Here is a 65,079-nt window from a genome sequence, read left to right on the forward strand (position 1 = left end):
GGACCAGATTGACGTTTCATCGTTGAAAGTTAAGTTGAAGTGAAAGGTGTATCGATAGGAATTTGTTAGAAGGAGATGATCACTTGGTTCTTTGCCAGATTGGAGATCGGAGATCTGTGTGAAGTGACATTGAAATCGCATCTATCGGGACCATGATGACAACACTTACTTACCATCCTCCAATTAAATATAAACATATCAGATCACAACCCTTTGTTAAAATTCAAAATATCATGTGATCTGCTTTTTATCTTTTTAACATTTTCCTTCTTCTCTTTTTTCAAGCTCACAGATGATTGCTTCAGTTCATTTCAATGCTTAATTTTTGTGGTGGGGGAGGGAGATTGTTTCAATGTTCATTTTCTAACGTGTGGATTCCCCACCCCCACACCTCCTTTAGAAAAAGTTGAGGCAACGAATGAGGCAGAGTGGGTTACTATTTATGATCATAATTGGTCAATTATACCACAGAAAGGAATTTATAAAGGGTAAGGTCAAGCAAACCCCTCATGGTGGGGCCCCATCTCTACTAGTACAGGGGACAAATGGCGTTTGTGGAGAAGGGGCATCATTATTTGGCATGGCCCTTCAATGTATGAAAGCATGGTTTTTAAAAGCGAACCGGTGATTGAATCGCTCAGGGGTTCAGTTATCGGTTTGAACGGTCTGACCATTCGATTCGAATGGCCGGTCCATTCTGACAAAAAAATTAAAAAAATTGAAAAACGGTCAAAATGGTTCGAACGGTTATCTGACTGGTTCAACGATTTATTAACCAAAATCAATGGTTTTAAGGAAAAAAACGGTTTTGGAGGAAAATGGAACCAATCAAGTGACCGGTTCCCGGTTTTCCGGTCCGAACGTCCAGTCTGATCCGGTTTTAAAAACAGTGTATGGAAGTAATCCTCGAATAATCTTTCGTCAATTTGATCAATTTTGTACGTTGATTTGTTGTTTTGCCACAAAAGCTGTCATTTGTCACAAACATATAGTAACATGATTCGAGGCTAAGGTTCTAAGTTTAGGACAAAACAACAAAATTCGAAAAAAAAATATTCGAAGGCAATTGTAGTTTGTAGAAGAACCCCCAACCCCAAGTGACAAATGATTCAGGAAAGATTATATTTGTCGTAAGATAAGACCTAGAAGAGCAGCGCAAACAATAATTTTTAAATGAATTATAGAATAATTAATCATGATTTTTGAACTTTCGTTGATCCAAATGGTTAGGCCGTTCAGCCCGAAAATTATTCAGATAACTAGTTTTATTTCACTCCTGACCTGATTTTTTTGCCAAAAATCATTAATTTGATCAACAATCCATTAATCCGAACTGTCAAACCATCCACCAGTTCAATCCAGACAACGATTTAGCTGTTTTTATTTTAATTATTATTTTTTTTATTTTTTATTTTGCAACGAATCATCTGTGGTCGAACTGCTGACCTAAAAACCTGTGGCCAAAGTAATTCCAATTTAGGGTCAGTTTTTTAAACATTGTAATTGCAAACTACAAAAGCATTTGCTGTTGAATTTGGAAACCAACCCAGAAAGAGGAACATTTCCCTGTTGATTTCTCTGAACCTTGTCCTATCAGAATGGCAGCTGCCCGCCCAGACTCGGGTACAGAGCAATTACCTTACATTTGCACGGGCCATAGCCAATGAGCCATAACATCAGTCCTGATAAGAGTTATAGCTGCCAAGTTTGGACCAGTTGGTAGATCCTAAAATACAGAGATCAGCAGTTTCTTTTATTAGTTTTATTAGTTGAACCATTGGAACCAGCAAACCAGAACAAAAGATGGTTCAGTGACCTGACAAATTGTTGTCAGACCTTACTCTATTGTTTACAACACGTATAAAATTTGCTAGACTCAGGTGTGCAGTACACCTTCAGGTTACCATTGCACCAAACAGTGCTGGATGGCCCCTTAAATAAGTACCTAAGGCCTTGTTTGTGTGCAGTGTAATGTCATTTGTACTAGTGCAAAAGTACGGGACTGCAAATGAGTTGAGTCTCCATTTTAGTTTAATTTTGTTTTAGGTTTCTCTTTATTTTGTTTATTTGCAATGCAATCAAAATAAAATAAAAACTGAAGCCAAATAAATAAAAGTCAGCACAAAATGTACCGAAATCTGCAATTTTCTCATTTGCACTCCTATGCATTTGTATTATTACAAATGAAATTGCAAAGGAAACAAACCAAACCTAAATGACTAATATATATTTACCCCCTTAAAATTCCGAAGTTCACATGGATATTCTTCCAGAAAGCATCAATAGGAATGCTAATCGAGCCCTGATGCATGGAATTAGATCAGGGCCTGTAAATCTGTAATTGTTAAGCTCCAATACTATGAAACCAGGCTGGAGGCTGCTAATTGAAGTCCTGGATATAATAACCATTAATGAGTAATAGTGTACCCATACATTGAAAAAGCTCAGATAAACTCAAAAAATGCATCAATAAAACTAAGTATAGTACTTAAAAGACAACAAATCAGATATAAACACATATTTCAATAGTTTATGTACTTAAAAGACAACAAATCAGAATACACTCAGAGAAAATGAACCCAATATAAATTTCATCAATATTTGTAAAAGCACTGATTTTAATGATTACTTCTCTTTTTTTTTTTTAATTTTCTGGCTAAACATTCACATAAAAACACTATTTATTTGATTTAAATGTGGCTTAGAAGTTAGTTAAAACCCATGTTATTTCAACCATTAGTACATTATTGTAATACAACTTACGGTACTACAAGGCTTCCTACTGATGATATCTACCAAAAAAATCCTACTAATGGCACAAAACTTCTTAAACAATGGCAACGCAAATAATACACACTGACGCACGTCAGTCCCTTGGGAACTGATAGAGATATGTCTGTACTCTGTATTAAATTTATTGTATCCATATTTTAAATCTTATCTAGGAGATGCCTGGGGAACAATGCTTATTGTGATGGTGGCAGGTAATATCTTGGAAACGGAGATTGGAGAACAACTAAATAAATTGTAACACAATTAAAGAAAATTATCATTAATCTTCAATTTTATCAATACTTAAAAGTTAAAACAATTTGTTTCCAAGTGTAGAAGTGCACCACATATCCCCCCGTGATGCAAAAGCAAGTTCATCTTCAATTTTACCCAAAATGCTGATCGGTCGGTCCTACTAACCTTTGGTATCTTTCTGGTACAAAGGGGCGCTCTCAGATTCGTATTCTTAATTTCTTATGCTTGTCAACAAGATAGATTACCTTGATTCCAAGCAATTGTCCCTCATAACACAGTTCTCTGAAGATAAAGTCACCTAGAAGGCTAGACCACCAAGCTCCTTGTAGTACCAAGAACAACCCCAACTCCAGTAATTATTCCCCCTTTCCTCCATAGTCATTCATCCTGACAAAAAAAGTCTACAGACCCATGAAAAACTAGCACGGACATAGCCTTGTGATTCTAAACTTTCACAAAGATATTCCTAGTCTCGGTTTATTCTGACATATTTTACTGCCATAACTCAGACATCTAAGAATCCACATCCTTATTGTTATGTTTGGTTTGAAAGAAAAAATAGGGAAAGGAAGAGAAAGATAGGGAAACCTTTATAAACCGGAAAAAGACAACAATTTTGTTAGAACAAAATATATTGAAAAAAATGTAAAAATGATTCTCTAAACCCGAGAGGCTCTAAAACAGATTAAAGAAATGGAAAACGTATAGAAAAACAATTAATTTTCAGGTTCTTTCTTTTTTTTTTTTTGTTTGAATTTTCCAATTTTTCCTTCATCTCTCATCTTTCTTTTTCTTTTTTCGTTTAGCATCATCACACTTCTTTCCCTACTTACACAGGGATGTAGATGCCTCTTGTGTCGGCTTGGGTTGAGAAATTGAATTTGAACGGGCCGGAGCCCGAGCCCGAGCCCAAACCCCTATATAAGTTGAAAATTTTCAAACTAGGCAACCCAATTTTTCTTCGATGGATAATTAGGCAACTCAATTTGCACCGCTAATACAGAATTCTTCCACTTCTTTTTCCTAATTCTACAATCCAACTTTTACTTGACCTTTTTACCCAATTTCTTTCACTCCTTATTTTCCAGCAGAGAAAAATTAGATATGAAATTTTGATAGAGTTACCACATTTTAATACAAATTATTAACTACATCAACTGAAATGAGCTCTGCGGCATAGTGCTGTCATTAGTAATGTAGAAACTAGAAGGAAAGGAAATTGGATTTTAGTTCGCGTCTGTATATGCATGCATGCAATAATGTAGGTGCAAGAACATTACCATCATGTTGAAGTGCACTCGCTGCATGATCAACTTAGCCATGGGAGAAATTGGGATAGAGCGGAAGGCAGTCATTATCTTTCTTTGATTTCGTACGGAAAATACAAAGGCGGATTAGAGGTGAAGAAGACATACATAAAATGCAATATTTCATTTATTTTGGCCATTGCACCCTATAGACTCGATGGACCAACTGATCTGGCCTAACACAATTTCTGGTTCAACCTTAAGAGAATCTTCAGATGATATACAACCATTGACATGTATATGTGTTTGATGACTTCCAGATAGCATTCGGCAATATTTTCTAGAGCCTCACTTTTAATGTTGAGCAGAAGTAAAGAATTTGACTTCAAGATTGTCAAATCTGAGTAGTAACAGCAATAATCAATCAAAAGACCATGGCCAAACCAACAGAAAACCCGCAGTCCAACTGAAAAAATATTCCATAGTCAATGACCTTTCGATTCACATTTCACAAAGGATATTTCAAAGAATAAGGTTTTCTTCGAGTTTCTGGCCTTTTTTTTCCCTTTGAGCAGCAAATTTCTGGCATATGTCATGAAAAGACGGCATGAGAACTCAAAAACGGTTTCAACTTGAAAACATTAATACTCAACGGGCATTTTATTTGTGTATGGAAAACACAATGAGAACTCCATGAGATCCTGCCACCAGTGCATACAAAATAGGATGATATTCAAGGAATCATAGTTCTAGGACACAAAGGTGAAAAAAAAATCATTTATATATCATATTTCACCTCAAGAAATGCTCTTTTCTCCAGTCATACTGATTAGGAAATTAAAAAAAAAAAAGAAAAGAAAAAAGAGAGCTAGATACAAAACCTGCAGGTCAACAATTTCACAAGTGCCTGCAGATATTACAATAAGAATCTCTATTCTGACTTGAAAAGAAATTGTGGGAGTGTGAAATATTAAACCTCATGGGGAATACAGGTTCGCAGTCATATTTTTATACTCCCCCAGCCATAGAATCTGATGTTTCAGTGTTAATATGTCCTGTAAATGCCAAGAAATAGAAATTATTAATAGTTGTAGAAAGATTGAAAACTAAAATGAGTTTGAGAAGAGATGAATAACGTGGACAATAAATTGATGCTCACAAACTAGGTGACATGACTGATGCCTTATAGTCCATGTGACTTAGGGTCACAGGTTTAACATCCATGCAATCTGATATAGCAAGAGTAGGAGATGCTTCAATCAAGATTTCCATCAATTGTGCCCATAAAAAATTTTATCAACAGCAATCAAAGAACCAAAAGTAATATTAAGCGTTGAGATGGATTTAAACACATGGTAGAATGGTCAGATTGGAACTTCTGAGATACCAGAGTAGGGCAAGGTAAAATAGTGAAGATCTGAAGCACAAGTACCTTATGCTAAGACGTAGACAATCATTAGTAGGAGAATAAAGGTCAAATACAAATGAGAGGATGTTTCAAAATTCCTCCTTTTATATTTTTCAACAACAAAGCTGAAGAGTATAGTATTATAGATGTGAAATACAATAAACCCTTCCACAGAATAGAAGGGGGAGACAGGGTAAACAACCTACAGCTGTCACAGAAACAATCATTTTCTTATCAAAAACCTAGACTTTATTGATTTGATATAAAAGAATGAAACTGTTGAAGATTAATTAGTTTTTTGAGTGTTATATATGCTGTTTTATGTTTTGCCGCCCTATAAGGGCATAGTTGTCTTTGTACTATTCTATTACTTTAGTATAAATAATAAGTGAAGGGGGTGGCCAGAGGATTGCTCTCTTTTCTTTCAACTTCTCTTCTTCTCCTCTCTTCCTTCTCTCTTCAAGAAACTACTTTCTTTCATATTTTTTAATTCAGCAGATTTCTACTTGGTATCAGAGCATCGGCTAGGGTTTCTTGAAGCATTCTCATGCAGCCCTAGATCAGCCAACTGCATGAAGTAGTAAAGGGCTGATCGATCTGCTATAGATTGCCCAGTTCTTGGAGTTTTTGGTTGGATCTAGACATCAGAAAGGTGATCTACTGTTCGGCATCAAAATCAGGAAGAACTAGAGTACGGGGAAGAGTCCCAGAAAAGTTGGACTCTTTGTTTTTTATCTGATCTTGGGCGCCCAGGTATTGTTAGTTTTCTTTTGATTTTCAGAAGAGGGCGGTTTGGTTTCTGAAATTTTCTAGGCCTCCCAGAGTGATCGATTCACTTTTCTCTGTTGGGAGGCATGGGGAGGAGAGAGATTTCCCTCCAGCTAGGATTTTCTTCTTCCGGAAGGGTTGGTTTCTGTGTGTGTGGTATTAAATTAATTTTTGAAGGTCTCCAATCTATTTTTTCTTACTGTTGAACTGTTTGAAGTAAAATGGAGAGTTGGAATACCGAGATGAAATCTACCGGTACTGTGAGACTGGGGTTGGAGGTAGTAGTGATATTTTTGGGTCTTGGATCATTACTACAGTAAAACTTGATGGTACAAATTATTTGGAGAGGGCACAATCAGCTAAGATGGCTATTGGTGCCCGTGGAAAATTAGGGTATCTCACTGGGGAGGAGAAGAAACCTGATACAGACTCTTCCCGATGGGTGCAAGAGAATTACATGGTAATGTCCTGGCTGTGTAATTCTATGTTACCTCATATTGCAAAAAAATTCCTATGGGCCAATACTGCTAAGGAGAATTGGGATGGAGTGACTGAAACCTATTCTCAGAAGCAAAATGCAGCCAGAGCCTATCAGTTAAGAAATCAGGTGATAAGTATGAAACAGGGAGAAAAACCTCTTGTTGTGTATTTCTCCATGCTGAAAACCCTATGGCAGGAAATAGATCACTTAGAAACTGTGGTATGGGAAAGTGTAAATGATGCAGCAACTTATCACAAACTGGTAGAGAGGAATAGGGTTTTTGAGTTCTTGGCAGGGCTGAACCCTGAATTTGACATTGCTAGGCAGCATATTCTTTCTAGGGAGAGTGTGACACTCTCTCAGGCCTATGCTTTTGTCTCTGGAGAGGAGAGTAGGAGGAATGTAATGCTGAGACAGCCTGAGATTGACCAATCGGCTATGGTTGGTACAACAAAACCTACGCCGAATGGAGACAAGGGGAGTAGTGAGACTAGAAGGGAAGATAAGAAGGACTTGGTGTGTGATTATTACAAGAAGCCTAAGCATACCAGGGACACTTGTTGGAAGCTTCATCCAAATCTTATGCCTGCTCGGATAAGAAACAAGAAGGGAAATGCAAATGTAGCCACTACAGGAGACTCTTCAGCCCCTCTCTCCCAAACTGATTGGGAATCCATTGCAGTAGCAGCAGTGAGAACAGAATTGGAGAGTTTGGACAGCTTATGAGTAAGAAAGATTCACCAGGGACACTTCTCGAGTGGTTCTCCTTGGGGGGAGAGTTTTGGGGAGGAGAACTCACAATCTGTTCCTCTTCCTATTTCTGTGGTGCCTCCATCAGTTCAGCCAGCACCTACACCTCCAATTTCATTACTTGAGCCACTACAGGCAGCCTCACAGCAATATCAGTGCCAACAGATGATGGTTGACTCCACGCATCCTCGACCCACACCACACTCTATCAGTCCTTCTGAAACTCCAGATTCGGCAGATACAGTTCCAGGTATTCCTCTTGAGCCTGAGCATGTTATGTTTTCTGATGATAATGTTTTTGTCCCTAACACCATTGTTACAGCTGATCCCACTGACCTTGATCTTCCCATTGCACTTCGTAAGGGGAAGAGAAAGTGTATAGCCCACTGCATTTCACACCATCTTTCCTACAGTGCCTTATCACCCTCCTACCGTGCTTTTCTTTCTTCCCTGGATTCTGCGTCTATACCCAGGAATGTTACTGAGGCTCTCTCCAAACCTAAGTGGAAAACAGCCATGCAAGACGAGATGGATGCTTTGGTCAAAAACCAAACTTGGGAAATAGTTGATCTCCCCCCAGACAAGGAGACAGTCGGATGTCAATGGGTATTCACAGTAAAGTATAAGGCCGATGGCAAGATAGAGAGGTACAAGGCAAGGTTGGTAGCAAAAGGGTATACTCAGACCTATGGTGTTGATTATCTGGAAACCTTTGCACCAATAGCTAAGATGAGTTCAGTTCGTATCCTTTTATCTCTAGCAGCCACCTATTCATGGCCCTTGTTCCAGTTTGATGTCAAAAATGCTTTCCTCGATGGTGACTTAAAGGAGGAGGTATATATGGACATTCCAACAGGCTTTTATGAAAACGTTGGTAAAGGAAAGGTGTGCAGACTTAGAAAACCTCTGTATGGACTAAAACAGTCACCTAGGGCTTGGTTTGACAGGTTCAGAGGGGCACTCATCCGTTTTGGATACACACAGACACAGTCTAATCACACCCTCTTTGTGAAGAGGAGAGATGCTTTGGTGTCAATTCTGATTGTGTATGTGGATGATATAGTGGTGACAGGAAATGATCTGGAGAAGATTGATGATCTCAAAAAGTCATTGCAGCAAGATTTTGAGATCAAAGATCTTGGTGAGCTCAAATACTTCTTAGGGATTGAAGTTGCAAGATCCAAGCATGGGATCTTCATTTCACAGAGAAAGTATGTACTTGACCTACTGCGAGAGACTGGGAAGCTGGGGACCAAATCAGCAGACACTCCTATTGATCCAAATCATAGAATTAATGGTGTGGATGGTGAATTGGTAAAGGATGTGGGGAGATACCAAAGAATGGTGGGCCGACTGCTGTATTTGTGTATGACACGACCAAATATTTCTTATGCTGTCAGTGTTGTGAGTCAGTACATGCATGCACCTCGGGTTCAGCACTGGGAAGCTATTGAGAGAATACTTGCATGTCTGAAAAAGCACCCTGGCAAAGGCATTCTTTTCTCAAATCATGAGAATCTGAAGCTAGAATCCTATACAGATGCAGACTGATCTCCTGGAAGAGTAAGAAGCAAGCGGTTGTGGCAAGGTCAAGTGCAGAGGCTGGGTATAGATCCATGGCTCATGGTGTCTCAGAACTTATTTGGGTTAGATCTCTTTTGAGTGAGATTGGGGTGAAAGCAGAGGAACCTATGATGTTATACTGTGACAATCAGGTTGCAATCAATATTGCCCACAATCCAATTCAGCATGATAGGACAAAACACATTGAAGTTGATAGACACTTTATAAGAGAAAGGGTAACAACTGGAGAAGTTTGTTTGCCTTATGTCTCTTCAGAGTTGCAGCTGGTTGATGTTCTCACTAAAGGGGTGGCAAGGAACAAGCTTGAACATGATCTACGCAAGTTGGGAATGTGTGACATTTACTCTCAACTTGAGGGGGAGTGTTGAAGATTAGTTAGTTTTATGATGTTTTTCTGAGTAGATGTTTTATGTTAGTTGTTAGATAGGAGGTGGGGACCACAATAGTTATGTAAGTCCAAATTTTATTGTGTTTTGAGTGTTATAAATGTTGTTTTATGTTTTGCCTCCCTATAAGGGCATAGTTGTCTTTGTACTGTTCTATTATTTTAGTATAAATAATAAGTGAAGGGGGCGGCCAGAGGATTGCTCTCTTTTCTTTCAACTTCTCTTCTTCTCTTCTTCTCCTTCTCTCTTCCTTCACTCTTCAAGAAACCACTTTCTTTCATATTTTTTAATTCAGCAGATTTCTACTGAAACAATTACAAGGTTATGTTGAACCAATTGGTCCTTTGTGGTAGACTAGCCCCATCTATCTACCCTTCCCCCCTCCCCCCTCCAGCCTTTTGAAATTACATACAGGAGACCCGTCCCCAGTACAACTGATGTTTATGAACTCATTGTCTAGCTAATATATCAACTAGACCATTGGCCAATCTCTTTACCTAACTGAATGATGCAACTGTCTTCCTTGCCAAACACATCACCTGTCTTACAATGTAACTGTACATCCACCACAAAGTCATTGTATTTGAGGGATTTTGCCGATCTTAAACCTTGAAGAATTGCTAGCACGACCTTAAGAGTCTCCCTCCACCATAAAGTCATTGTAGTTGAGGGATTTTGCCAATCTTAAACCTTGAACAATTGCTAACACGACCTTAAGAGTCTCCCTCCACCACAAAGTCATTGTAGCTGAGGGATTTTCCCAATCTTAAATCTCAAAGAATTGCTAACACCTCAGCCCTAGTTGGGTTACCGGAACCAATAGGGCCAGAATATATAGTACGGTATCGTGACAATCCTAGAACACACCTCTAATTCTAGAGTGCCCTGGGTTACCTATACTACAGCAATCAAAATTTAACTTGATGGATCCAATATCAGGCAGAGACCAAACTGACTTGATATAAGGAATATGGCTGCACCTCAGAGCCAGGAGCACCACAGACAAACTAAGATCTATCTATTCCTTCCCTACAAAGAAAATTGAAAGGTGATTATTGATTATGGAACATTTGCAGTAACACTTAAAATTTATAGCTCATATATTTACAGTAACAGACAAGAATTTGGTAAAACATATCAATATTCCTTAACTATTCCATCCATAATGATGAATCAAATGTTTGAATATGTTGAGATGCAGGAATAAAAATGCTTTATTAGAACTAAGGACTTGAGAGGTAGGATGAAACTAACCTTATTTAAATCCAGAAAGAGAGAAAGAGAGAGAGAGAGAGAGAGAGAGAGAGAGAGAGAGGGGAATAGCATGAACAAGGTCAAAGGAAATGGAGATGGTTGTGTGCAACTGACTTCAATTTATTTTATATGCAACAGAGATATTTCATTAATGAGACTGCCACACTAAAAAAAAAACAGAGAAGCTGGCCAAAACTTTTACAAGGGAATAAAAAATGTTACAAACTTAACCCATACAAAGGTATTGCAAATACAAAAAGAGAGATTACAGATTAGAGCCTGCCCTGGACATCCCCATTCAAGTTGAATCCTTGCCACTCCTGCCTTGGCCAATGAGTCTTCAAACCGATTAGCACCTCTAGCACCAGCTGAATACTTGAATGAGCTATTCAATATGGTACCTAAGAACCATGCCTGTCTCATCAACAACCTAAAATTCCAAGGAATCATAACTTGACTTCGCATCCAGAAAATTATGTTTGACAGATTGACAGACTCCCTCAACCTCCACATTCTTCAAATCCCTCATACTCATCAAATTTAGCCCCTGAATCAAGGCATGTAATTCAGTCAAGGAATTTTCAACACCAATAGGGTCAGAAAAGCTAAGTAGAAAGAGTCCATTGTGATCCCTGACTACACCCTCAATACCTGAAGCTCCCGGATTACCTAGGCCACACCCATCAAAAATAAACTTAATTCTCCCTTCTGAAATAAAATAGTCAGACAACTATACTAGTTGAAATACTCATAAAACAGCATCTAAGAACTGATTGTGTAAAAAAAAATAGGGATCAAGTCAAAAGTCAAAAGTCAAAACTACAATAATAAGCCTTAGATATTGTTTAGCTTGGATTCCAGTTCATAAATATAACTCAGCATTTTGCCACTTAATAAATTGTTGCCATAGCTTTAGCAAGAACATGTTCGCCATGCATTAAGAACAAAAGCTCTGAAAACGGGTATATGCAAAAAATAAAGCAGGATAACAAAATTAGCATCTGAATACCACATTAGCTTACCTAAATCTTCAGATCTAACATTTAGGCCACCCTCAACAATCAAAACATCTGCTTTAGGTAACCGTGTCTCAGACAATGACTTGGTGTTAGAACCAGATTGGCAACCCTCAAATGGTTTTGTACACTCAACACTACTGCTAGTTCCCTCTGAACTCTTAGGTTCTCCATTTTCAGTAATAGGTGTTGTCTGAGAAACAATGCATATTGATTTATCTGTACTTCTTAAAGAACACCCAGAAGACATATTCTTCATTGAAACTTCTGTATCTTGAGGCCCCTTGCATGTAGACATGGGAGAAATTTCTATCCTGCCATGGTTTCTATTGGAATTACCAGAGGATGTCACCCATGTAAACTGTAAATTGTGTCCCTTCCAGCATTTGCCATTTGCAAATGCCTTCTCAGCTGAATGACGTGTTGTGAAAGTTATATGAACAGAACAATTCTTGGATGGACCCAATCCATCAGTATGAGAACCTAGATCTTCTAGCTCAACAGCAGACAGATCACTGAATGATGAAAAGTGCTCCTTCAAAACAGCAACCTGGAAAATGTAAAGATGTTAGCTCCAGTCACATGATCCTGGCATATCCAATCAGGAACATGATAAACCAGTGTACAGACCAAAAAAACGCAACTTTTTTTAATGACAATGAAAACGACACTGGTTCTACAGCATTTTTCATGAAAGGATTTTAAAATTATTGTCAAGTAATACAAAATGGTGATTGCCAATAAGCACAAAGTAGGGAGAGGCAAAACAACCTAGGAGACACCCATAAACCCCCTTTGAATTGCAAATAAAAGATATGTCAATCCCACTACACAAAAGCACCCAAACCTTCTAGAAAGTGTCCACATTCCATTGTGTCCATGCTTCTATTGGTAGAACAGAAGTTACACATAATGTAAAAGGCTTTCTTCTTTCCTGAAACATAAAACCAATTCACACACACACACACACCCCCCCCTAGAAAGTGACCACATTTCATTGTGTTGATGCTTCTATTGGTAGAACAGGAGTTACACATAATGTAAAAGGCTTCCTTCTTTCTTGAAACATAAAGTCAATTACGCACACAGAAAGAGAGAGAGAGAGAGTTACATTTGCAAAATCAGCTGGTAAGGGCGGAAGAATTCTAAATGTTGTAGGGCGGTTATCCAATTTGAACCTGTTCACAATAAAGGAAGACCCTACTGGCGCAGGACAACTTGGCTGCTTCAAACTCTTAGGTGACCGTAGTACCACAGCAGAACTTGTTTTGGAATTGGGAGATGCACTATTATCCCCACAATTATCAATGGTCTTCTCGAGTGGTGTTTGTGATCCAGCAGTATAAGGATTTAAGGACCTTGGTGTTGCAGTTTTGCTAGAAGGGGTTACTGACCCCACCTTATGTCTCTTGAGAACATGCTTAGCATCTGCATCACCCTTGACTGTTGCAGCCTGCACAAATGCCAATTGTTTAGTTTTTTCCTGTAGAAAATTAAAGGGGCACTTTACGTCCAGCTTATTTAGGGTGCGTTTGCCAATTTTTTTAAACAAAACAACTCCACATCAGCAAAATCATATTGGTTTTGCTGCTGTAGCAATTATTTTTGTTTTGAAAAACAAACCATACATATCGGCAAATACCCCCCTTAACTTATAGCAAAGTTTTCAAGGAACCAAGGTGAGGCTAGGTAACAGGGGGGCACCTTGTCACCAAGTCACCTAGTTGATGGATCTTTTTAAATAAAAACCATGAATCCTGGGGTAATTCCCTAGGTTCTATAAAATTATCGAAAAAAACCCCTAGGTTCTATAAAATTATCGAAAAAAACCCCTAGGTTATATAGCAATCAGCAACCATTTTTCATTAGTAATTATCTATAATCTTCACAAAAAATATAAACTTTGTATCAAAACATAGAGAATCAACATATTCATGAGAAGAAAGTTCAGAAAGAAAGGGCACATCCATTTTCCAGTAAATGGGGAAAAGTAAGCCAGTGGGTTCCATGGAAACAAAAGAAATCTGTATTCGTGTTTCGGTATTAGCGGGTCCTACGGAAAATAGCAATTCCCAAGCAGCTCATTTACCTGGGTAAGTAATACCCTCCTGAGACTTGGGTAAATCACTTTCCCATCTGCACAGAAATTTGCTAACACATGATGGGACTATATTGTCCGTTCAATAATAACACTTTTATGGATAAAATGGTCATTGTATAACTTTACCTAGGAAACAAAAGAACACTGGTAAGTACACTTATCCGGGCAAGTGTTTCCCAGGTAATATTTGCCTGAGTAAGTGAATTTACCCAGGTAAATGACTTACTGTTTAAAGAACGAGGCCAAAAAGAAAACCAGAAAATATAGGGGCTGAGACCCTGTTTTTGTCCTAGGAAAAGAAGAAACCAAGGAGTGGAAGAAGAAGAAGAAGATTTTTAAGTTTTTCCTTGCTTAATGTTCAAGTTTTGAAGTCTTCAAGGGTCCAAGACAGCATACATGATACACCAACATGTCTGTTGACTGAACCCTAACAAACAAGAAAATAATAAAAAGAAATAAGTATATAAACCTACAAAATGAATAATTTAGTTTAATAATGCCTATTTTATTTATTATAATCTCAAAAAATAAAGAATATAAAAATATATATTTCATAGTGCCATGTACAAAATAGCTAGGAACTTAAATGAGGTGACCCTCCATGGACACCTTGCCGACATCGCCTTGACAACTATGATTTACAATTTCATCTTCATGATATAGACAATTATTTTTGGCTGAAAAGATTTAAACATAAAGAAGAAACCTACATGACATGGACTCAAACTTCCATCATCAAATTGTAGTATGAGTTACTATGAGCCAAAGGAGGGTAAATCAGAGTATGAAATCAGTGATTGGCAATTTTTCAGACACTAAAAAAGGAGCTCCTGAAACATGTGGACACTGACACCTGACATGACACTTGAGGAGACTCTTATGTTTGTCACACCTGTAATATGTGACTAAATAAGTTCAAATTCTTGTAGTAAAACCTATGCATGAATGGTAAATTTTGTAATACTTGGTAATTTAGTATAAACGATCTTCATTTGTTTAGTGTTGTTTGCACTGATTTGGGGCCATTACTTGGTCTAATGGTAAAATCTCAGGCTGGCAAGTATGAGAATGTGGGTTCAAGTCTAAGAGCAGCCACTTTGTGCAAGAAAAATGCCGAAGGTTAGGATCATATCCTTTCTATCCCTCCCAAAACCCAGATAGCCAGGACTAGGGCTGCAAATCAGGTTGCCCAACTAAAAGAATTTCAGCTACATCAGTGGATTAGAGTTTGGGCCCATTGATAATTTAACAACATAGTTGTCAAGGCAACACCTAGGCGACAAGGCGCCCTTGGAGGCTCATCTCACCTAATCACCAAGCACTTGTCTATAGCGTGTTATAAAAAACTTTTATATTCTTAATTTTTTGAGGTTATAATTATAAAACAGACATTTTAAACTAAAATATTCATTTTGTGTGTTTATATACTAATTTCTTTTTATCATTTTCTTATTTGTTAGGGTTTAATCAATACAAACATTGTTAAATGCTGTATTGAACCCTCAAAGACTTCAAAACCTGAACAAATAAGTAAGAAAGAACTTAAAATGTTGTCCAATCAACACATTTTCTTCTTTTTCTTTACTAATTTTGTGTGTTTATATACTAATTTCTTCTTTTCCTATAACAGAAATAGGGGTTCAGCCCCTATATTTTTTAATTTTCTTTTCTTTCTTTTCTTCTCATGAATATGTTGCAATATGTTGATTTTCTATACTTTAACATGAAGTTTATACTTTTCTTTTGAAAATTATGGATATTTATTAAGGAAATATGATTATGGAGCCTAGGGAACTACCCTAGGATACATGTTTTTACTTAAAAGAAATCCATCGCCTAGGCAACTAGGCGACAAGGCGCCCCCTGTTGCCTAGCCTCGCCTTGGCACCTTGAAAACTATGCTTAACAAATTCCCAACCCAACCCAGGTTGCACCCCTAGCTGGGACCAACATTGGGTGATGCCCTTCATCATCAAAAGGATATAACCTAAAACTGAAGTGTGAAGACCCAATATCCTATTTTTTCCAGGCTAGTAGAGTTCAATGCCTCATACCTACGTTGGGTTCTGACTCTGGTACCAATATCCATGTATTATAGATTATTCAGAGCACTGAAAATCAATTTCATTTTTTATCTTTATATAATTCATGATCAGATCTTGAAAATAGATCAAATTCTGCAAGACACTTCTACCTTAAAATTAACTTACATTGAGATTGAAGATAAAAAGTGCCAACACTAATCAAGGTGAGTCCGTGATTATATAAGAGTTCGGCAAAAGTTTTAGTACTAGATGCCAACCCCTTATAGTTGGGGCAAGACTTAGATGAACATTAACCAAGGTAAGTCAAGCTCAAAACCTGGGGTCAAATCCCACCACCATTAACTAGTGCCAATTAACTATTCAGTTTCCTATGCAACAAACAAAACTGACCCATCCCAGCAAGTACGTGTTTATAGTTTACTTCTACATTTAAAGCAGCAATTAGTAGCATCTCTTTATACACCTCCAAAAATGGAATAACATCCATGCTCAGATAAAGAAACACCAAAGGATTACATATTTACAGACGGAAAAAAAAAAAACAAAAGAAGTTAATTATTATACGTTTCCCGATCATGTGATCTATCAAAAATTGAACAAAAGAAGGACAAAAGCTGAACAACTGTCTTACTTGTTTCTCAAGTTTATCCAACTGGCAGCGGAAGTCATTCCGCTTTTGGGCCAGCATTTCCTGCTTTATACGAAGTTCTTCTTTCAAAAGCTCCAAACTCTCCAGTTTCTTTTGCAGAGGAGCTGTAGCTTTGGCACCATTTGTTAAACCAGGTTTAGGGTGAACAGAGGCTCCCATAGGAACATCAGAAGCCGGAGAAACACTAGGCTTTGGAAGTGCAGATGGGAGATTTTCTTTTCCTCTTTCAGCAATAGATGAAAGAGGTGAAGCAGAAGGAGCTGTCACACCATGGGGTAAAGCAGATAATGTGGTTCCACCACTTATAGCATCATCAGGGATGTTATCTCGGTTAGCCCACCATAACTTGATAAAACGGTTACCCATTACAGCATCAGGTGCCTTTAAAGCAGCTTCTGCCTCCTCTCGTCTAGAGAATTGCACAAAAGCTTTTTCACTATTCATTGGAATATAAATGTCAAAAACCTCCCCAAATTTTTGGAAATGTGAAAAAAGGGCCTCCCTCTTGTTACTTTTTTGGGGAATACAATTTACAAAAAGAGTACGTGAAGCTTTATGAGATGGTCGCCCAACTTTACATACAGGATAACTTTGCTTCGCTGAAGTAGAAGAATTCATAGCTTTTGAGGCTATATCCTCTGTAAGAGTATGCTTCCCTCGATGGCCAGTAACTGGAAGAGAAGGTAAAAGCTCCTTAGAGTCTTTCACCTCATTTCCTAGATTACTCGTAGAAGTTATTGTATTGCTATGTTTTCCACTCATTTCTAGTTTATTTTCAGAACTCCCTATCCGTCCCCAAACAGAAGTTGCAGTCTGTGAACCAGTACCAGTTGTGGCATTTCTACCTGGGTGTTCACTGTCAAAACCATCAGATAACCTTAAACTACGGTGATCAGAAGCATCAGCATCCCATAATGGTTCGGCTTCATAAATCCTTGGTGAAAGCCTTAGGAGTGCACTTGATGTTTCAGGATGGTCAGTGTTCCACAGAGGCTGATCAGGATCATACAAATCAGCTTCACCAGAACCAGCAGACACAGGCAACATGCTATTCAAGCTTAATCCATCATCAGATGTTCCAGATTTACCACTTTTACAATGTGAACCTTTGCTCTTTATTGACAAGTTTGAAGGAGCACTAACTGAAGGTAAAGGTCCTGTTCCAGCTGGCATTCCCAATAGGCGTGCACTTGGAAGAGAAACAGGTAAATTGAACTGTGAGAGACTCTGTAATTTGCAAAATCAACTATTAGTTACAACCAGGAACAAATCTGTATCCTAACAAAAGATTATGTATTTTATGAATCCCCAGCATAAGTTAATGTAGGAAATATAGCTTGAGAGACATTTCATCATGGCCTTTTCTTTTGATGCACCAACCAATTCACACATGACATAAATCAGTTCAACTCTAGACATCCAAGTATAAACCTATTTCTACCATCCAGTGCAGTAGTGATCACTAAATAAAAAATGACCAGATGCCAAGATCTTTTCTGCTACAGCCCATCAAGCGGTCAATCGTTGATCATGGTTGAATTTGATCCATGAGTTTCTAAAATTGACACATTGAAAGAGTCATGCTGGTTTCCTGTCTTGCGCATTTTTTATAATGTTACTATTAAAAGGCACGCAATTGTCAAATCAAGAAATCAAAGCCAGCCAACAGCCAGCTTGGGAGACACCTGCAAGTCAGGTTTGTGTCCAATCAGGAAAAAAGAATCCTGTGATGACTAGAAAGCACAAGGCATTATTACCCAGAAACCAGAAGCCAGCAGCTAGAAAACATTCAGCTGCCAATCTACAAACAGCAATGAAATGTCTCAAAACTATTTTAATACATAAAAGGGTCAGCTTATGAATCTTACACTCATGCGTAGAGTTAAGCAGTAATGAATTAATAATAAATTGTTAAAGTAATTCATCAAAAAAAATGATAAATTGTTAAAGTATTACAGTATGCAGTATTAGCATAATTAAGTTACAATGATAGCATGAACAAAAAGATAGCATTCTTGCCTCTGCCCCAGCACAGACTAGGATTGTGACAAACAACAAAACAATAGGATCCCACTAAAATGATTTCCAAGGTAGATATTTGACCATTGCTCTAAAAGGGCCAATACCCAATGACGGTCCAAGCTCTGCAGGTTCTTGGGAAGGGCAGATGGATACAGACCTAAACTTTAGAATTTTTATTTTTTGAATAATGTCACTGCTCTAAGTCTTGAATCCATATTTTCACTTTCCCACACTTGTCAGCATGAGATTTTTATCATTGCACTAAGGAATGGCCCCTACTTTTGATCTCACCATACAAAATAATAGCCTCACCTAGGATCAGCACTACTCCTAGATCACATTTAAAAATTGTAAGCACTAACTTTCTGCAGTTCCTCATGTAGCACCTCCCCACCAAAAAAGGCATACAGCATTAGCAGGGGAAAACACTTTACATCAAAGGAAAAAGGATATTCTAACAAAATCGTGGAAAACAACAGAACATGGAATCGTACCTGAACATCCTCAACAACTATTCGATTTACACCATGCTCCATTGGACACATATCCCCCCTAAGACAAAATCCACGCTCCTCGAAGTCTCTACATCGTTGGCGAGGCATGCCAATACTCAAGGAAGGTGGTCTAAGTGTTCCTTGCAAACCAAGTGGATGGAGTGTATCCAGAGTGCCATTAGGCATTCCTGGAATTAACCCAAATGCACCCCAAGATGCATTTTGTGTGCTAGCAGCAATTGGCAGCCCTCTTCCAGAAAATAGACCAGGGGCAGGACCCCATGGAGCCATTTGTGATGCAAAATCAAGTGTTTCCACAGAGCCAAACCTAGAATCATGTTGGTTCCAGAGGCCAGAACTCCTTCCTCTTCCTTTACCAATGGGAAGACGACCCACAGATGTAGATAAATCCAAACGAGTACCAGGTTCAACATGAAATGATGGATTTACTTTTGTCCTCTGACCCAAATCAAATGGAGGTCGAGGCAGTGTCACCAAGCCAGGATGCCTTTTCTCAAATTTTGCAGAGAAGTCTCTTTCTGGAGGAGGACCACATTCTTTTCGAGATTCACTTGACTGAGGATCACTTTCTAGTAATAGCTGTCCATTTCCAAAAGGTTTGTTACGTTTTCTGTTTGGTCTACTTGGAAGTTGCTCTTGTCCATATTTGTCAAAAGACTGAGACCTGGTCTCCCGCCTGCGATGCTTATGATTGCGATCATCATCATCATCACTAAGTTCTTTCTCAGTATCACTAGCATGACCAGATGAGGGAGAAAGCTCCTCAGGCTTTGGAGATGAAACTGTCCTTTCTATTGGATCCTCTGTAATGAAAGAAGAAGATGGTTCAACCTGCTTGATGGTATCCAACCCCTTACCAGATGCTATAATTGAACCATCTTGTAGGGCCTGGAACAATTTCGTGATGAAAGAATCTGTACCTACAAGCATAAGAGAAGTTTAAGTAGTGAAGGAAGAGAGAGAGAGAGAGAGAGCAAGGGACAGATAAACAAATAAAAGCAAAACCTAGAAAATATTAACTTAAGCAAGTTCAGTTAAGTCTAGCCATTCTCATAAGAAAATAGTCAGCAGAAATACTTCAGCAAGATGAACCAAACAGGCTAAATTTCCCAAGGTGACCAAAAATAGTTTTGTACCAGATAAGAGATGAATGGTTAGAAACAGAGAAGATGGATGAGAGGCTCTTCTCCCAACTTCTTCATTTGCTCTAAGGGTTTGTGACAAGGGACCCAAGTGACAGAATGTGTATGTAGAATGACTCATAAACAAGAGCAAGATTAGCCATTGTGTTGACATATTTAGTCACATTAGACAGACATCATCCATTAGGCCCCCCTCCCCAAAGTCAACAAGAAATCCCAAAGCCAATGCTATATTAGACAACAAGACTAGTAGGTTGATGCTTGTAAAGAAAATTGGTTGGAATGGCATTGTTGTGGAGGGAGACTCCCAAGTGTAGTAGGCTGGTTGTAATCATCAGCTAGATCTCCAGGTCTGCCGACAGCTTAGCAGATAAGCTACCAAGAATGGGAGCCAACAAGAATGAGTTAGAATGGAACCAGGGCCAGGTGAAAATTTATAACTATTTGCAAAACTCTTCTATGGGCATTTGTCAACCAATGGGTGTATAGTACTTACTGTCTTGCTCTTCCAAGATGATTGCAGAGTAGTGTTTGTCTCCCACTTTCATTGTTTAATGAAAAGCACAATTTACGATAAAAAAGATATTTATTTGAGCTTTTACATAAATTTAGATTTGGATTATTAGCAAGTCCACTTAGATAGGCTACTTATTCAGGGTTTTTTTTCTCAATTTTAATGGTGTCTTTGAAAAAAATTTGAACCAGCACATTTAACCCCACACCCACTCCCAAAAGAAAGGAATAAGAACAATCAAGTTAAAGGGAAGTAATCTAGATACAACCTGTCAGAAGACAGAAAATTTTAAAATAGATTTCTATTTGAGAAGTATGAAAAATTAGCCTACAAAGTCAGATAGTTTTTGCATAATTGAAAAAAAAAATCTTAAATACCAGATAAGACAACACAAAATCAGTAACTTGGTAACACCTACATATTAATAGCAAGTTAGCAATCCATCAATACCTCCAACGGACAGTTTCATTTCTTGGATCAGATTGGCCAACTTTATAATGCATTTGATAATGGATACCTTTCAATCGCATGAAGAGAATAATGATCATTAACATGAAATTTGAATAGTAGTGAACTAGTAATGATTTTCCGAGTCATAAAAGCAGCAAGAATAATCACATGCAATCACTGCATGAAACATACCCTGGCCAAGAAATTCAACTAAATTCTCAGTACAAAGTTTTTGTAATTCTTTAGTTGGTTTATCCTTCTTTAACAATGCTTCCACGTATTTCGCAAGAATCACAGGGTCAGCCTGTGTCCTGAAAATGCAAAAAAAAAAAAAAATCATCAGAAACTACTGAACTGTTTCAATCACAAATGATGGCATTATGTCAACTTAAACTATAAGCCATGATATGCATTTATGTAGTAGTAAAAACAAGAGAAGGAAAAACATAAAAAGAGAATGAGAATGCTCTGCTTCTTTTTTCTTTCTTTCTTTGTTTCTTTTTTGAGAGTGATAGAGAAAAAGAAAAGGTAAGCAATGCCCTACATAAAAGAAAAGAAGTTCATACATGACAACATTATGATGATGCACAAAGGTGTGGACAAACAGCCCTCCTTATATAACCCCCAAAAAGAAACCCTCAAACAGTGAGCTAGCACTGTACAAACTACAAAACATTCTCTCTATCCCTATTATAGCAAGCCCATCTACCACTATATTTATCTTTCTTCAAATCCACTGAATCTGAACAAAATTAGGATGATAAGGGGTAAGAGTAAAAAGAGCACTGTTGTCTTTAAATTTATTGTTATTGATAATATTTGTAGGATTTGTAAGAGTTTTCCCATTGTATCCAAGCGCATCCATGCATATCCCAAGCATATCATGATATGTATTTGTATCCAAACTTACCGACATGATACTCGATATTGATACTTTGAACCTTGCCTGGAACACTATGTACTCGTTTGTTATGCACTTGAACAATATTTATTTAGGTTATTTAAGACCTCTTTAGGAATGTTATCAAGTTTTTTCTTAAGAAAACAAAAGCGCAGCGGAAGCATGGTGGAATGTTACAATCTGTGAAAACCTTATTTAGTCCTAGGTTACAGTAGAGAAGAAGAAGAAGAAGAAGAAGAAGAAGAAGAAGAAGAAGAAGAAGAGGAGAACAAGAAGGGTTCGGTCAATAGAGGAAAATCAGTCCTCTCTCTAGTCGACCCACTTGTATTTATCTCCAATAACATAGTTACAAGAAAGACCATATTGTCCCTCATAAGTGATGGGACACATAACTTAAACTTAAACAAAACAGACCTTTCACTCTCAAATAGATAAACCCAAATGACCAAAATACCCCTATTTTGTGTACTCTAACACTCCCCCTCAAGCTGGAGAGTATATGTCATATAGTCCCAACTTGTCACAAATATAATCTACTCTGCCCCGAGACAATCCCTTTGTAAAGAGATCTGCCCACTGATTCCCTGAGTTCACATGAGATGTGGTTATCACTCCACTTATCACTTCCTCTCTCACAAAGTGACAATCGACCTCAATATGCTTGGTTCTCTCATGGAAGACTGGGTTGGAAGAGATGTGAACAGCAACTTGGTTATCACAGTATAGTCTCATGGGTTTGTCAACCGAGAACCCCATCTCTTGTAGCAAGTTCTTCAACCATACTAGTTCACATGTGGAATGAGCCATAGCTTTGTACTCGGCTTTTGTACTACTCCTTGCCACCACTGTTTGTTTCTTGCTCTTCCAAGTTACAAGATTGCCACCAAGGAAGGTACAATACCTTGTAGTTGATCTCCTGTCTGATATAGAACCAGCCCAATCAGCATCTGTATACCCTACTATTTCAAGAGTCCCTCCACTTTGGTATAGCAAACCACGACATGGAGCACCCTTCAGGTACCTAACAATCCTTAGAACTGCTTCCCAATGAGGAATCTGAGGATGTTGCATAAACTGACTCACCATACTCACAGCAAATGATATATCTAGTTGGGTAATAGTTAAATAATTCAACTTTCCCACCAACCTCTTGTATCTTCCAGGATCATCAACACTCAACTTGACATTAAGTTCCATAGAAGTCACTGTTGGTTTAGCACCTAACAGCCATGTTTCTTCAAGTAGGTCAAGAACATATTTTCTTTGACATAAGTTAATTCCATGCCTTGACCTTGCAACTTCTATTCCCAGGAAGTACTTCAGCTTACCCAAATCTTTCGTATTGAAGTGGTCCTATAGGAATTTCTTCAACCTATCAATCACATTACTGTCACTCCCAATTATGACAATATCATCCACATACACCACTAGCAAGATTTTCCCATCTTTTGAGTCATGGCTGAACACAAAATGGTCTACCTAACACTGTTTCATCCCAAAGTCTTTCACTACTTCACTAAACCTGCCAAACCATGCGCGTGGAGATTGTTTCAGTCCATAAATTGCCTTTTTGAGTCTACAAACCTTACCATCCTCCCCCTGAGCAACAAACCCTGGTGGTTGGTCCATATACACTTCCTCAATGAGATCACCATGTAGGAAAGCATTTTTTATGTCAAGTTGCACAAGAGGCCAATCGTACATATCAGCTAATGAAATCAACACCCGAACTGAACCAATTTTAGCCACAGGAGAAAATGTCTCCATATAGTCCCACTAACCTGGCCTTCAATCGCTCCACATTGCCATCTGGAAGATACTTCACTGTGTAGACCCACTTACACCCAACAACATGCTTACCAGGAAGAAGAGCAGTGAGTTCCCACATGTGATTGTGTTGTAGAGCAGAGAGATCATCTTCCATGGCTTGCCGCCACCCTAGGGAGGTAAGGGCTTCCTGGACAGTCTTGGGAATGGAAACAGATGATAGCAATAATATAAAGTTGCGATGAGAAGAAGAAAGGTGAGCAGCTGAAACATAGTGTGAAATAGGATGAGAAGTACAAGTGCGTTTACTTTTCCGTAGGGCAATAGAAAGCTCAAGATCCAAGGGAGAAGAAGCAATGACAGGATCTGTCGACGAGGGCTGAATTGGAGGAGGGGCCGGTGCTCTTCTATGAGTATACACTTGTCTGATTGGTGGCTTCTCAATAGTAACTGGCACGGGAGGTGAATCTGCAACTGGAATGGGAATCACGGGAAGGGGATCCGCAACAGGGACGAGAAGAGGAACTACGAGGGAAGGAGAAGAAACCACAGTATCCAAGAAAAAAAGAACCGATTCAAAGAATGTGACATCGGAGCACACAAATGACTTATGGAAGTTAGTAGCTCGTGCATCTAACTTGTTTAAACCAGGCCCCAAGTTTTGAACAAAACAAACACATCCAAAGACTCTTGGGGTGAGAGGAGATGGAGACAAGGTGGGAAACAACACCGAGAAGGGGGATTGACTTCCAAGGATGGACATGGGCATCCGATTGATGAGAAAACAGGATGTGAGGACAGCATCACTCCAAAAATGCTTTGGGACATTCATATTAAGCATCAAAGACCGAGCAGTTTCAAGGAGATGTCGATTTTTCCGTTCAGCTACACCGTTCTGTTGTGGGGTGTAGGCACAAGAAGTTTGATGAATTATCCCATGGTGCTCTAAGTATTGTTGAAATGGTATTGAGGTGTACTCTTTAGCATTATCGGAGCGAAGAATTTTAATATGAACACCAAATTGGGTACGTATTTCAGCATAAAATTTTTGAAAATAAAGAACAATTCACTGCGATCTTTCATAAGATAAATCCATGTCATCTTGAAAAGTCATCAACAAAAATTACAAAATACTTATAGCCATTGTATGACATCACTTTGATCGGACCCCAGACATCAGAATGAACTAAAGAAAAAGAACTCAAGACACGACTATCAACTCTTGGACTAAAAGAGACTCTATGATGTTTCCCAAGCTGGCATGACTCACAATCCAAAGATGAAAGATGACTCAAGGAAGGAACCAGCAACTTCAGAGCCTTGAGAGAAGGATGACCAAGTCTGTAGTGCCATTGAAGAGGAGTAAGAGACAATTGAAAAGCTACTGGAGGGCCACCACCATCAAGGTAATGCAATCCACCTGCCTCATGCCCTCCACCAATCTTCATCCCCGTCTTGAGATCCTAAAACACACAAGAAGAGGGATAAAAGGTAATGGAACAATTAAGTGACTTGGTTAATCTACTAACAGACATAAGGTTAAAGGGGAACTTGGGAACATATAAAACAGATGATAAAGGCAAGGAGGAGAGATCAACATCACCAACATCACCAACACCACAGATGGGAGATGTAGAATCATTAGCAAGAGTAACTGTTTGAGATGTGGAGGACTGAGAAAGAGAAGAAAATACATTAGGAGTCCCAGACATATGGTCCGAGGCTCCGGAGTCAATGATCCAGTGTGAAGGCTTGGAAGTCAAGCAAGCCATACCTGAATGGGCAAGGGTAGTTGTGTTCTGCTAAGAAGATGTCTGAAGGAACTGTTCATATACTGCACGGGGTACACTCACCACCTCCTTCCCATAAACACCAGTAGATGTGAAGGGGATCGGGTCAGTTTGCTGACTTTCAGTAGCTGTACCACTACCCTTAGTCAGCATGGTTAGCCCAAGTGTTGGGTGAACTATGTAAATCATAGCAGAAATTAACCGTGTGCCCCTCTAATCCACAGTATGTACACTTCCTAGGGGCATTACTTCTTCCTTTACCACGACCTCCCCCTGAGTCCCAACCTCCACTCCGGCCACTAGTACGGTTAAACATGGGACCACCACGGTTACCTGGAAGTCCACAACCACCACCACCACCACATCTATTTCCACGGCCTCCCCCTCTAGTCACCACAAAACCAGATCTATTTGAGAGAGAAGAATGCTCTATAGACTCAATAGATGTCCTCCTAAGATGAGCAAAAACTTCTTCAAGTGAGGGAAGAGCAAACCCTCCCCCCCCCAGTATTTGTGCTTGGACAGGCTCATATTCAGCCTTCAAACCCACCAGAAACATTGTCACATCAAGTTGCTCACGTTGTTGTTGTTGAATCTGAACATCCTGTGTCAAAGGATGATACACATTGAGCTCATTTTGGATATTCCTCAGACTTGCATAGTATTCCTCCAAGCTTTGACTGCCTTGCTTCAGATTAAAGTACTCTTTGTACAATTGATACACCCTAGTTGTATTGTCTTGCCCGGAATACAGTTTCTTAGCATGATCCCAGATTTCTTTAGTTGTATCTAGGAACATAAAGTTCACACTAATTTTTTGTTCCATACTATTCCACAGCCATGTCATTATTTGTGCATCTTCCCGTTCCCAATCACTAAACCCTGGAGAATCAGAGGAGGGTTTCTCCTCTCTCACATGTTTTACTTTTTTCTTGACTTTTAAAAACACCTCCACAGATTTTGCCCACGACACATAATTCTCACCATTCAACTTAATAGATGTCATTTGAACATTTAGGTAATCTGGAGAAATCATAACGCCTGTTTTATTGTCATTCCCATCTCCAATCGATGCCATCTTAACTAATTCACCTTGCCTCACAAAGAAATCACTGCTATATGTAGAGTATTCACCTTCAAATATTCAGCACAACCTCACGCACTTCCACAAAACTTATCTCACTTTCAGCACCACCAACTTCTTCAAATACACATTACACATCAAATACAAAAGCTGAAATCACTCAGTCATTAAATCAAACACCTGTACTACACACTGCAGAACCACTCACACACCAAATACAAGAACTGAAATCACTCAGTCATTAAATCAAACACTTATACTGCACACTGCAGAACCATTCACACACCAAATACAAGGGCTGAAATCACTCAGCCATTAAACCAAACACTTACACTGCACTCTGCAGAACCAACTTGTACTCAGCTGAACACTGTTCACCCGAACCTGCTCTCTTCATACCATCGAATAGAGAGCTTCCTACCAATCACCACAAATAGCCACTGCACCACAAACCGGAGGCATGAAGGCCTCCTATAGAGAAAAACGACCACTCCTTTTCAACCTTTCCCTTAATCTCCCAGTGGTTCTTGAGGAATCTGCAAAACCCTAGAGAGGAGGGCGATAAAACAAACTAGGTAAACCAGAATAAAAGAGCAAGACGAGCAGATCTGAACTTGTTACATGCACTCTGATACCATGTGAAAACCTTATTTAGTCCTAGGTTACAGTAGAGAAGAAGAAGAAGAAGAAGAAGAAGAAGAAGAAGAAGAAGAAGGGTTCGGCCAGTAGAGGAAAATCAGTCCTCTCTCTAGTCGACCCACTTGTATTTATCTCCAATAACATAGTTACAAGAAAGACCATATTGTCCCTCATAAGTGATGGGACACATAACTTAAACTTAAACAAAACAGACCTTTCACTCTCAAATAGATAAACCCAAATGACCAAAATACCCTTGTTTTGTATACTCTAACACAATCCATTTGTCCCATGTTGGTAGTATGGGATGCTAATGTGAGGTATTCCATATCGGTAAGATGGGATGCTGATGTGGGGTATATATGTGCTTGGGTTCCCTCCCTCTAACAGCTAGCTTTTAGGGGTGAGTTCTCCTAAGGCACATAACAAATGGTATCAAAGCCTACACTATGCCTCCCAATTGCAATCATGCGGCGCAGGCGGTGACGTCAGTATTGCAGTGTTTGGCCAGGACTAGGTGGACTAGTGCAAAGCCAGCCTGCGTGGGCGCCGGGACTGCGAAGTGTGGTGGAATGTTACGACCCATTTGTCCCATGTTGGTAGTATGGGATGCTAATGTGAGGTATCCCACATTGGTAATATGGGATACTATTGTGGGGTATATATGTGCTTGGGTTTATGGGATACTGTTGTGGGGTATATATGTGCTTGGGTTCCCTCCCTCTAATAGCTAGCTTTTAGGGGTGAGTTCTCCTAAGGCACATAACATATATTGTATCCAAAAAGCTATAAGAGATTTACAAAGACCCCTCCATGACCTTTGTAAGCTATTTTCCATCATATGTAAGTTAAAGAGCCATTATATACAGGTTAGTTGACTTTCAAATCAATATATCATCTTGAGCTTCTAGCATACAAGCAATTAACTATTTGTTTAAGCACATAAATGATAGACATAGATTAAAGTAGAATCATATTTTCATATATACTTTTAAGTTTTTATAGATGTGTATTCTTAATTGTTTGACAAGTTTTTTTATAATAAAAAGAAATATATTAAAGGAAAAAAGAGAATACAAAAGAAAAGATAACAAGTTATGACCCAAAAGAAAGAAGAACTACACCTCAGAAACAACCAATGACAAGAAACCTAACAAAACAAACAAAACAAAGACCTCCCTCAAACAACAACCACCAACACACCCACCCCTGACCCCCAAAACCAAAGAACAATCACCCCCGCCTCCAACAGAACAAACAGAGAAAACAGAAACCAGAGAGCAGGCCCAGGCCTCCTCATGAACCACCACACCTTTTTTGGCTTGAGCAAGCTGGTTGAGTGGAAGCACTACCAATAATTCCAGTTCTTCACATTTTCACCAAACATTACCTTTCAGCTTTCTATGACTTGAAAAATGTGAAAGCTGAAAGGCCATGCCATGCCATGAAAACCCTCTTGGAGGTTACAATATGCCTTTGTAGCCTGATTTGTACATCATATCATGTACTCTTTTTTCTTTCTATATCAAGTTAACCTTTTTCTCAAAAAAAAAAAACTCCCAAAAAGTCACTAGAACCTTCAAGAGCACTCCTCTAATTGACAATGTAGAGAAATTATGTGATGGTCTCCAAACATTTGAAGGTGTAAACAGTGAAGGATATTGAGGAACTAGATCAATATAACCCCCTTACAAACATAGTTTTCAAGGCACCAAGGCAAGGCTAGGTGACAGGGGGACGCCTTGTCACCTATTCACCTAGGCGATGGATTTTTTTAAGTAAAAATCACATATCCTATGGTAGTTCCCTAGGTTCCATAACCAACTTTCTTTAATAACTATCCATAATTTTCATAAGAAAATTATAAACTTCATGTTTAAGTCTAGAAAATCAACATATTTATGAGAAGAGAAAGAAGAAAGGAAAGAAAATTCAAAAAAATATAGGGGCTGAACCCCTATTTTTGTTATAGGAAAAGAAGAAAAGAAAAGGTGGAAGAAGAAGAAGAAGAAATGTGTTGATTAGACAAAATTTTAAGTTCTTCCCTTACTTATTGGTTCAGATTTTGAAGTCATTGAGGGCTCAATATAGCAGTTAGCAATGTTTGTGTTGATTAGACCCAAACAAATAAGAAAATAATAAAAAGAAACCAGTTTATAAACACAAAAAAATGAATATTTTTCTTTAATAGTGTCTATTTTATAATTATAATCTCAAAAAAAATAACAATATAAAAGTATTTTATTACACAGTATGCAAAACTGCTTGGCGACTGGGCGAGGCGAGCCTCTAAGGGCACCTTGTCGCCTAGGCGTCACCTTGACAACTATGCTTACCAACCCCCCAATACACACACAACTAGGGGTGCAACTTGGGCAGGCTTAGGTTGGGGTCTTGTCAAGATTTCAATGGACCTGGCCTGAAGCAGGAGAAAATGGTAACTCGGGCCAACTCGAGTTGCACCCCAACACAAAAACACAACATGAACAAACAAATAGTCCACTTTGAGCTTTTCACTTGGAGAGCTATATCTTCAAAAGTTCTTGGTCTCTTTGGAGATGGGGAAGAAAGAATTCTTCATCTTTTCTTGGACATGGTCAGGGAATGTGATTTCAACAAATGTAAATTCTATGTTCCACCTTCAAAGATTAATATTTTTCATTAGATTATTCTGATAAATTGGTTTTCTTTATAAATATTCTCTCCTTTTCATAAGCTATCTCTAGACAGGATTGAGTCATCCAAGCCTTATCCCAACTACATGAATCCTGTTTTGCCATTCCATTCTCTTTAACATCAGATTCATTGTTAAATAGTGAGAGATTAAATCATTTCTTAATACTTCAACTCTCAAGTCTTTTTTGGCCTACCCTAGCCCTTCTAGCCCCCTCAACTTGCAATAGACCACTTCTTCCTACAGGTGCTGTCAATGGTCTTCTATGGATAACCATCTCAATCTACTTTCTCTCATTTTATCACTTATTGGAGCTACTCCTAGGTTCCTCCAAATGACTTCATTTCGGGCCCTATTCTTTCTAGTTTTTCCACTAATCAGCATGCACATTTCTGCCGCACTCATCTTTTAGGACATGCTTTTTCTTGACTGCCCAACAATCTGCTTCATACAGCACAGCTGGCCTTACAACTATTTCATAAAATTTTCCTTTAATGTAAGTGGTATCCACCTATCACATAGGATTTGGATGCACCCCTCCATTTCGCCCATCTTGCTCTAATTCTATGGGCAACATCCCCCTTAATCTCTCCCTTGTTATGAATTATCAAACCAAGGTAACAGAAAAAGGTCACATTTAGTTATCTCTTGGTTTTCAATCCTAAGTGTACCCTGATCTGTTCTCCTATTATTGTTAAACTTACATATCATATATTCTAATTTGATCCTACTTGTTTTAAAACCTCTTGTTTCTAAGATGCTTGTTCATAACTTAACTTTGCATTTAATCCTCCATTTTTTTTATTTCTTTTGAAGGATTACACAACGGGGGGATAGCCCATCCCCCAACCCATAACCCTCCCAACCAGGTGCAGGCGGGATTCGATCCCAACTCTCCACTACGACCAGCAGGAAATCTTACCAACCCGCTGGTTGGCATTTAATCCTCCGCTAGTGTCATCAATTGAAACAATGTCATCAGAAAAACACTATGCACTATGGGACCTCTTCTTGAATATGTTTAGTCAATTCATCTATGATCAGTGCAAATAAGTAAGGGTTTGAGTGCTGAACCTTGGTGAAGACCCATTGTAACTGTAAAAGTGGATGTCTCTCCCACAGGTGTTCTAACATTTTGCACTCTCATATATAACCTTAATTAGGTCTTAAACAGTTATACCTATTCGAATGCCCTTGGTGAAGACCCATTGTAACTGTAAAAGTGGATGTCTCTCCCACAGGTGTTCTAACATTTTGCACTCTCATATATAACCTTAATTAGGTCTTATACAGTTATACCTATTCGAATGCCCTTTCTCCTACACTATGAATATGGGAATGAGGTTAGGTTCACCTACACCACCAATTATAGGTAATATCACCAATAACCATCAACCCTCCCTTACACCAAAGGTGAAAAGCCTTTGAGTGGACTCTCTTGCAAAAGCCAATTGTTCTAAAAAGTGTCTTATTTTCATTAAACAGACATTATTCCTTAATTTTATCTTAATTTTATTTTTCGTTTTTTCCCCTTCATTTCATCCCCTTTATCCTTTTCTAGTTCTGAAATAAAATTTTCCCATTGATGATTAAAAATCAATCATTTATCGTATTTCTCTTTCTGTTGCTTTTCATCGCTAGAATTCTCGTCCGTTCACACTCTATGTCAATTTACCCTTATTTATCATCTTTCCCTTCTATGCTCCACTTCCGGCCCTTAATATGCTATTCCTGCTCTATCAAACTCAAATTTGATTATCCTTCCAAGTCCATATTCTAACTGTTTGACCCCCTTTCAAGTTTACTGCAGTGTGCTTGCTCCCCTTAATATGCAACATAAACCGAAAGAATATTGTTGGACTATTTACGACGTAATTTTATGAGTACTTAGAGCATAAATTAAGCTCAGTGTAATGGAAACGAAGTATAAGAAAGAAAAAAATGGATTGCAATACTCACAAAATTTCTGAAAATAATGAACTAAGCCCTCTCGTCAAACAACTGGCTCAGGATCTATTAACAAATTTCTCTTTCGCATTTAAGAATGTCAACCTCTAGAGCTAGGGTTTTTCACATACACAATGTCTTACACATTGAATATACTCGGAAAAACAAAAATTCTGAAATAGAGAAGTTTATAAAACGTTCAAAACGCGCAAAGAACAGAACAAAAATCAACGATCCTGTGACACATAAAAATATATAGATTGATACTCAAAAATGAAATATAGCTTACAGAGGTTTCAGGTTCTTCACAAGGTATCCAGTTAACGAGAACTCCTCAAATTTCGTATCTCCAATCATCACTCTTCATCGTCTGTAAACAAGCACGAGGGAAAAGGAGCCCTAAAACGCCATTAATAGAACCCAGAATTTTACAGTGAAAACAGCAGGAATATGTCATGGAACGACCGAAAGAAGTTTTCTATAGAGATTCGCTGTCAGCCCTGATAGTGGTAGGGTTTTCTTGTGTTATTTCTTCTCTCCCGAGAAGACGCTGAGAAGAAAAAAAATTACTTTTATTTTATTTTCCTTTTTGTTCCTCCTAACCGAAACAAGGAGAAGGAAGAACGGAGGAATAAAAAATATTAAAAAATAAAATAAAAGGGTAAACCTCCCTTCAAATTTCTCCTAAATACTAAAGCCTCCACTATGTTAATTATTTCCAACGGAATGATTAAAAAGTCTCTTTTATCCTTGTTAAATCATTAAATTTTCAAAACAATGGAATTGTTACAGAAAACAAAAAGTGTCCCTTTTTCAAATTTCCGTATCATTTCAAGCAACAATAATTAAAACAAGGCAATTCTATAGTCTATCCACCCTTAAAAATTTGGATGAAATCTTTGAATTTTGAAATAATGAATGATCTTTCTGAAACTTAATTATCCGATGAGGGGACACAGGGAGCGGAGGCCCTAATCGTCTCTTTGGGTGTATCCTAACCTCCTAGCTTTCGTTCATCAATCCTTCTTGTTCAAGGAAAAAAGAGCTTTGGAGATGGATCAACCGAAAGGATTGAAGAGATCATTTTCTAGTTCTGAACGAGGATCCGTAGCTTGTGATTCTTTGTTGTTCCATTTGCAGCTTTTGGTTCTTTATAGGGATTTAGGGATTTCATATAATAAGCTGGTTTTGTTTCCAGGTGCCAACTGCCAAGCAACCTTGCTGGGTACAGTTGAAAGAACTGATGAAACCCTCCTTCATCTGGAAAAAATTAAAAGCCAGAAATAAAACATAAGAAGAGGGGTCTCCACTCCCTCACCCCTCCCCAGGCCCTAGGTCCCCGTCCCCCATTCCTCCCGAGTCCTGACATAAATGGGGCATTTGTCCATGGGAATATATCTTTTTGTTAATAAAAGAAGAATGCGTGTACTGAGGCTTGAAATTTTCGGGCGTATGCACCTGATGAGATCGCCTGCAACCTGAGATAAAAAAAGCATCCACCATAAGTTAAGTTTAGTTATACTCCACTAAAATCAATAAACAGTGCCTACTGACATGAGGTTCTTCTTCAAAGACGCAGATGCTACTCATCTATCATAAATGTTAGAAAATAAAGACATCAAATTTGATTTTGTATATATTTTTCTTGTTTCACCAATAATAAGGACAAAATCGGTTTTTGAAAAAATTTAACGTCACATGTGAGTAAATCTTAAGATTACTAACCTAGAGAGTTCTTTGTCCAATGACATTTAATGGAGGTACGCTTCCAACAAGCATAAAATGGATTTGATGTCCAATGCATAAAATTTGAGTGGATATATGCCTACAATAAGTCATTGCCGGCCACACTGAACCAATACTACAATGGATAAATAATGATGGGCAAATGTGATTCAGAATTTCAACATGATAACGGAGAAAAACTACAGCCATAAACAAATGAAGAATCACTGGGATGCAGTAAAGAATGAGTGAGAGATATTCTATAAATTGTCAACTTATACCGAATCGGGTTGAAATCTACTGAATGAAATATTCGCTACTGGGGATCACTTTTGGAATGACTATCTGAAAGTATGGTGTAATTTAGCATTTTAATACAATAAACATGTAGGTTAATCATCTTATTAGGCAGAACCTTACATAGTTATATACTTATGTGATAGTCATACCCTGATGTGGCTCAATTTAGATACAAGGGTCTTCCCCATTTGGCAGATTTGGACATCATATTTGGTGGCACAGTTGCCCACAGTTACGATAGTTGGGCACCGAATGAGGGTACACTACCGGAGGTGGTGCCGTTAACCCAACCGACTCTAGATGATGACCGGATGGATGAGCAATTACAACATGAACCAGAGACACCCATGTCTGCATCTAAAACAATGCATGATATTGGAAAGGTCCCAACAAGCACTCACTTAAATAGAATTGTCAACAAAGACATAGGAGAGAGTAGCAACTCTACCAGGAAAAAGAAGATGTCGGGTGCTATGCAGATTGGAAAGAATTTGGACAAACTTGCCTTTGCATTTGAGCTATCAACTACCCATAAAATTGGCAAAGACATGAGGCTAAGTTCTATGGAACGTTGCTTTAACCTCCTAAAAGAGATCCCTGAGATTGAGGGGAGTCATTTATTCATGTTTGCTAGTCTCTAGTTCATGAAGGGTGATTTCCGTGACTGGTTTATTGCGATCGAATCTCCTGCCTTTGTGATTGAAGATGATTAAAGAGTTGTATGAGCATTTCGATAGTGTGTGAAACTTGTTGGCATCAGTTTGTGTTTTACTTTTTGTTTGTCACATATAATTGAGAATTTGAGTCATCTTCGTTTTGACAAGTATTTCATATGATTATTATCGTTGGACTTGATTTATATTTTTAATGTTAATTAAATGTGTGTTTTTTTATATTTTTTGCATTCATGTCTTCATTATATGATTATTAATTTTGTTTGTCTTTACTAAATTGCATGATAGTACTTATGAAAGCTACACCTAGAAAGTGCTCTCTATAAGTATTTTGTGAAAACTACGTCTAAAAAGAACTTTATAGATGTATTTTGTGAAAAATGCGTCTTAAAAGTATTTCCTATAATTATTTTGTGAAAACGGCGCCTTAAAAGTACTTTCTAAAATTATTTTATGAAAATTGTGCCTTAAAAGTACTTTATGGAAGTATTTTGTGAAAACGATACATTAAAAGTACTTTCTATAAGTATTTTGTGAAAACTGCGCCTTGAAAGTACTTTTTGGAAGTATTTTGTGAAAGTTGTGCCTTAAAAGCACTTTCTATAAGTATTTTATGAAAATTGCACCCTATAAGTACTTTCTGGGAGTATTTTGTGAAAACTACGCTTTAAAAGTGCTTTCTGGAAGTAATTTGTGAAAATTGCGCATTAAAAGCACTTTCTAACAGTAATTTGTTATTTATCAATAGCATTCATTATTTGTTAATATTAGTTACTATTGTTACTATTTATTATTTATTATTTTTTATTATTATAATGATTATTATTATTATTATTATTAATTGAGTCCACATGGCGATTCACGTGTGGGTCCATGTGGGCTCTCAGTTGAAATGTATAGTATAACATGTGAAAAAGCATTGTATATATATGAGTGAAAGTGAGGGCTAAAATTGTCATTTGTGTCAATATAAGCACTTATGGGGAAAGTAACTTACCAAACATCCCCACCCCAATAAGTGCTTAAAAACATAATAAGGGATTCGAAAAATGGGTTATAAGCAATCTTAAGTGATTGTTAAAATAATAACTTCTTTTAACAAGTATTTAATCATCAAACAGGGCCTAAGTCTTTTATCCAAAATAAAAAAAAAGAAACATAAATGAAAAAATTAATAGAATTTTTTTTAATAGCAGCACAGAAATTGTAGTAAACTAGTAATATAATTTCATCACATGGGAGGGAGAACACAAGAAAATGAAGATTGTGAGTTGGGATCTCCTACCCACCCTTACTACAGCCGCAACTGTACACTAAGAACATCTCTAGTATTTACATGTTATCATTCATGGGAAATGTTCTTGTAGTGTCAAGTGGGTAGTGTGTGCCTGAGCTCTAAATGGATGGATATTGTCCATCTAAAGTAAAGATAAAACGTAGGATTACAACTTATCATCTCGGAGATAGACATAATACAACAAAAGGCTTACAAGTTACAACTCTATAAGACTATAATACTTTACAAAAAAAACTCTATAATACCAGATCGTGTAATATCCATACTTTTGGAATATTTGGTCTTCTTCACATGATTAGAAATACAACTTCACATTGGACTTTGGAATATATCAACCATCTTATTGATTCAAATTAGTTTTAACTGTGATATAACAAGAATTATAAGAAATTGATGTCTTTCTATTGAGAAAGTAGTACATATATATACAACCTTGTAGATACTAAAAATGAAGAAAATCCTACAGCCTTGCAGATACAAAAAAGGAAGAAAATCATACAGCCTTGCAAATACAAAAAATGAAGAAAATCATACAGCCTTGTAGATACTAAAATAGGAAGAAAATCAAAGAAAAAATAATTCCTATAATCAAGCTATTCCTAATTGGGCTAATACTACATATTTACAGCATATAATTTCGTAACACTCCCCCTCAAGATGGAGCATAGATGTCAATCATGCCCATCTTGTTACAAATATAAGAAATAGGAGCTTTATTAAGAACTTTTGTAAAGATATCTCCTAACTGCTCTCCAGTCTTCACATATGCTGTAGAGATCAAGTTTTGTTTAATTTTCTCACGAACGAAATGGCAGTCTATCTCGATATGTTTAGTTCGTTCATGAAAAACTGGATTCGAAGCAATATGAATCGCAGCTTGATTATCGCATCATAGCTTCGCTGGAACTAAGACTTTAAGACCGGCCTCAGTTAAGAGTTGAGAAACCCACATAACCTCACACGAAGCTTGTGCCATTGCTCTATACTCAGATTTTGCACTAGATCGCGACACCACATTTTGCTTCTTACTCTTCCACGAAACCAGATTACCACCAACGAAAACACAATAGCCAGTAGTGGACCTTCGATCAATCTTGGAACTTGCCCAGTCCGCATCAGAAAAACACTCAATGTTACTGTGACCATGATTCCGATACAGTATCCCCTGTCTAGGAGCTCCTTTCAAGTAACACAAGATTTGTTCTAAGGTTGCCCATGCACTGTAGGAGAGGACATAAATTGACTTACAATACTAACTGAGTAAGCAATGTCTGGACGAGTCACTGTGAGATAGTTCAACTTTCCAACTAATCTTCTATATCGTTCAGGATCATCAAAAGCATCTCCATCCTTTGTGAGTTGTTGGTTAGGAAGCATTGGAGTATTGCATGGTTTGACTCCCAGTTTCTCAGTTTCTGTTAACAGGTCCAAAACATACTTCCTCTAAGACAGGAAGATGCCTCTTTTACTCCTTGCCACCTCAATTCCCAATAAGTATTTTAGGTGCCCCAAATCTTTAGTATTGAACTGGCTCTGCAAGAAGGATTTCAATGATGAGATTCCCTTCGTGTCACTTCCAGTGATAACAATATCGTCTACATATACAACAAGTAGAATGATGCCAAATGTGGACTGCTTATAGAAAGCAGTATGGTCAGATTTGCACTTCCTCATCCCAAACCTCTCTACTGCCTGACTGAATTTTTCTAAACCAAGGTCGATGACTCTGTTTTAGTCCATACAGTAATTTTCGAAGACGATAAACTTTCCCAGACTCCCCCTGAGCAACAAACCCAGGTGGTTGCTCCATATAAACCTCCTCCTGAAGAACTCCATGCAGGAAAGCATTTTTAATATCAAGCTGGTAAAGTGGCCAATCGCCAGAGAAATAAATAATCGAACTGAAGTCAATTTTGCCACAGGGGAGAAAGTATCAGAATAGTCCACTCCATATGTCTGTGCATAGCCTTTGGCCACTAGGCGAGCCACTGATCCATCAGAATTAAATTTGACTGCAAAGACCCACTTGCATCCAACCGCTTTCTTACCAGCAGGTAAATCGACCAGATCCCAAGTACCATTCACAGTCAAGGCATTCATTTCCTCAAGCATGGCATTACGCCACCCAGGATGGGATAAAGCCTGGTGAACAGTTTTGGGAATCCCTACAGAATCAATAGAGGCAACAAACGAACAAGAAGTAGAGGACAAACGATCATAGGTAACATAAGAGGAAATTGGATAAGTACATTGACGTTTACCTTTCCGAAGAGTAATAGGTAGATCGATATCACTGGGCATTGGATCTGATGACGAAGAAAAGACCGGTGCCGGACTTGTCACAGGAGGATTAGGTCGTCGAGAATAGACTTGAGTAATAGGTAGTTTTGTTTGAGAAGGTGGTGGTGGGGGTATTGGAACAACACTAGCGTCTGGACCGGTGACATGATACACTAGTAGATCATCATCCTCTTGTGGACACACGGGTGTAGATGGAGCAGTAAAGAAAGGAAGATGTTCATGGAATGTAACATCAGCTGACACAAGGTACCTGTTCAAGAGAGTAGAAAAACACCTGTACCCTTTTTGGATACGAGAGTATCCCAGGAAGACACATTTTAATGACTTGGGGTCCAATTTGGAAACCTGCGGACGAACATCACGAACAAAACAAGAACATCCAAAGATACGAGATTCAACAGGAAACACAGATTTATTAGAAAACATAATCTTATAAGGGATCTGATCATTTAGAACAGTGGAAGGCATGCGATTAATCAAAAAACACGTTGTAGAAACAGCATCAGCCCAAAACTGTTTAGGAACATGTGTTTGAAATAAAAGAGCCTTGGCAGTTTCAAGAAGATGTCTATTTTTTCTCTCAGCCACTCCATTTTGAGATGGAGTATCAACACAAGATGATTGATGGTGAATTCCATTATGAGTCATGTAAGTCTGGAAGGAATCAGAGAAATATTCTTTGGCATTATCACTTTGCAATGTTTGTACAGACATATCAAACTGAGTTTTTATTTCAGCACAAAAGGTTTTAAAATGTGAAAGCAACTCAGAACGAGATTTCATTAAATAAAGCCAAGTCATACGAGAAAAATCATCCACAAAGGTAACAAAATATCGGAATCCAGTCTTAGACATAATAGGACAAGGTCCCCAAACATCTGAATGTACTAACTCAAAAGCATGACTAGCCCTTTTATTAACTCGAGAAACAGACGATAGACGATGATGTTTTGCAAACTGATAAGACACAATTTAAAGAAGATACATCATGAAACTGAGGAGATAACCTATTTAACAAAGGTAAAGATGGATGCCCCAACTGACAATGAGTTTCAAAAGGAGATAAAGTACTGGAATAGGCAATGGCCTGAGGTTCCTGGGTATCCAAAATGTATAGACCTCCTGATTCTCGTCCTTTACCAATAATCCTCTTCGTCATAAGATTCTGAAACAGACAATGATCAGGAAAGAATGAGATACAACAGTTAAGAGTACGGGTGAGTTTGCTAACAGATACCAAATTAAAAGAAAATTTTGATAAACTCAATACAGATGACAAAGAAAGTGTTGGTGTGGGATTGATAGTGCCAGAACCAATGACAGAAGAAATAGAACCATCTGCTAAGGTGACTGAAGAAGGAAAAGTGTGTGATTGGAAAGTGGAAAAGAGACTAGGATTACCTGTCATATGATCTGTTGCACCAGAATCAATGACCCATTGAGAGGAAGAAGAAAGAAGACATGTATTGGTTTTACCTGACTCAGCAAGGGTACTGATGGACTGAGAGAAGTTCTTTAATGCCTCTTGATATTGGGTAAATTTCGCATACTCATCTGCAGAAATTGTAATGGTTTGATTTGACGATGGATGAGGAGCATCACTCGTAGTTACAACATGAGCTGACTGAAACCCAGAAGACTTATGGATTTTCTTTAGCAATTTCTGGCAAGTCCTTTTAGTGTGTCCTGGTTCGTGACAATAGTAGCAAACCACTCACCCTGTGGCCTGAGTTCCAGCATTCCAACCACTATTACTACCACCTCTGCTACTATTTTGAGAACGAGACCGGCCAGTTGATCCACTATTCTGATTGACAAGTGCATTAAGTTATTGTACAGGTGAGGTATGGGAACCAGTATCTGTACGAAGGACCCTAGTAAAGACCTCTTTTAAAGAGGTAATCTCAGGATTAGACAAAATCTGTGACTTAGCACCATCAAATTGAGGATTAAGGCCAGCCAGAAAACTCATAATAGCCATCTGTTCACATTGAGTCTGCTGAACTTTGATATCAGTACTGAAAGGTAACAAGGCATTCAATTCTTCATAAGTGCGCTTAAAATTCATGAATTAGGTCTGAAGAGATTGATCCTGTTGTTCAGCCCGATAAAATGTCTTCAAAACATAAAAAATACGGGAAATATTTTCTTTACCAGAGAACAGAAAAGCCAAATATTCCATTAGTTCTTTTACAAACTCACAGTGAGAGACATGACCGACGTACTCATTCTCAATAGAATTGCGGATTTGCAAAAACAATTGAGCGTCAATCCTTAGCCATTCAGTGCGGGTCTCATCAGTAGGAGGGTCCTTAGTCAGATGGTTGTCCTTAGAGATACTCCGTAAATACAAACAAACAGTCTTACTCCAGTCTAAATAATTAGTTCCGTTTAGTTTTTGTTCAGTGATCTTAGACAGAATGGGGATAACACTAGGCATAGCCAAGTTCTTTTGTTCAACCGCCATCATAAACACAGGAAAATAAACTTTTAACAACCAGCAAAGCCAATAAAACAGAATCGACAGCAGATGCAACACCCAAATAGCAATAAACCACAACTAGCAGCACCGAAATATCAATTGTATAAAAAGAACAGAGAAGAAAGACTTTCCTGATGAGCAAACAAACACCACAAGAGTAACACCGAGGCTGTTGTGCTACTCTCCGACCTGTTGCAGACTTGAAAGCCCTCTCCCAATCGAAGTGAAGAAGAGATGGGTAGGCCGATCTGGGATTTCACTTCCACTGGTAGGGGCGGTGAGATGCAGATGTCACTCGGAATGGGTGACCTAGAGATCGCAGCTGCTGCTCACTTGGGCAATGTAAAGAATTCAAAGCTGCTCACTTGGGCAGCAGAGGGAAGAAAACCATAAATTAGTTTCAGACTGGAATTGGTGTCTCCAGCTATGATACCATGTGATAGAACAAGAATCAGAAGAAATTGATGCCTTTCTATTGAGAAAGTAGTACATATATATACAACCTTGTAGATACTAAAAATGAAGAAAATCCTACAGCCTTGCAGATACAAAAAAGGAAGAAAATCATACAACCTTGTAGATACAAAAAAGGAAGAAAATCATACAACCTTGTAGATACTAAAATAGGAAGAAAATCAAAGAAATAATAATTCCTATAATCAAGCTATTCCTAATTGGGCTAATACTACATATTTACAGCCTATAATTTCATAACATTAACCCATGTTCAAGTTACTAGTTCAACCGTCAGGCGAGTCCTAAGGGTGTTTGGTTGTTTAGAGCCAGTTTGGCTATCTATATTGTTGTGCAGCTTTTTATCTTTCCAAAACTTGTTCTGGACTGTAATAGTTTCCTTAGTAATGCGTAATTTTATTAGTAGTGAAAATTCCAAATTAGCATCATGCACTTTAGGGGTAGTCTCAGTTTAATGCCCAAACTTCAAAATGTGCCACTATAGTACCTGAACTCCTTAAAAGCTAACAATTTAGTCAAAAATCATTAACAAATATTAAGTGGCATGTAAAATGACAAAAAAAATGCCCTATTTTTCTTTGTCAACCACTCTCACATAAATCAATTTAAACAAATGTTGGGGGTCTAATAGTGAATCCATAGGCATTGGAATCCCCCAATTTATGGTTGTGAGATATTAATAAAGTAGGAACAGTTGTGGTATTATGTAGAGAAAGCACATGCTACCTGTTGATTGACAAAAAACCATGGCATTAAAGGTAAAGCTAGAAACTAGTGGCACCCATGATTTCTCATTCTCCCACCATATTTTTTTCTCTCAAAACCTTTCAATCACCTTTAAATTATCTCTCGACATCCTGGTCCACCTCTATCTCTGTCTCTTTTGAAAGCTTTCCATGAAATGAAATGGCAAGGGCGAAAAACAAATGTTGGGGTCTAACAACAAATATATAGGTGTTGGGGTCCCCTAGTTTACTATAGGTAAAAAGAGACAACTTAATAATTGGCAAGAGCACTCCTCCAACTCTTGTAGTTTTACTTGACATCGCTGGAGCAATAAACGCTTCACTAAGCATCGCTTCGTAAGACAAATCCCAATATACTTTTTCCAAGCCACCTGACGAAGTAAGTCACAATCCTATCATCGATGCTCGTCTTGATGAACCCCCAAGCAAAGAAAAATGAAATGACAATCAATGAAATAACCAAGCTACAACGATATATGAGCCACACAAAGGTCTCAAGAGTAATATTCAGACTTCAAAGCTATATCTACTATTTCTTTCTCCCCAAAATGATGTTTTAAAAAAAAGATATTTTCCTTTTCCCTCTGCATTTTGTTATTCTTCACTTTCTGTATGACAGTAAAATACATTTTCCTTTTTCCCTCTGCACTTTGTTCTTTTTTTCCAAAACAACGTGGACCTATTTTTCTTCTTCTTTTATATATATATATACCTAGTTGAGGAAGAGAAGCATAAGAGAAATGCTATTGAGGGTTAATGGTGTCATTTGGATGGAGGAATTGAGAGAGGAAGGAGATGATGTTTCATGGACCAGGAACAATGTTGGAGGAGGAACAGACAACAAATATGAGATGGGTTCTCTATTTATGTTCAAGTCCATGCTTGAGAACGACTAGTACGTGAATAGCAATAGTGTTGAAGTAACACATGACACATTACCGAAGAAACCTTGCATAAACAAAACTCCTCTCATCACCGATGTAACCTAGAATGAAACGGACTCTAAGCAACCTATCTTATCCAACTAATGTATATCTTGATCCTCTTGTGGTTCAATCCTATTTGTATTCAAACACTTAAGCTATAAATTAATACAAATGCTTGCACTCAGTGATTGAAGTGAGTGCAGTTTCTCAATTACTATTACATGGTATCATAGCCTAATAGGCCTATCTCAGTTTTCTTTTTCAATGGCATCCTCTTTCCTGTGAACTCTACTACCTCATCAGCCACATCTTCCTCCCCTTCCTTTGGCCTCCCCTCCACCATCAATGCCATCCCTAATGTCAACCACTTTCTTCCCATTAAGCTAACCCCTGATCACTATACTACTTGGCGTGCACAGTTCTACCTGTTATTTAACACCTACAACCTTGTGGGTTTAATTAATGGATCTATTCAAGCCCCTCCTAAGGAGATCCCTGGTCCAAGTGATACCACCCACTCCACTTTCAATCCAACCTATGATGATTGGTACCGCTATGACCAACTCATGTTGAGTTGGATTATCTCTTCCTTGACTGAAGCGGTGATACCACATGTTGTTGGTTTTTTTACATCAATTGCTACTTGGAATGCCCTTGCACGTTCTTATGGTTCTCCTTCTCAGGCATGGGTTCTTCAATTACGACTTCAACTTCATACTATGAAGAAAGGCTCTCTTTCGATCAATGAGTATGTTCAACAAGCCCAGAACATTACTGGTAGCTTGGCTAGTGTTTATGATACAGTTTCTCCTACAGATATGTTGCTTTATATCTTAGCGGGCCTTGGTCCCATACTATGAGTCCTTTGTGACATCCATCACTACACAGATTGAATCTGACACTCTCTCTATTGATGACCTTCATGGTTTACTACTCATTTATGAAATCTTACTTCGATAGTGTCATGCTTCTATTGACTCTCAGATGCCCTTTGCTAATGTTGCTCATATTGACTCCCATGCTACTTTGAACAACTCATCCTCTTGCAACAATGGCAATCCCGATCATGGTCAATGTTCTCAAGGTCGTGGTCGTGGTGGTTTTAATGGTAATCGTAACTCCAGTTTAATTTGTCAACTTTGTTCTAAAACAGGACATTCCATTCTCACTTGTCGAAGGCGCTTTGATCTCTCCTATAATGGTGAATCTGAACCCACCAGTGCTCAAGCCTTTCATGCTTCTCCTGCTCCACCTTATTTTGACGTGAATGGGTATCTTGATTCCGGGGCACAAATCACATGACCCTGGACCTCCAAAATCTTCAAACTCAATCTAAATACAATGGCCAAGGCCAAGTCCAAGTGGGTAATGGCTCAGGTTTAAGTATTCAACACATTGGTTCCTCTTTCATTTCCTACCCCCCTTCTACCTTTCAATTAAATAATATTTTGCATGTTTTGTCTATCACAAAGAACCTTTTATCAGTTTATCAGTTTACTCGTGACAATAACATCGTTTTTGAATTTCACCCTGATTATTTTGTTTTGAAGGATCATACGTCGAGGAATGACCTTCTTCACAGGTTCCATACGAATGTCCTCTATCAATTGCTCGATATGTTCAGTTCGCATGCATTCCCACCCACTATTCAGTCCAATGCTGGTGAACATGCCACAATTCCTTAGTGGCATGCTCATTTTGGTCATCCTGCATTTAGAACTGTACTTCATATTCTTTCCACTCATGGTTTACCTGTTCTCCGAGAATAGTTTGGGTCCATTTGTTCTTCATGTTAGTTAGGCAACAGCCATCAGTTACCTTTCTCTACTTTGGTCCATCGTTCTACTGCTCGTTTAGATCTTACTTTTTCTGATGTATGGGGCCTGCCCTAGTGGTATCCAATTGTGGTTTTTGTTATTACATTATATTTATTGATGATTTTAACAAATTCACCTGGTTATTTCCACTTGCCTCCAAATTTGATGTGTTACATGTGTTTCTCAAGTTTAAAAAAATTGTTGAAAATCAATTTCCCACTACCATAGTACCATCAAAGCATTTCAAAGTGATTAGGGCAAGGAATATCGTAAGTTCTTTAATTATTTATCCGACTTGGGAATTTCACACCGCTTTGCTTGTCCGCATACCCATTAACAAAATGGTAAGGCTGAACGTAAACATCGGCCTTTGGTAAAATCTGCCATCTCTATGTTTGCTACAACCGCTCTTCCCCTTTGTTTTTGGGACGATGCGGTACACACTGCCACTTACCTCATTAATAGACTCCTTACCGTTGGACTTCAAAATAAATCTCCATTTGAGGTGTTATTTAACAAAATACCGGATTATGTTTTCCTTCATACCTCTGGATGCACTTGATATCATTTTTTACGACCCTATAATAACTATAAATTAGAATATCAGTCTCAACAATGTGTGTTTTTGGGGTACAGTCCCTCGTATAAGAGCTACAAGTGCTACTTACCTTCCACTGGTCGTGTATTCATCTCACGACATGTGACTTTTAATGAGGATTTGTATCTGTTTGCTACACTTTCTTCATAGGTTCCCCTACTTTGACCTTCTTCAGGAGTTACTCTCATGGTTCCATCATGGACTACCACGTCCAATCCAGTTCCTTCACTCTCTTCACTGCCACCACCACCACCACTCAGTTCTGGACCTGAGCCTGTTACAATGAATGAAAGTACAACACCTTCTCCTTTAGTTGATGACCATATTGTTGCTCCCTCTTCGCCACCTCACATGCGTGACTTGATTGAAATCATGGTTCGTGCTGCCCCAATTGTTGCTCCTTCATCTAATGGCACTCCAGCTATTGTATCCATTCACCCTATGGTTACTAGACAGCGAGATGGTACCTGTCCTCCTATAGTTATGATTGCCACAAAGCATCCGTTGCCTGCCTCTCTCTTAGCTTCTCATGATTCTCTACCAATGGAGCCCACATGCTTCTCTACTGCCAACAAAGATCCAGAATGGAGAAATGTCAAGTGCATCGAGTTTAATGCTCTCTTGCGTAATTAGTCGTGGTTAGTTCCATGCCAATATTGTGGGTCCTAAATGGATATACAAGATCAAGAGGAAAGTTGATGGTTCTCTAGAAGGTACAAAGCCAGTATAGTTGCCAAGGGCTTCACACAATGTGGGATTGACTACACTGACACATTTAGCTCGATGATCAAAGCTACAACAATACAAACAGTTTTATCCATTGTAATTTAGTTTGGTTGGCCCATTCGCCAGCTTGATGTTCAGAATGCATTTCTACATGGAACGTTGCAAGAAAAAATCTATATGGCCCAACCTCTGGGCTTCGTTGACTCGCTTCCCTCACCATGTCTGCAAACTACACAAGTCTCTTTATGGACTCAAGTAGGCCCCATGGGCTTGGTTCTTCAAGTTGTGTTCTCATCTACTCTCTTTGGGCTTTGTTGGGTCACATGCAGACAACTCTCTATTCATCCTCTCTAGAGATTCATATCTGGTTTTCGTACTCATCTATATCGATGACATAATAGTAACAGGCAACTGTGCCTCAGCCATCACCAATCTTATCTCTAATATTCAAGTCGTGTTTGCCTTAAAAGATTTGGGCCCTTTATCTTTCTTCTTGGGCATTGAGGTTCAACGGGATGCCAACTCTTTGTTCATCTCTCAGGAGTGATACATATTGGACATCCTTAGGCGGGCTGGTATGGATGGAGTCAAGGCCATCTCCACCCCCTTGCGCTAAGTGAAAAACTTTTTCATTCTGATGGCACTCCTCTTGATGACCCACAAGTTACATGAGTATTGTTGGGTCTTTACAATACATAACACTGACCCAGCCTGATGTTGCATACACAGTTAATAAAATCTGTCAGTATCTTCATTCTCTCACCTCGGAGCATTGGATGGCCCTAAAATGAATTCTTCGATATCTAAGGAGTACCTTCACCTTTGGATTGTTGTACATCCGTTCATCCAACGGCTTCACTATTACTGGGTTCTCTGATGTGGATTGGGTCGGCTGTGTGGATGACTGACACTCTAGGGATGGATATGACATCTCTCTAGATTCCAATTTGATTTTATGGAGTGCTCGAAAATAACCGGCAGTTGCACGATCCAGCACAGAGGCAGAGTTATGTGCTCTTGCAAATGCTACCACATAACTCATCTGGATACAATAGCTACTTGATGAATTGCATATCCACCCCCATCTAGACCTGTTATTTGGTGCGGCAATCTTGGTGTAGCATACTTAACACACAACCTTGTCTTCAAAGAACGAACCAAACATGTTGAAGTGAAGTACCATTTTGTCCGTGACATGGTAATTGCTTGACACTTAGATGTTCTTTACGTTCCCATTGCGAATCAATTGGCTGATGTGTTCACCAAAGCTCTCCACTCCCGCTAATTCAGCACCATTCAGTCCAAGCTCAACGTGATCTCCAATCTACATCGCTTGAGGGGGCTGTTAGAGTAACACATGGCATGTCGGTGAAGAAACCTTGCATAAACAAAACTCCTCTCATCACTGACGTAACCCAGGATGAAACAGACTCTAAGCAGCCTATCTTATCCAATTAATGTATATCTTGTACAATGTTTATCTTGATCCTTGTGTGATTCAATCCTATTTGTATTCAAACAGTCCAACTTTAAATTAATACAAGCGCTTGCACTTGGTGATTGAAGTGAGTGCAATTTCTCAATTACTGTTATAAGTGGAAACCCATCTCACCATGGCTTTCAAACCATCCAAAGCCATCATGAAATCAAAGACATTGCATTCTCTCCCAACTGAGGGCATTTACTATGATGGTCAAGAGATATGAACAAATCAGCCCTATCTAACCATCTTACACATTTAGCTTCTTGCTTTGTTCCTTTTTTTGCAGTTTTTGCCATTGGAGCCACTACCGAAGGCTTTTGCGACTTTCACATGTAGAAATAAAACAATGTAAAGGACAAGCATTAATGCGGCTACACGTCTCTAGAACAATGGATGGAGAGAATCAAACACCAATGCAACTACAAGTCCCTCTCTTTTTGTTTAGTTTCAAGGTAAAAGATAATGAACAATATTTCCTTTAAAGTGTAGTTTTGTCATTTTTAAAAGTTTTAAATCTACGTGTCATCACGTGATACTTATAACTGATGAACTACTGACAACTAGGACTAAATTGATAGTTTTCAGGAGTTCAAGTTCTTTAATGGCATGTTTTGAAGTTCGAGTACTCAATTGGGACTATTTCTAAAGTATAGGGTACTAATTTAGAAAATTTTCATTTTATTTTGTATCAATATACACTTTGAGGAGGATAAAGGTATAAGTTGATATCATAAAGTAAAATTTAATTTTTATAACCCAGGACAAAACCAAAGCAAGTATGTGCTTTATAAATTAGAAAACTCAAATATACATTTGGAGAAGATTTCAGACCAAATCAATAAACTGCATTTAAGAAAATTTCAAGCCAAACTAAATCAAATTAAACCGTTGTATTATGGTTTGATCAAGTTTTTTATACAATTTGTGCCATTTTACTGGGCTTAACCCACTTAGAAAGCCCAAATAGCATGCATATATAGGTAAATAATAACTATAATTCAAATATAAAATTGAACTGTTAACAAATACCACCAATTGCTATTACATGAAGTACATTCACACTTTCTAAAACATTAATGGAGGACGTTTGGTAAGTTTGCACAAGTTATTCAGGCTCTCATGCAAATGGCATGTTATTTAATGAATGGAAGTGCACCCCATAACACACTATTGTGCGTGTGTGTGCACGCATGCTTGTTTGCACTCACCTAATCCAGTCCATATTTAAACATTAGTACAAATCTCTTAAATTACTCTTAAGTTTTAGGAAATTGATTTAATAAATCCTATTGTTTAGAAACTAACTTAAATTATCCCCATGCTTAATCATTTAGCTTCCTTTAGTGTTTCATTGCAATCCATTCACATGCGACTCCATGTTATGTTTAAATCCAATATATATTATTCTTTTTTGTGGTCGACTTTGCTTTCAAATTCTTCAAATTTTCAAAATAAAATTCAACATCCACCTTGTTCTCGATTTTACAATCAGTGAAGGCAATCGGATGAATTGTCATCTTTCTTTTGAGAGCTAAATCCCGAGTTGTCTATTTTTTGTGAGACGTTATCTTCTAAAGAAAGGCCTTCAGTCAGCCAGGTCAAGAATACTAATGCCACAATAGACTGAAGCTTGGCCCTCATGACTAGCACCACCCCATCAGCATCGCCACCATCACGCTTTGGGAAATCAAAAGAATTACAAATCATTGGTACACAACCACCTTTTTTTCTTGTTAATTAAAATTTTAATGATGTCAAGTGAATGAGAAATAAAATTGAGTTCCATCATTTGCCCTCTACACTTCCCTCATCCCATATATTTTGGTGTTGGGTTGGATGAGATGGGGGACAGCGGAGGAGAAAGAGTAAAGACGGAAGAAAAAGAAGAAGAAGAGGAAGAATAGGAGAGAGAGATAAGGAAGAGGAAAATAGTCTATTTTTGAAAAAAAAGAGCATAATAGTGGCAAATGTGTCTATTTTAAAAATTTAAAGAATGAAGAATAAAATAGCATATCACATTTCTAATAACAGTTATAAATAATTGTCAATTGTTAGAAAATCTGGGATATTTTAAGAAAGATCAAAATATCCATATGATACACTCGATTTGAGACATTATTGTATTGATATTGATATATACCCAAATATGTTCGAATACCAACAAAGATTTTTTTTAACCACTAAACTTTTAAAATAATCAATAGGACCCTTCTAATACCGATAAAATAGAAAAAAAAAACATAACGTATTAGCCACTGATACTGATAGGAAGCAATTATCCACTTGGTTGAAGGCATAGGGTATTGATATTTTAATCATTGATTTAAGTATAGAGTAAGTAAAATTTCTAAAACTTAGAGTTAATTTAAGAGATTTGCCCTCACGTCAGGCTCAAACAAGCCTATGTAAGTTCAAAACTTAGAAATCTATCAGCCCAAATATAATACTTTTGTAGCTTGTAGTCGTAGAATCAGTGTTCCACGCGGCTGTCCCTCTAGCGTGTTTAAGCAGCTCTCCTTTTTTCCGAGGGACAGGTGTCAATCGTGTGCTTACTCAGCCTCTGCATCCGCATGATCATCCAACATACTTGCCACAGTAACATAGGTGATGGCGTGATGCTTGCAAGTATTGCACATACGTGATCAGATCCATGTCTATAGCCATACAGCGGGACCGAAATTCAGCGTGAGATCGGCTTCAGTCAGAGCAAAATCCGTTCGAACAGCCTTTATAGCCTTGCATCGGGAATATCTATGATGGCTGTTCGAATGGACTTTGCTCTGACTGAATCCTGTTATGGTGTTCGCACTTGAACTTGACACCGCTAAGCCGCTGCTATTCACCTAATGGGTCGACCTTAACGACTGTAAAATGGAAAGAAATGGCGGGAACCAGGGAGTGCGAAGATCAACAGGAGCAGGGCGAGGAGTGCTCCTTTGTATGGGATGACGAATCTCAACTCTACTTCCATGCGAGGTTAGCCGGTCTGAAAATTTTGGGCTTATTTCTCCACGTTTCATGATTAGGGTTTTGATAACTCGAAAATTGAATGCAAACCAACCTAGAATTCAGCAATATGTTATATCATGTGTAAGCGAAATCCATTATGGGGATTAGAAAGTCATGTTATTACAAATATTATTATTCTAATATTAGAGTATAACGATTGAGATCAATATTTCATAACAATTCCTTCCCCTAGTTCCCTAGTTTGTCTGAAAACTGAAATTGGTTCCCGGGGTGGATTTCGTGACATATTGTTTAATTTGATCATCATTGTTGCAGAGACAGCAATGTTGCAATAAGGGTGAAAATAGATCAAGAACAATGCATGCTCACCTACACGAAATATCACCAAAATTGGATGGCTAAAACGAGGATGGTTTCATGTATATAAGATATAGGAGAAATGATTCGTTTCAGCTAAAGGCCTTTTGCACTATAACATATTGCTAATTTATAGATCCTCATGATTTATAGATCTCTTTTGGAGCAGTTAACGGCCTTTTGCACTATTCAAGTGGTGGATAAGGAGGCCATTGCATATGTAGTCGTAGGAAATGTTTAATGAATATTTAAGCGAGGTAGCTTGAAATTTAGATAAGAGAGAGGTAGAGTATTGTGGATTCATGCTAACATCAAAATTAACTGACAAGTTACTAGTTGTCTTTCTTGACATCTTATTTCCATGTAGATTTAAGGGGCGACCTACAATGCTGTTTCTTCTTTGACTCAAGCATGTATTTTTGGTAAAACCACATGGGCATGTTGAAAATAGTTCACTAGAGCTAAAATTTACAGAAAGAAAAAAGCAATAGGAAAATTTCTTTCTTGCCCATTTTCTTTTTAGTTTTGATTTTGTTAAATTTCTTGGCTTTATCTGCTGCAGTAGTGGATTTTATCATGACCCAAATGCGGGATGGTACTACAGCAGTAGAGATAACCTCTATTACAAATTTGAGAATGGAAATTACGTGCTGTTGGAATCTAACAAGGTAGGAATTGTAATATGTAAATTGGAGATCTTTACTAATTGTATTTGCATGATTTGGTTTTGTAACATGTGTGGATTTCAGGCTGAGGAATCCAGAGATTGCCAAAGTGGAGAGGATGTTTCTCTTTCTAACATACAGTTGCAAGATGAGCCATGTAAGCATATGACACACACACACACACATATCATCTAAGTTGACAACCAATGGACAGAACATAAAGATGGCCCACCAGCACTTTTGGATTATGTGATAGCAGGCTAGTTAGGATGTACCATTTCTTTTTTTTCCCCTTTTCTGGGAAGGAAGTCTTTGGGGTTTCATGGTATAAAGCATGTTTAGTCTTAGCTTAGATATATGCTGATTTGCTGATGCCATCCTCATAAAATGGTATCAGTGGGCTGTGTTTACATCTTGTTGTTCCTTCATAAGGAAAATAAAACTTTGAAGTCTTAAAAATGTAGTCAGTTGGATTATTTTGACCATTTGGGTTGGATGGTAGGTGTAGAAAATGCCCAAGGTGGTTCCTTCTGATGGCTCATTCACTTTGTACCATTGGTAATGGTAGACCAACATATATAAATTATAACTATCAGTAACATTAGAAATTAGAATGGTGATTTATCACTGGTTCACTTTCCATTTTACCTGTAAATAGGCCACACAGAGTGCAATAACAATGATGAGGCTGAAAATCCACCACCAACCTCAGAATGGTATGCAGTCATTAGCTTTCTGCATCTTTATGTCATCAGATTGCTCAGAGTTTATTTTCACTGAAATAATAAATGATTATTTTCAGGTTAGAGGACACACTTATTGAGCTCTATTTGACTGGTTATTCCAAGTCAGCAATCAATGCTGCTGATATGGTGATGCCCTTGGAAGTGTATGATGAGTCTAACTCAAAATTAAGTATGTTATTCTTCATGATTTTTCTTGTCCATCTGCTAAAAATATTTCCATCCATGGACAAGGATGAGGCCTTAGTGACTCTTATCCTTTTCTGCTTCAGGAAATGATGATAGTTATGAAATAGAAGAAGGTGAATGGATCTGTGAAGACCTTCAAAATGCAACTGAGTCTAGTTTTCAAGCCACTGATGAAAGTTAGTTTACTACCAATCTACTAAGCAGTTGATACAGACATTTCTTTGAATTGTTTTATATCTTTATGTTGTTCTTCATACAATGTCAAATTTATTACATATATTTCTCAAATTATCAAAAGAAACTATTGTTCATATGTATTTATTGATTTATAAGCTGTCCTCTTTATGCTACATAGTGTAAATGTGGAATCTGAACATTCATAGTCTTTCAACAGAATGAATTTCATTCAATGCAATGGAATCATGCTATCCAAATATGAATAGCAGATGGGAAGTATATACAATACAAACAGCAACAAGCTGACCAGCCATTCTTTAGATGCCAGTAACCTACTTTCACAATGTTATCCCAGGTCTCAGACATCTGAATAAGCAATTCAGATTTCCTCCCAAGGGTTGAGCTTCCCTAACAGAAATCTGAAAGTCTATGTACTTCTTTTCCTGTGCACAACCAGGAAATTACAACTTGACAGTCTCCTTCAATGATTATGTCATCCAATTTTTCACTTGTGCAAGCTTTAATCCCTGAATTACTGTCATCAGTTCTGCCCTTAGGGAGTTGCCACTCCCTGCTAAACTATGCAATATATCACCTTTGTCATTCCTAAACGCCCCATCAATACCTTAAACACCAGGGTTACCCAGGTTGCAACCATCAAAATTTAATTTTAGTCGGCTGGCTTTTGGAGGAGTCCAAACTCATAATCGTTCTTTTCCATCAACTTTTCAAAAGGCAATCACTTTGAGGATTAACCATTGAGTCATTGACACACATATTAGAGGCCTGCAGTCTTGCACTTTATTTATAGTATGAGATATACTGGATGCCTAAACTTTTAGGGCCATTATCCAATGATGGTCCAGGACATCAGGGGTCTTGGGAGGGGTACATAACATTTGGCATTTCTTCTTTTGCACAAAATGGCTGCTCTAAAACTCAAACCCATGGTATCATGCTTGTCAGATGGAGATTTCCAAAATACTGGATGCATAATCATGATGAATAAAAAAAAATATTGTAAAAGAATTTAATAAGCCTTTTTTTTTCTATGTGGGGCTTGGGGGGAGGGGTTAGAGGGATGCTATTATCTTGTTTTCATATGTTTAACTCTTAATCAAGATAAAAAAGGGTGCTTCTTGCATCTGCGAACACAAGACCCTTATATGGGTCTGGGTCCTCCATAACTTGCCAGTGTTCCGTGTTTCAAAGTTGATGATCCATTAGGCAGGCCCCTCTTAAAGCAATGACCATACACAAAATCAGAAAATTGACTATAAAAAAGGATAACATGTGACAGTCACAGAGAAGTTCTGAAGGCTCCAGATCCATCTAGGTTTCTTTTTCCCTATAAACTAGATTTAGTCCAAAAAATCCAAAAAAGAGCAATTTATTTTGTTGACTTGGGAATTATACCAAAGCCCTACCTCATGTAACCATTGAAATTTAAAGGATTGATTCTTTGTGCAGATACTCTTTTCCCAACAATTTTGTGTTGAAATGGCAATTACTGAAAACAATAAAAAATGGCATGAATAGAAAGATAAGAATTAGGAATATAAGATATCCTGATTCCTGCATGAAAATATGGGAAAGAAATGGAAATGCCTAGCATTAGAAAGATATACACTTGTTATATCGAGTCCAAGGATTGATATGGTGAAATAATTACCAAAAATAAAAAAGATATGTTGAAATTGGCAATTCTCTAATTTATCAAAAAAAAAAAATGGCAGTTCTCTAAGAGTCAGGGAAGGCCAAAGGACTTGGGGAGTAACAAAAGATTTGGGGACTCAATTTTACAGAGGGCAAGACCCTTGGTGGAGTGGAATGGTGAAGCAAGATTGGAAAGTCCTTAAGAGAACAAGGACTCTAACTCATAAAACAACTCCAATAATACTTTCCTAATTGTACTAAAACTACTTAATGTAAAGAAACCAGGTATTAGTAAGGATAATAAATTGTGATTCTACTACAGTAATTACACGAAGTACCATAAATAGTAAGTCCGAAAATTACCATAAATAGTAACTTTATTTAGCTAATACTAGTAAATTTCTATACTGATAAGCAAAAGTAAATTTCTAGAAGAATTAAAACCCTGTTCTTAAATCTTAAGACATCTACAATTAGAAAATAAACTCAAAATTACCAATACCCCTAGCATCCAAAAATTATGAAATTGGTGTAGGAAATTAAAAATTGATTTATTTCACCATGGATTATTTTCTTGCTTCCATATTGGCATTAAAACATCTGCTAAGGAGTTGGCTGATTAAGGATCCATCTAAATGGGCTATTCTTTTTGGAATAATTTGTCTCTCTAATGGACAAGGTATTCTTTTTTTTTGTTTTTTTTTAAATATAAAATGAACAAGATATTCACTCCGCAATAGTTCCACAATCTCTGCTCCCTCCCCTATAGGTCCTTGGAATATCATAATCACCTCTCTCATTAGATCCATAAAGGCCACTCTTACATCTGAATGACCAAGATTGCCTAGCAGAAATGTAGTAAAGGGGAGGAATCTTGTCAGAAAAGAAATGGCATTACTATATTCTGTGGAAGTAACATTGTCATACACAAGTAAGACTATCAGATTGGAGGGAGAATAAGGATGCAAAAGATGAACATGTAGAGGAGATGTTTACAACAAACTTGGTTTCATGGTCTCTCCCTAGGTGTTACTTGGGTGACTGTGTGGTTTTGGGGGGTTGCCTAATTGGTCAACCCAATAGGTTCACACTTAGGTGCCAAGATAGACAATTAAGTGTCTAAAGATGCTAGGTTGGCACTTTGCATCATCTCAAGATACTTTAATTGGTTGATTCATTTTATTAAAATAAACATGATGCAACGTTAAATAACTATTAACAACCTATGAACTCATATTTTCTGCATCTATTTCTCTTTTATGTTTGATTTTTTTTTTTGGGATTTTTATATTCTAAAATCTAAATTAAATCATGTAAACAGATTATGTGAATGTTTTAATTGAAGAAAAATTATATAGAAACTTATTTTAGGGGTTTTTTTTGGTGTGGAAGTGATTGTAATATTCTTTAGTTTTTTTGATGTAGTTGCTTTATCGAGTTATTATTATTGGAACTAATATATTTAAATGTCTACCTTTTTGTGATTTGATAATTTTCCATGTTTTGGTATGAAAATTATAGTTGTTTGATGAATTGCTAATTGTTAGTGTAGATAATTGTTGTTATGAACTTACTATGCAAAATGATAAATCAACTTTGGATTTAGATGTTTTTTACTTGCAAAACTCATCCCCTAGGCATGTATAGGCTCTCCCTGGTCATCAAACTTTGCCTCGGCACCTCAAAAACCATGGCGACAAAGAAGTTTATAGGAAAAAAATTTACAATATGATCAAAATAATCCCATAGGTTATGATAAGTAATATTTTTATTTTGCCATGCTTATCTTGCTTCCCTTCACAATGGAGAGGTTATACTTTCAGACAAACACACACATATCCAAGTTTCTGTTTGTTATTTCTCTTGAATGGCCTATTACCTGAAAGGTGTGTAGCCACCGATTTAATTATCTGGATTTGATGCTTCCAAAAGCTGCATGTACAATACCTCTAGACTTTTTTCCAACACCTACAAATACATTTGGTTGCTTAGAAGGAATTTTGGTACAGGTGCTTCACAGGATGAGGAAAGATGGCGAGCTCAGTATGGTCAAGTTGTACAATCTGGGGAAGATGACTTACCAGATTTCCCTGTGGTAGATTTATGGGACTGGGCAATGGTTAAAGACTCATTCAAGAAGAAGCATCAGATAGTCAGGCTGGTTGGGAGACTGGTAAAACAGTCCACTAAGCTTCATCCATCTTTGCCTTCTGGTGGCGGTCTTCTGAAAACTGCTGCCATATGTGAAGTACATCTTGATCTGGTACGGGTTGCATCAGGTCTGCCTTTACTCATCTGATGACAACTACATTTACTTCCAGTGAAGTAACTGCTAGTCACTACTATCTGTTCATGTTGTTTTGACATACAAAACCATATAGGTGTCACCATAAATGGTGGTTTCACAACATACATCGTATATACTATGCGCATGTATATAAGCTTGTAGGCCAAAAGCTCGGCCTGGACTGGGCCTATATTTCAGGCCTGGGGTTGGGGCCTGACTGGGCTGGACTAGGTTAAACCCTTTATACCAGGTGCTAAGCCCTGTCTGGCCAATGATCACCCAACATCTTCTGATTTTTCTTCTGTTCACAGTCATTATAGAGTCTTTACATCATGTATAATCTTTAAGACTTTCAATTTGCTCCTTTTTCTTGTATCTTTTTTGCTGATTTAAAAATATAATATTTACATAGATGCATGCAATTTCTTTTCCCCAGGGGAAGTTTATAAGTTGAGAAGTCCCAATGCAAAATACTTGGCTTCTTTATCAACTTATGATTCTGCCAACCCAACAAAAGATTGGGGCTTTCCTGATCTATTAGTTGACAAGCAAAGTCTCTTGTCTAATCTCAATGGAGGCTCTGAATCTGGGATCACAGATCAAGTTGCTTTTGAAGATTCATCTTCACTGCCAAATCAAATCTCAGTATTGAAGGTAATCTATAGGTTTAGGTGTTAAGGATGTGGATTCAGTTCTGCTTAAGGATTTAAAATTTGGTTTCAAGCTGCATTTCAACCTGGCTCAAAACGTTTTTTTTTTTTTTGAAATTTGGAATCAAATTGAAATTTCACCGGGGGGGTGCTATATTTTGAACTGGATTTTGTTATTATGATTTATTTTTCTTATTTCCTATTTGTTGGGTAACCTCTAATTACCTATACTTTCTCTTCTCTATTTTGCAATTTGCACTGAAATTAGATTATAGTCTCTTCTCTATTTTGCAATTTGCAATTACATACATACATATGCAAATGGTTTAGATAATATGTAAAAACGCACAAACCATGTGAAACTTTGGAGGAGTTAAACCTGATGGGGACAACATCTCATGATCCAACTATCCAGTTAAATTAAAGCTGCCTTCCAGAAGCAAGAGACCAAAGGACTTTAATTAGTATTAGTCTGCATTTTCTCTAAGATTAATGTAATTCCATTTATGCATCCAAAGATGTAATTTTGAGTTTCCGACTAGTGAATCACTCACATGATATATGCAACGCCAAAATATTGCCTTACATTATGCTTATTCCTGGCATGAATTCCCATAATGCTCGGAATGTCAAATGATTCATATCTAGCCATCACATGGTATCAACTTTGTCATGAGGCAAATTGGAGATGATATCTTTTCATTTGGCATCCCAGATCACTTGTTGAGCATTCCTTTTCCCAACATTGTGAGATTTGGAGTTTTGGACCAGACCAGAAGGTTGGACCCAGTGATTTAAAAGGCGCGCCTAGGCGCACAGGCGAGGCACATTTTAGGATAGGCGCCTCGCCCAGGTCCTAGGAGCAAAGGTGGCTTGTAGAATTAGGAATGTAATATGTCACATTAGCTACTTGATGCAATTGAAAAAAAAAGAGATTGTGGGTTATATATGCTTGAAAATGTTTTATATGATTGATTTCATTTTTAAATTCTCATTTGAATATGCTTTACATATTATGTTTATGTATTTTAATTTTACATAATAGGTTTTTTGAAACATTTATTTTAAAACTTAAGTTTATATTTTTATTAATATTATGTTTTATAATTTTTTTTGATTTTTTAGCTTTTTTTTAATTGTGCACCTTGCCTCAAAAAGGTGTGCGCCTCAGGTGCAAAATGGCCCTTGCGCCTTTTGCTTTTAAAACACTGGTTGGACCACTAGACTTGGGAACCGGTGAACTTTCCAGTTTAAGAATACTGGTTTTCTTTTTCTTTTTCCTTTTCTTTCATAAAACAGTCTGATCTGCTACTGAACCTAGACAATCTGTTGAAAAACATCTGGATTCTAACATCCCAACTGGTTTTTAATGATCAGCCTGAGTCATTGCTTTGTTATAAGTAATAAAATGGTAGAGAGACTTGAACCTGTGATCTCCTATTTACATGCAATAATGACACCATTTATGTTTGTTTTTGTTTATCTAATATCTATATTGACTGGATATGTACATCTGTTTTGGCAAAAGCATGATTTGTGAGACTTGAACCTGTGCCACTTGTATGAAAACAAGAAGAATGACCACTGGAACATAGCTAATACACATGTTAAAATAACATATTATATAATCATATAGCTGATGTCATGGGTCACTGGGTCAACCTAGTGGCTAGACCATTTGGCCCATAGACTGTGATTCAGTGGCCTTTCCGTTTTTGAGAATGGTTCGAGTCTGACATCATTGCCTTCTCCTGTTGGAATTTCTCTTTTTCATAGAATAAGGGCAAGGCTTACAGGGATAGAGCTGCTGAGAGAAGAGCCTTATATGGTGGTTTTGGAGTGGGCCCAGGCCAAAAGACTTCAGGGTTAGGTGATACGGATACAGAATCACCCTCTTGTTCTGTTGATACAGAAATTGCTGCTTCTGCTGCTGAAGCCTTGAACATGTCATTTGGAGCTGGTAGTTATGCCAGGCGAATTTTAGAAAGCATGGGTTGGAAAGAGGTAAACTATATACTCTTTTTTTTTTTTTTTAAATTCTTTCCAAGTTTACTGCATAGCTGAAGTAAGACATGTATATGATTGGTAGGAGAGAAATGAAAGACTCATAAAGTAGACATGTAGAACTGTGTTCTAATAAGTGTACTTTATGCAATCTGCCTTGTAGATGACATCTACTATCTACTGACATCATTTACTAAGAGTTTAGATGACACCTACCTGGATGGCTGTTATTATTAATTCAATGACTTTTTCTTAGGAATAGGATAATTGAATTGACCCATTAAACATGTAAAACTTGTATGTAGTTGAGATTAATAGAATATCATACTACAGTCATAACTGACATTTTCTGCAACATGCTCAGTATCTTCTAGAGGACCATTTTGTAATCTTTGGGCATCAAGAAATATTAATTGTTTGTTAGGATCATCAAATTCCAGATTTTATTTATTTATTTTTGTATAGGAAGTTCTCTACAGGCACTAAATGATTAAATAGAATGGATCAACAACTTCTACACCCACATGTGCACTACTGTATCACCCTCTCCCTCCTTTCTCTATTGGGTTGTGATTCAACAGTCAATTTTTTTTTTTTTTGGTAAATGATTCCACAGTCAGGTTGGGGGGGGGGACTTTTAGTGTCATGCCAATACAAGGTAGGGTGTGGGAAAGCAGAGATAGATATATAACTGTGCTCCTCGCTTAAGGGGTCAAAGTTCAATCTTTATAGCTTAAATTCTGCTAACTATGGTTTAAATAGATGAGTCAGCTAATAGTTGGTTGACGAACATGAAGTTTATTGTTAAATGCTGCATAAAGCATAATGAAATAGTGCTTCCTTTATTTTTTAGCTACATGTGAAACTTATTACCTTTGTATTTTTTGTCGTTTCTAATGTGCATATAGGGTGAAGCTCTGGGAAACAGTACAAAAGGTTTACTAGAACCATTACAAGCAGTTGGTAACAAAGGGTATGCTGGACTAGGGTGGGATCAAAGCCGGCATAACTTCCTCTGAAACACACGAAACATTGCTCCCATACAAAGGCTTTGTACAAGCTCTTGCTCTGATGAAAGTACGTAATTGTAAACCGAGTTTCTATTTTGTTTTTAATGAACTCATCGCTCCGTTGAAATACCTTGTACCAATTTTTATTAGTCGTTTCCTTTTTGGTTGATTAACAAGTACGGATCATCCAAATTTCAGTTTTTTTCCTGATTATTATACAACCGAACATTCAATAAGGCTGTGTTTGGTATTTGCAGTGCAAGTCTATTTGAACTGATGCAAAACTATGGTAGTGCAAATGATTTGTGTGAAAATTCTGATTTATTTTTGTTTTAAATTTTACTTGTTTTGTTTGATCAGTACAAATAAAGTAAAATAAGACCTGAAGCAGAATAAAATAAAACCTAAAACAAAATTAAATCAAAATTTGCATTTTCATGCATGTGTACTAGTGCAAATAAAATTGTACTGCAACCAAATGCAGGCTAAGGTTCAGTTTGGAAGGAGAACAAATATAAATATGTAGACTGCAAAACCTTGTATTTTGTATTTTGTACTGTACATATTTGTATTTGAATCTTTACAAACTGGGCCAACCTAACTTCCACTCCATGTGTTCGTACTTTTGCACAAATATCACTGTTTAAGTTTTCTCCTTTTTGTCTTGGTTTGTTGCTGATTTGCTGTTCAATTTTATTTGCACTGGTGCAAAAACATGATGATACAAATGATGCAAGTACTAAGTACAAATTTTAGTTTATTTTTGTTCCAGTTTTTACCTTATTCTCTTTGATTGGATTTGGAGTGCACAAAGTAAAATAAAACTGAAATAAAGGTGATCCAGAATTTCAATTATTTGCAATTGCACTTTCATGCATTTGTATTAATGCAAATGAAATTGTAACGGTTAGTCGCAGTTGCAATTGTTGCAACTCTATTTCGTTTTAATCAAGTGTGGTAAACTCTAATTTTGATGGCCAAAATCTTGGGTCTCTGGACACGATCTGGCATGGGATCCCCCATGACTAGCTAAGTTGCTACTTGCTAGTTGTATTTTAGAAGGAAATGGGGTTTCTCTTTCAAATTTTGAAGTGTCATGACTTCTGGAATGTGTAGACTCAAAGCTGTTTTTGGTTTGGCAAAAGGTAGGAGACAAGGTTCAAAATATCGTTCCGTATTGGCCGATATGTATCATATTGGAGCCTTCTTGATACGCCCCTACAGGGGGTGTTTTGGGTTGACAAGTGGTTCAGGGGGTATACTGGCCCCTCTGAACCAGATGTGAAAAGAAAACGGTATCGATACAGGCTGATACGCCTTACCATTTTGAACCTTGATAGGAGATATAAAAAGTTGAGGGGAGGGGGTTCTCAAAGAATCGGGAAAATCTAGTCTATTGGGCATGAAGTTTTGGACAAACACAGGCCCATCCATACCTTGTGCTGAAATTTAAAGCAACTATAATTGCACAGGCCCATCCATACCTTGTGTTGAAATTTAAAATAATTATAATAGGGGCAGCGAGTGTCTAATATTGGATCACTGTTAAACAAACTTTGATATCCAAATAACTATTTAACCTAAAAAGCTTAAATTGTTAGGTGTGATCCTAGAGAGATTTTATTCTCTAAAAGATTTACTTTAAAGATAAAATGGTTGTAAGTTTCAAGACAAAATCAAAAGTTCATAAGCAGGAATGGCCGGGGGAGGTGGAACAAATTTGGGAATCCGTGTCCATTACAATGACAGGGATGGGGCTGTGATTTTCATCCCCACTAGGGTAAGGGGTGGGGATGAAGATGGGGTATGCAAAAATAGACCCTGCCTTGCCCAGTCGCCAATCCTACCAATGAACCATTGCCATAAAAGTGATAACCAATTAGGTGGTATTTATCAAAAGGGTAAATTTCTTAAACTACCCTTATGATTTAGCTAATTGACTAAGTGTACTTTTACTGTTTGAAAATTGACTAACACTACCCTACTATTTTTGACAATTGACTAACTCTACACTTACTGTTAGCATTGGTTAACTTTCCGTTACATGTGACATCACTTATTGATATATTTATTAAAAATTCCTAAAATGCCCTTTTCACATCCCTTTGACTTTTGTTCCTAAAATACCATCCCTAAAACCTTTCTTCTTTCATTACTTTTTTATTTGTTTCAAACGAAAACCCAGGAGCAGAGATGTCGATCTCAGTTCTAGTGAAGAGATCTTAGTTCCAACATCCTCAGTTCCGACGAAAACCTAGGAACTAAGTTCCTGTTTCAAAATAAAACCCGATAAAAATTTAAAGTCTGGGGTGCAACCAGTAATGGTGGTACGAGCATCGAATTATCTTTCAAGGGCTCAAAAATTACCAGTAAAAGCTATCGGCACAAAATCAGTCCGGTTGGACCATTGCAGAAAATTCTCCCTCACAAACCTATTTTTTCTACTCACTACTCTCACCTAGTGGTATTTGGTTTCACCCAGCACATGTTAACGTCGATTTTGTGAGTGATCAATACTAGTTTGCATCGGTTGGTTGTAGGGAAGATCTACCTAGGATGTGTCTTTTTTGTTTTGATTTTATGAACTTCCAACTCTGAAACAAAACAGAAGTCCACTCTTTGCTTGAACACCACCCTCTACATAAGTGATTTCAGAACTGATTTCTGAAGTCCACTCTTTGCTTGAACACCCCTACATAAGTGATTTCAGAACTGATTTTTGAAATAGCACTAGTTTGTGCTGGTTGGTTGCAGAGAAAATCTACCTAGGATGTGTCTTTTTTGTTCTCATTTTATGAACTTCCAACTCTGAAATAAAACTGAGGTCAATTTTTTGTCTTGATTTTACACTGGAGCCCGTTCTTGAACCCCAAACTGCTTCCCCAACACCCTTTACAGATGCTTCCACTTGAACACATCTTGAAGGCTTCATTCTTCACATAAGGATCTATTGATGCCCATATCCAATGCTCTGTGATCATAATCTGTATCCAATGCATTGAAATAATCCTCCCAAGCAACTCTTGTCCTTGATAACTTCAGCGGCATACCCTCGTGGTTACATATGATTGCATAGACGCAGAGCGTCCCATTTAAGTTCATCAAGCCATAAGGAGAGAACCCATCCTAACTTGCTCTTTGGTTTGGATAAAGGATCAATGGTTCAACTGCAACTATCACATGCGACAAAGCCAACGATACCAAAATTGAATCTTTCAGAAGTATCGACACCAAAACTTTCAATCAGAATGGGCTCCAGCATAGATGATCAACATATGGAGAGATTTGAAAACTCTAATTTTCTGGCGGTTCCGGAAAAGAGAATGAAAGGGAGAGGGAGAGATCTATAGTTCTGGCGGTTCCGAAGAAAGAACGGGCGGGAGAGGGAGAGATACACTTTTTCAAAATTTAAAGAAAAGTAGAGGGTAAAATAGCCATTTTCATATTTCCATTGACACACATTACTGACAAAGAAGGATTAGTCAATTGCCAAAAACAGTAGGGGTAGTGTTAGTCAATTTTCAAACAGTAAGGGGACATTTAGTCAATTAACTAAAACATAAGGGTAGTTTAAGAAATTTACTCTTTCATGGGGGGGGGGGTTGATTGGTCAAAACCCTTTTGGTATGATGATTTTCTAGTGGCATAGATTTTCCCTTGGTTCCAATGGGTTCAAGCTCTTGGTTGTTCTTTTTGTTACATTTATCCTCTCTCTCTCTCTCTCTCTTTCTCTCTCTCTCTCTCAACCAATAAGGTTTACAAGATACAAGTTTTATCAAATGATTAAAACAACGGAAAAGTACAGATAGATCCAATGCTGATTTCTTTCCAATGCAGAGTTATAAACATTCAAAATGGCAATAATCCACACTATGCACCACCGCCCGCCTGTGAATTGGCATCAATTATGAGCTGACACCTACCCCAACAGTACTTTGGGCCTACAAATTCTGACCCTGTGGGCTGAATTGTCATTCTCCCTTAAAACAACTATTATTAACTATTACTCAATAACGTTTTAGATTTAAAACCTCCCTTCTCTTCTAAATAATGAAACTACCCCCTTTTTTTTAAGTATAGACTAGGACTTTCCCTGTCAGATTATAGTCATTGGACAAGCACCTCCCCTTTTGTTAACGATTATGAATAACTGTTTGCATATGACATGATGGGCTAGTGATTTTTTTTTTTTTTTTAAATCGAAATTTGCCCCTTCAGGTTATATTGATTTTTCTCCACGAGTTTCTAGTGATTTTTTTAATCGAAATTTGTTCCTTCAGGTTATATTAATTTTTCTCCATCGAGTTTCTAGTGATTTTTTTTTTAATCGAAATTTGCCCCTTCAGGTTATATTGATTTTTCTCCATCGAGTTTCTTCTTTCTGAAATACCTATCTCCATATTTTTTCTCGTTAATTTGCCTTCTCTATTAAAGATATAATATAAGAGAATTATCACTTTTTTTTTTTGTAGTCGGGGTTACCTAGCGTCCCTATTTGGATAATTTGAATTGGGGTTTTGGGAGTTTCCATGGAAAATACGATAATCAAAGTGAAGTTGCCTGAAGAGCCAAAGCTAGATTTACTTAATATTTAGGTGCTTAACTTTTTTTATTGGGATTTTGATGGTTTTCTTAGATTTATTCGTGTCTTTTTGGGGGGT

General features: G+C 37.7%; 3 protein-coding genes across 16 annotated transcripts; 1 reads left to right on the forward strand and 2 right to left on the reverse strand.

Annotated features, from left to right (window-relative positions):
* Positions 1-4,409: 4,409 nt before the first annotated feature.
* On the reverse strand, positions 4,410-33,612 carry LOC104593124 (zinc finger CCCH domain-containing protein 27-like). 13 transcript variants are annotated; one of them, XM_088901293.1, is made up of 9 exons: positions 32,451-33,602; positions 21,552-21,670; positions 19,233-20,173; positions 16,699-17,943; positions 13,033-13,374; positions 11,928-12,471; positions 5,434-5,503; positions 5,251-5,329; positions 4,922-4,975 (listed from the first exon to the last, which is right to left on the reverse strand). In XM_088901293.1, the coding sequence occupies exons 1-8, from the start codon at positions 32,516-32,518 to the stop codon at positions 5,320-5,322; spliced, it is 3,339 nt and encodes a 1,112-aa protein (XP_088757419.1). In that variant the 5' UTR covers positions 32,519-33,602; the 3' UTR covers positions 4,922-4,975; positions 5,251-5,319. The 13 variants fall into 13 exon arrangements, with proteins under 13 accessions (XP_088757425.1, XP_088757419.1, XP_088757423.1 ...); XM_088901297.1 differs by lacking the exon at positions 5,434-5,503 and adding an exon at positions 11,175-11,452 and having other exon boundaries at positions 32,451-33,598; XM_088901301.1 differs by lacking the exon at positions 4,922-4,975 and adding an exon at positions 21,360-21,426 and having other exon boundaries at positions 5,038-5,329; positions 32,451-33,603.
* A 3,434-nt stretch (positions 33,613-37,046) lies between these two features.
* Positions 37,047-40,925, reverse strand: LOC148800937 (uncharacterized). Its single transcript, XM_088899581.1, has 9 exons — positions 40,613-40,925; positions 40,296-40,501; positions 39,935-40,082; positions 39,729-39,808; positions 39,444-39,623; positions 38,419-38,803; positions 38,206-38,322; positions 37,406-37,572; positions 37,047-37,322 (listed from the first exon to the last, which is right to left on the reverse strand). Exons 1-9 carry the CDS (start codon positions 40,923-40,925, stop codon positions 37,047-37,049), a joined length of 1,872 nt encoding a protein of 623 aa, XP_088755707.1.
* A 9,543-nt stretch (positions 40,926-50,468) lies between these two features.
* Positions 50,469-60,702, forward strand: LOC104593125 (D111/G-patch domain-containing protein). 2 transcript variants are annotated; one of them, XM_010252831.3, is made up of 10 exons: positions 50,472-50,686; positions 51,600-51,705; positions 51,787-51,859; positions 52,361-52,418; positions 52,505-52,617; positions 52,718-52,810; positions 56,477-56,746; positions 57,191-57,408; positions 59,181-59,408; positions 60,317-60,702. In XM_010252831.3, the coding sequence occupies exons 1-10, from the start codon at positions 50,592-50,594 to the stop codon at positions 60,425-60,427; spliced, it is 1,365 nt and encodes a 454-aa protein (XP_010251133.1). In that variant the 5' UTR covers positions 50,472-50,591; the 3' UTR covers positions 60,428-60,702. The 2 variants fall into 2 exon arrangements, with proteins under 2 accessions (XP_010251134.1, XP_010251133.1); XM_010252832.3 differs by lacking the exon at positions 57,191-57,408 and having other exon boundaries at positions 50,469-50,686; positions 56,477-56,730.
* The last annotated feature ends 4,377 nt before the right edge of the window (positions 60,703-65,079 follow it).

The sequence above is a fragment of the Nelumbo nucifera genome, chromosome 3, assembly GCF_055504915.1.
Source record: "Nelumbo nucifera cultivar China Antique chromosome 3, China Antique-T2T, whole genome shotgun sequence".
Classification (NCBI taxonomy): Eukaryota; Viridiplantae; Streptophyta; class Magnoliopsida; order Proteales; family Nelumbonaceae; genus Nelumbo; species Nelumbo nucifera.

Excerpts from the sequence above, each read along its gene's own strand:
- LOC104593124 (XM_088901293.1), bottom strand. The coding sequence starts at position 32,518 with ATGATTGGAGATACGAAATTTGAGGAGTTCTCGTTAACTGGATACCTT. Across the intron at positions 20,174-21,551 it reads AGTTGAATTTCTTGGCCAGG|GTACAGATTCTTTCATCACG; the intron begins GTATGTTTCATG and ends TTATGCTTGTAG. Across the intron at positions 12,472-13,032 it reads TACCAGCTGATTTTGCAAAT|GTTGCTGTTTTGAAGGAGCA; the intron begins GTAACTCTCTCT and ends TACATTTTCCAG.
- LOC148800937 (XM_088899581.1), bottom strand. The coding sequence starts at position 40,925 with ATGGCGGTTGAACAAAAGAACTTGGCTATGCCTAGTGTTATCCCCATT. Across the intron at positions 39,809-39,934 it reads CAGTACCCTTGCTGAGTCAG|TCACCTTAGCAGATGGTTCT; the intron begins GTAAAACCAATA and ends TTCCTTCTTCAG. Across the intron at positions 39,624-39,728 it reads CAACACTTTCTTTGTCATCT|AATCTTATGACGAAGAGGAT; the intron begins GTATTGAGTTTA and ends TGTCTGTTTCAG.
- LOC104593125 (XM_010252831.3), top strand. The coding sequence starts at position 50,592 with ATGGCGGGAACCAGGGAGTGCGAAGATCAACAGGAGCAGGGCGAGGAG. Across the intron at positions 51,860-52,360 it reads ACAGTTGCAAGATGAGCCAT|GCCACACAGAGTGCAATAAC; the intron begins GTAAGCATATGA and ends ACCTGTAAATAG. Across the intron at positions 52,811-56,476 it reads TTTTCAAGCCACTGATGAAA|GTGCTTCACAGGATGAGGAA; the intron begins GTTAGTTTACTA and ends ATTTTGGTACAG.